The 72089-nt window shown below is 39.9% G+C and overlaps 1 protein-coding gene across 1 annotated transcript; it reads right to left on the reverse strand.

Annotated features, from left to right (window-relative positions):
* Window positions 1-492: 492 nt before the first annotated feature.
* On the reverse strand, window positions 493-53021 carry LOC149284421 (complement factor H-like). The gene is made up of 25 exons (XM_089496734.1): window positions 52961-53021; window positions 52578-52760; window positions 52363-52468; window positions 47956-48032; window positions 47242-47430; window positions 46489-46659; window positions 45231-45407; window positions 41481-41663; window positions 38494-38676; window positions 37409-37585; window positions 30145-30318; window positions 27033-27083; window positions 26321-26491; window positions 20496-20528; window positions 16238-16417; window positions 15035-15217; window positions 13146-13319; window positions 12130-12306; window positions 10787-10969; window positions 9831-10028; window positions 4681-4860; window positions 3799-3942; window positions 3522-3689; window positions 2918-3025; window positions 493-686 (listed from the first exon to the last, which is right to left on the reverse strand). Exons 1-25 carry the CDS (start codon window positions 53019-53021, stop codon window positions 493-495), a joined length of 3825 nt encoding a protein of 1274 aa, XP_089352860.1.
* Window positions 53022-72089: the final 19068 nt, after the last annotated feature.

Below are 72089 nucleotides of genomic sequence, written 5' to 3' on the forward strand. Positions count from 1 at the left end.
TATACTGAGCTCAAGCAAGAAGTGACACTTGGAAAGAGAGAAGCAACAATTTGTAGGTATTTTCTTCCTTTCACAAATGGGATGAATTTAATTCACAAAGTAAGGACACTCTCCATGAGATGTACCCATATTAAAGGTTACTGAGTCAAAAAAAAAGAAAGCTTTGTCCAGACCAAGTCAGAGAATCATAAGTCAATAAATTAACATCCTCACATACGTTAGTAGCGGTATAATTGTGGTTATGGAAAAATTAAACAAGTTATAGGCCTTTAAGCCTCGGTTATCTCACCAGTCCATCAAACTTAGGTAACACTTTTTCTACTCAATTCTCAAATAAAGAAAATAATGCTCCTTATTTTCTTGCCTGTTAGTATCGCTGTTGGTGTTACTCCTTTCTTTAAGAGTTGCTGATCTTCACCAACATCATCAGGTTACCAAACTCACCCCACTCGAGCGGCCGCGGCACTCCGAAGTTTCGAATCCAGACCCGGATTACGCGTTTTGACTCACCTGGCAGATCAAGAGCCCAAAGGCCCGATCAAATGGAAAAACCCAAGCAGCCCAAATGGCCGCGTGATAAGGTGATGTATCTCTAGATGCCCCGTAGTAATGTAGATGTAGTGATGTAAAGTAAAGGCTCAGCCCGGTCGCTCGGCGTCGTCTCTCGGGTGTCCAGATAACGATGTCTAGCAGTGTATAGAAAGTCAGTTGTCTGGTTTCAAAGATTAAAGCTCGTGTAGTTTTGTAATTTTGTCGGCTCAGATCAATCGGCTCAAATCAGACGCCTCAACTTACCAGAGAAGCTCAGCTTACCAGAAAAGACAAAAAAAAAAAAAAAGAACGAGGTTTCGCTGTTCTGCATTCGGGTAATCGCGCCAACACCAACGGCTAATCCATCCCGACCGTTTCCTCTACGCACCTCCCCTACGTGTGCGTGCTACGTCATCTCACTGTCGATCTCACCAGGGATCAGTATATTGTGATGGGAGTTATGCTGTACCACCATCAATGTCTGGCTCAGTATACAGTCATACGGGAGTTACGCTGTACCATATCTGTTCAGTGAATGTTATTTAGTTAAACTTATTTAATTAATTTATAAGTTAATTTATATTTCAGATTCCTAGTTTTTTCCATTTGCAATACAGTTTAAAAATTTGTAAAATAAATATTCTTGTCAACATTAATGGCAATGGCATAAGAAGATGGTGTGGTGGTGTCATTTCTATAAATAATCTAAATTATATTCTGAATCTGTGTGTGTTTTTTCCCCCAAAAATGGTAAGGGCAAATTAGTATTAGCCGAACTATGTATTATCTAAAAATAAAACAAACAAAAAACCCAAATGTAGCAGGTTGCCACACATTTTTAATTCTGTAATATAGTCTGAAAGTGTTTCATGTGTAGATGGTTATTTCAGTCATTTTACAGTACGAAGTTAGAGAACAAACATTTTTTTAAATGCAGTATATAGAACATGTGGAACTTTTGATTTATAACCAAAGTAACATCTCAGCCATTAATGCTTTCTGCAGATTGGAATTGTTGAATATATACATCTGGAAAAAATGCATGAATATAGTTGAGAGGTCTGGATTATCTTGCTTTTTGCCTTTAGTTCATACCGGAGACCCTCCTAGAAAAAAAAAATTAATCTAAATGATATGCATTTAGTACAATACAGTTAAAGTTATGATAAGTGCAGGTGTTTAGTTTCCATTAGCACCATAGGGAAACCACCTCCGGCAACCACCTCCTGCATGCACTTGTTTACTAACATGAACAATACCAGGAGGCAGCTCCTTCGACTGTGCAAGGGGTTTCCCTAGTGCGCGACTACAGTGGCCTACAGAGACTTGGTGCCATCATCATGTAACTACCGTGAGAGAAAATGTAAGAGAGCTTAGTGTTTTCTCACAGTGACTTTCAAAAACACCTGGGTTGAAGCCAAATAATAATTGTGAGATGTGCCACACTAATTTTTATCTAAAATCACAATTCTTCTATTAACTCACCAGAAAACAACACTACATTGTTGGAATAAACCCTCAGTTTCCAAGGCAGCCACCTAGCTCCCTATATGGTAGCACTCCCCATAATACATGAATTCATATTAAAACTCATTTAAACACGTGTCATTATATATATCAGCCTGTGGAGGATGCTTGACGAGAGGTCAATCTGATTTTGAAATTTGAGGCCACTACCTGAAGCTCTTACATGTGCTTGCCCTGCAATTCCATAAATAGGCATCAGGGTTGGCTAGAATAGCAAGCTCTTGCACATTTACACCCTACCTGGGTGCTCCTTTTAAGGGATTTGTATACATTTTTATGTAATCCGTTTTGGACACAACTGGCCAGTGTACATTGAACACATAGTCAGCTAAATTTGGCATTAGCCACTATAATATAGGGCCACAAGGCTGGACTTGGCCCAAGGTCTGATTGGTGCCAGTAAATCTACCATGTCTGCTTAAAACATTTTGTTAAAAGTTTATATTGTTGGTGTTGTCCTTTCACTTACAACAAAAATAATGTAAATTAAGTGTTAATAAATCATATAAATGACCTAAAGTGTGAAACTCTATTTTCTTATAGTAACAACATAATATAGGAGATAAACTGAAAAGAACAGTGTATGGTTACTTAAAATGTGTCAACTTACATAAGCCATAACTATGACAGAATTGCATCTTTCACAAAGTGCATTGATAATAGGGCAGAGAAAGGTAGGTTACGGTCATTTCTATTTTATGGAACATATCAGGATAGCGATGGAAAAAATGGTAAAATAATAACAAAAACATAGAGATATAAGGATTCTACTTACTACTTTGTATGCATTGTGGATAAGTCAGTTGTGTGTTGGTACATTTTTGGGTCAGTTCTGATGTACTAAAAAATCCCATCTTACATTTGAATATAACATCTTCACCTTCTCCATAATAAATGTCATTATTGTGCACAGGATCCAGCTCCAAATTAAACTTATCAAATTGATCTTGATTTAACCGACATGTTGCTATAAAACAAAAATGAACTATTTATCAACATTAAAGTTCAAAATATTAACCAATTAGTGACATGTCCATGACTGTCCCTTAACGACAAAAGATATAATAGTACCATACATGGAAAGATCTTGGGATTGGCTTCCTGGAGCTCTGCCATTTCTGAGGGACTAGCTTCATGTGGGGGTAGGGTTAGCAACGTTGGGGTAGGGCTAGCCAAATGAAGGGATGGGGTTAGCCCCTGATATCAAATACCGGGAGGCAGAATGATGGTGGGGAGTGAGCATAGTGAAATTTTAATTTTCCACAGATTGAATAACAATTGTTTGACTATAAAACCATTTTGAAGAAATAATCCTTTAATGCTGAAATATTTACACAAATATATATATTTTTTTGCCAAGAAGTAATAGTAACACATTGTGCAAAAGAAAATAAATAAACAAACAAATAAATATAGTAATTTATACTTACACCCTGAGAAACACCTTTGGTATTTCATTTTACCATCACTGCATTCCCCTTTTAGAGAAGATGATGGATTTGGATTTCGGAATCCTGAATTGCACTTAATATTAACCTCCTCACCATCTTTATAAATCTTATCCAGATCATCTGATGACTGCAGTGCAATATTTTTCTCATTAAGGTCTTTTTCCAAAATTTTGCATGGTCCTGAAAAAATGGATTTTCATTTTACTGTCCATAAGGAAGATGTAGTTTTTGATAAACAAGCAGTTTACACAGTACTTACTAAGACATCGCGGAAGGTCAACCCAGATACCATTTTCACATTTAACATTTATAGACCCTGAGAGCACATAATTCTCATTACATTCAAATTCAACAGATGAGCCTGACTCATAGCTGTCTTGTAGTCCATTCCTAATCTTCCCATTCAGAATTTCAGGAACAGATGTACATTTTTCTGGAACACAAGAAAAACAAATGCAAAACAAAAGGGAGTTACTTCTAATGGGACAGTTTTGAGACTGTACATAGGCCTAAATTTACATCCCCAACCCTAGACAAAAAGACTACTGCTGCCGAACCCACAGTCTACAAAACACATAACTGAATAATTGGAAAGACAGTTATTATTTTCTTTGAAGTTTTAAACACAAAAAGACACAAGAACTCCACAAAGCGTATTTTTCCAATGCCTATGGCACTAACCTTTCGGGTCATGCTAGTGAATCACATGACAATTTATTATTCTATGAAAATATATAAAGTTATTAAAGAATTATTTTTGGGAGAGGTTTGGACATTTCAACACTACTAGGCAGTGTGTTTGTAATGTAGAACTATGTCACAAAAGCGTTACATTCAGTCATATAGCAAATAAAAGAAATAGTATTATCTCCCAGTATAACCCAGGGTAGGCTACTTGGAGCTGTCTCTTTTTTGGTACTGTTGAGGTGGGACTAGTCTTTAATGTGTGGCGAGTAGTTAGAAAGTTGGCTAGGAGAGGGAGCCAAACACCACTTCTTTGCTTGGAGAAAGAATAAACCAACCTAGAGACTGGGGAAGCAGGGCTTCACCTGAAGACTGTAGGTCAAATTGCAGACCCCTCCAGGTATAAACATTTTATTACAACTAACCATCACATATCTCCAACACATTTATATCCAGACACATATATATTGTCACATATTATACTTACTTGAAATCACACATTTCGGGTAGTTAAGTTCTCTGTTATCACATGTTGATAACAGGCTGGTTTCTGGGACCATTCCTTCATAACACTCAAACGTAACTGTTTCTCCAGGTAGGATTTCACTAGTTCTGTTCAGATATACATTTCTGTTCTTCATTTCTGATTGTGATAGGTAACAAGAGCCTGCAAAACATAAATACATTTGCTTTAGAAAGGTGTACAATTAATATATGCAGATTCAAAATAAAAATAACTAACTGTACAGGAAAATTCAAAATCTAAAAACTCATCCATATATTTAAAAAATTACCACATTAGTCAATACCATGCTACCATACTCCTACTGTTTGGAGTCTCTGATCCATATTTATAGAGAACAGATGCAGATTAAAGTACTAAATGGTTACCTTTCTCTAGGTGACTATTTCACGTAAAGGTTTTGGTCTAAAAGTGACAAGACTGATTTCCATCACCAGTCCATACACTGAGCATGCTTTTTGGACAAAGCTGAGTCTTTTACTGTTTGAACAAGAACTGTTTGGACAAGAACCTGGTTTGTTCAATAAACACCGAGACCAGATGGGGTTTTGTAAATGTGCGCTCTAAAAAAAATAAAAAAATATGCAAACTCTACTTTTAATATAAATAAAAGTTTGCTTAATAAAGCAATACTAGTGAATAGGCCCTGAAATAGTTCATTGTCTCCTAACCATATCACTTTATGTAATGCTACCCACAATCACAAATATTGTCTATAATTTGAAAATATGAAAAGGCAACCAGTACATGCTAGAACCTGGACATGATAGGAGTGTGATTGTTGTTAATTACATATATATATATATATATTGATATTGTTATTGAATTTTTCTGTCCAATTTTGGAGTGTTAACCACACTTTTACTAAAAGTAAGTAACACACCAAAATTGGACAAAAAAATCAACAATATATATATACCGTATTGGCTCGGATATAGGCCGCCCCCGTATATAGGCCGCACCCTAAAAGTTTGGTGCTTTTTTAAAGAAAAAGTTTTTTTCTTTAAAAAAGCACAAAAAAAACATGCTGCCACTCTGTCCCCCCCCCCGAGATATGCTGCCACTGTCCTCCCTCCCCGAGATATGCTGCCACTGTCCGAACCCCCCCCCGAGATATGCTGCCACTGTCCGAACCCCCCCCCGAGATATGCTGCCACTGTCCGAACCCCCCCCCGAGATATGCTGCCACTGTCCTCCTCTGCCCCCCGATTTACCGGAGCAGACTCCCGGGTGTCTTGCGAGGCCGGCGGGGGACATCTACGCAATACGCGTATACAACTTCCGGTGCCGGATGTGCCGGCACCGGAAGTTGTATACGCGTATTGCGTAGATGTCCGCCGCCGGCCCCGCAAGACACCCAGGAGTCTGCTCCGGTAAGTCAGGCGGGGGGCCAGAGGTCAAACGCATCGTGCGGTTAGACAACCGCACGATGCGCTTAGACAACCTCCCGTGCCGGCACCCCCCCCGTGGGAAGTGCTGGCAGGGGAGGCTGTCTGAGCGTATCGGGGAGTAGGATGCAGGTCCCCTGCACCGCTGCGGGGGATCTGTATCCTAGCCCCGCTGCCTGCCCGGCGCCCGGGACTGCATGTCCCGGGCGTCGGGCGCTAGACCCCGAATATAGGCCGCACCCCCACTTTAAAGACTTAAAGTGGGGGGAAAAAGTGCGGCCTATATTCGAGCCAATACGGTATATATATATATATATATATATATATATATATATATATACTGTATTTGCTCGATTATAAGACGACTCTGATTATAAGATGACCCCCCCCCAAATCTGAATATTAATTTAGGAAAAAAGAAAAAGCCTGAATATAAGACAACCCTATAGGAAAAAAGTTTTACCAGTAAAAGTTAATTCATGTAAACTATTTTTTTAAATAAAAGCTATGATTGAGAAAAATATTTTGTTTTTATTTCCTTTTATTTTCCAACCTGCCCCCAGTTATGCACATCTGCCCCCAGGCTTGCCACTCTGCCCCAGAAATGCCTTATACCCCCTATATGCCACTGTGCCCCATGATATGCCTTTTGACCCCCTATGTACTACTCTGCCTCCAGAAATGCCTTATACCCCTATATGCCACTCTGGCATTTAGAGGTTAAAAGGCATATTATGGGGCAGAGTGGCATATAGGGAGGTATAAGGCATTTCAGGAGGCAGAGTGGCGTATAGAGGGTTAAAAGGCACTTCTAGAGGCAGAGTGGCATTAAGAGGGTTAAAAGGCATTTCATAGAGCACTCTGCCTAGAGAAATGCCTTATGCCCCCCATTTAACACTCCCCCCCCAAACTTACCGGTGCTTCTGATTCCCTGGTGTGTAGCCGGGGCAGCGTGCAGACGTCTACATGATTCGCGTAGGCAACTTCCGCTGAAGCCGCAAGAAGGTGCGGTTAGCAGCGGGGGTTGTCTGCGTACATTGCCCAGACCTTCCCCAGCTGTCAGTGAAGAGAGTTCCCCGCACGTCTGCACGCTGCACGGTGTGTAGCCGGGGAGTCCGAAGCACCGGTAAGTTGGGGGGGGGGCATAAGACAGGAGGATCCAGGTCCTCTGCAGCGCTGTGGGGGATCTGGATCTTAGTCTCATAGTCAGACCTATTTGAGGTCTAATTATAAGACGACCCCGATTATAAGACGAGGGGTGTTTTTCAGAGCATTTGCTCTGAAAAAAACCTTGTCTTATAATCGAGCAAATACGGTATATATATATATATAGCAATCACACTCCTATCATGCTAAGTCAGCTAGTACATGCTAGAATCTAGGTATGCTTGGGCATGATATGATTGTGATTGCTGTTAATTATATATATATAAATATATATATATATATATATATATATTAATAATGTTATTTAAATTTGTCCAATTTTGGTGTGTTAATAAAAGTGTAGGATCTTTTTTTTTTTTTAAAGGTCATTTTCGGTTTCAGCCAAGTGAATGCTGAATTTTTAGTTTCGTTCCAGAATTTACATTTCGGCACATCCCTACTATATAGTGAGCCAGACACTGAAGTGGTAGGCCTACACCACATCAATGTTTGGTGACAGGGGTTATGCTGCATTATTGTCAATGTCTGGCTCAATGTATAGTGATAGGTGTTATGCTGTACCAACGTCAATGTGTGCCTCAGTATATAGTGATAGGTGTTATGCTGTACCACCGTGAATGTTTGCCTTAGTATATAAGGATAACAGTTATGATGTACCATCGTCAATGTCTGCCTCAGTTTATAATGATAACAGTTATGCTGTACTCCTGTCAATGTCTGTGCCAGTATATTATGATAGAAACTATGCAGTTTTTAAGTGTGTGTGGGTGGGGGGGGTGCCACATACAGGATCCATCCCAGGTGTCAAATACTCTAGGTATGCCCCTGTCTACTAACTTGGCCTAGATCAATCTATTATAGCTTTACTTAATGCATGTAAAGAAGAGAACTGAACAGCTTGAAGCTGTTCAGTTCTCTTCAGGTGCAGGGAAATGCATCACATGATTTACTGATGTCACGCTAACCAGAAAGTAGTTCCAGACTTATTGGACAGCGGACGGAACCCCTTGTTTATGTTTAAGTAAGACTTCCATGAGAACTTGCTGTGGTGTTTTTAATATATATATAAACACACACACACATATATATATATCCACACACTCACTGGCCACTTTATTAGGTACACCTTGCTAATACCAGGTTGGACCTCCTAAGTTTAAAGTCACTTGAATCCCCTTTCTTCATCATTCTGATGCTCGGTTTGAACTTCAGCAAGTTATCTTGAATACATCTACGTGCCTAAATGCATTGAGTTGCTGTCATGTGATTGGCTAATTAGCTATTTGTGTTAACAAGCAATTAAACAAGTGTACCTAATAAAGTGGGCAGTGTAAAAAATTGTAAACATTTACTGACGTCTGGCACATCCTCTATCCATTTTGTTTTTTACTTATCCTTGAGGTGGTTTTATCTTGAGCACAGTCTGGATCTCCTTTTCACACATTAACCAAGGCAGTTTTAAAGTGTGTGTGTGTGTGAGAATTTCACCTTTAAAAAAACATTACAGTAAGTAATACTGTTGTGTAACTAATACTACATTATCACACTATAATGTAGTATTATTAACCATGAGCGAGCTATACCAAAAATATAGAATAACAATTTAAATTTAACATTTGCAGAAGCATATTGTGCGCACAAAATTTTGGCTCTGGGAAAATTTTTGCACAAGAGAAATTTTCTGCGCACACCACCTAAGAAATATTAGAGGGAATATTGTCAGGGAGGCAGAGTGGCATATAGGGGGTATAAGGCATTTCTGGGGGCAGATGTGCATAACTGGGGGCAGGTTGGCAAATTAAAGGACAAGAAACAAAAAAAATATATATATTCTCAATCATCGCTTTTATTAAATAAAAGAAAATAGTTTACATGAATTAATCTTTACTAGTAAAACTTTTTTTCCTATAGGGTCATCTTATATTCAGGCTTTTTCTTTTTTTTCCTAAATTAATATTCAGATTTTGGGGGGTCGTCTTATAATCAGGGTCGTCTTATAATCGAGCAAATACGGTAATTATCAAATTCTCATATCATGGCCCATTATCATACCTGAGAACTTCTCGGCTCCGGCTACCCGACCTGGACTGCACACTGACGTCAGCGGGCGGTCCCGCTGACGTCGGTTGGTGGTCCCATTTGAAGAAAAAAAATGAGCCAAGACCCCGCTCCTGCGACCCGGAGGAATCGGGTCTTGACCCGGAGGAGCAGCGCTCACCCGGAGAGTTCACAGGTATGCCCATTATCACTATGGAGGATTGTACTGAGACAGTTTAATTCAGCAATGTCCTGCTCTTTCATGTAAAGCAAAGGTAAAAAGGTACAGAGGGGGCACTGGTGCCACTGCCCTGGGTCAGGCCTAGGGCAGCACCAAAGAGAAATACTAAATTGAGGATGAATTAAATCCTGAGAACACCTAGACAGCTGCCCATATGGCACACATAGAGGATGGGTTTGTAATACTTGTATTTGTTGTGGCAGTATGTACCACTGAATGCAATTAACCATAACGTTACAGACAATGAAAACACACACAAATATATATATATATGGACTTACCAATTTTAACACATTTAGGATATGGGATTATCCCTTGATTACACTTTGTTTTCAGCTTTGTTTTATCAGCTATTTCATGTCCACGAATACAGGTGAATTCAATGTTGTCATCATGTTCACTATAGAGTTTAGAAGCATCTTTCCATCTAAGTACAATGTTGTTTTGCTTCATTTCAATCTCTTTTGCTGTACAAGGCTCTGAAATACAAAAGAAGCATTTGATTTAATTTTAATGATAGCTCAACTAGTGAATTAACTATTTCAACAAGATTTCCAGAGTCCCAGTCCTAAAGATTTTGGTGGTTTATGATATACAATAATATATTAACAAAGCAATGCCAGACATCCTATGTAGCCTATTGGCAGATGTTTAAAATTGGATTAAAATATGCTGTTTATTGTATAACAGTACTTATTTTAGCTAAATCCTATAATCATCCAGTCACTCTTTTCCTGAAAGAAGATACAAGCTAAATGATTAATTTCAGTTTCTTATACAAAATGTCTCTTTTGCTGACCAGCTGCCTGTATAAATTTTTACTTAGATTGTATTACTACAAAATATATATACTCTGCTCTTTTTCTAAATAAGTAAGCAATCAGGAAAGTGGTGTTTTCCCTGCCCATCTCCCCTACTTGTTATTTCCTGTTAATAACTTTTTCAGTTTTATTTAAATTTGTTTTATTAGGCTGAACAATGACTTATTTTCCCAATAACTTTCTGGAAAGTTTGAATTTTTTTCTTAAATATGTCAGGGAAGATATAACCCCTTTAAAAATACTATTTATTTTTAGTTAAAATGAATATTTGCATAATTGTCAAATGATAAATTTGTTAAAGTATGAACACAACATACCTAATATTTTCACAGATTGAGATTTTACATTGATCCGAATACAATTAATAATTTGCAAAAGTTATTAAGCTAGCTTTTAAAGAAGAGCTTTGCACAAACCTAGACAAGTAGGTGGCTCGCCCCATACTCCATTCTGACATTTCACAAATTTATTTCCTTGCATTTTATAAAAATCTGGACACTTATACTCCACGAAAGAGCCCGATTCATAATAATTCCTTCTTTCTCCAAGGTAATCACCAAATTTAACAGTAGGTGGTTTGATACAGCGTTCTCCTTTTCCTAAAAATAAAAATATTATTTAATGAAATTATTAAAGAGATTAGGTAAATGTTATGGTACACATAAAAGTGAATAATAGTATCATGAACAAAAACAAGACAAAACAGCTAATAGCAAAAAGTGTTACTAATAATAGACACAGTCCTACGATGTGTTTTTGGGTCAATTGTTGTGATCAGAATAATAGACCTCCAGGGGACTTGACTGCCCAAGAGAGTGATCTGCCCCTGGTTTTACAGCAGAGGAACAACCATGTGCCTGGAACTGCCATCCTTGACATAGTCAGCCTAGGCTAGAATAAGCCACTGGTGACGAATTATCGGAGACAGAGAGTTTAAGAGCAAAGAGGGCTCACATTTAATGTCCTAAATTCAGGAATACATACCCCCACGCCATTCAAGGTGTTCAAAATCCTAAACTAATATAATTTCTCACAGATTCTGACCAGTGCAAGGGTATCTCTGGAAGTGGTAGGTCTCTGTGGATTGCAATGGCTGAAGTAGAAGCACTCCAACAGTTGGATCTACCTCATCTAGGACTGAGGCTAGCATATAGTTGTGCTGTGCTGTGGCAACATCAGGGCAGGAAGAGGCAGGTATATTGTACAGGAGAGGCAGAAGTATGTCAGTTGTAAGGGTTATGGTCATGCTTTGGACACCTGAAATGTTGCAGTGGCAGTGTATGTTAGTGAATTGGCCAGCTATGAAGTACGACATGGTCTACCCAGTATTAATTTGCATGCATGTGCAAATATACCTTCTCATGACAACTGGCAACAATGCAGCTCTGTGCTGGCACACAGTTTGTATTAAATAAAGATCCCCAGATTCCATGACTATCCAGCACAGTACAGTACACAAGGTCACCCGAAAATCCTTAACACCACTTGGAATATAGTTATACTCATATTCACATCATACAGCAGACAAACTCTTTTGTCATAAAAGCGTAGATTGAATTTTTTTTAAATCAGGATTTAATACTTGTGTCTATAGATTCCTTTAAAGCATTACCATTTAAAGTTTAATATTATTCCTGTAAAACAATACCTGGAAAGAAGAATTTGTATCGTTACTTATATTTTCATATAAATGTATTTCCTGAAAGTATGCTTATCTGTTACAGTTAAACATTGTTTTGATTGCATAAGGAACACCTACTCCTGCACACTGGTATAGACTTCCATTCTGTTTCCTCACAAATGGCTTCATCCTTGTTCTGGAACGCATAACCACTTCTGCATTCGTAGTGCACCTTTTCACCAGATTCATACTCATTCTTCACAGGATATTTCAGATGTCCATTGTCAATACTTGGCGGTAAATAGCATGAGGTTGCTGAAAAGTAAAGCAATAGCATTTGTACTGAATTTCGTTTTAATAATAATTTCCTATAGTAAGTGAGTCTATACTTCAAGTTAATGCATATTATCTGGGTCAACATAGAAAAATATACGGTATAAACAGGGGCCAGTGGGCAAGGCATGCAAGGGCCGACTGCCCTGTTATGGTTCTTGTCAGCTTTAGATATGAGGCCAGTATTTAAATACAACCTTACTTTTTGCTAAACTCTTACTTAATAATCAGCTTTATCACTGACAGGAATACAGGAGTATACATCCTCTGCAGCATTACTGATCCACACTGACTGAAAATGGCTGCTGTGCTCTCTGATCTGTGTGTAAAGCCACTAGTTAATGTGAAAGGAAAGTGAGAAGGCAGTGTAATACATTCCAAGTATAACATGCCCCTAGGCTGGTCTGAAGTTTTTATGAGTGTTTGACAGCTATTTTATATTTAGCCACCATGGTTTATTAAGTAAGATTTATATATATATATATATATATATATATATATATATATATATATATATATATATAGTTCAAAAGTTTGGGATCACTTAGAAATGTCCTTGTTTTTTTAACAAAAGCACATTTCAATGACTATTGGAACCTCTTCTAGGCGTACAGAGGTCATTTAACACTCTCATCACTCCTGTGTTCCAATAGCCCTTTATCACTCCCATCACTCCTGTGTTCCAATAGCCCTTTATCATGATTTGTCAGCACCTCTTTGAGTGTTTTGAGGTTGTTCAAGTACAATTAGATACAATATTAAGCTTACAATATGACTCTCATGCTACAATACTCATAGTTTTAAATGCCATAATTACTTACAGACACAAGTGGGGATGTTCCACCACTTCCCTTCTAAACACTTAGATGGTGTGTTATCCGTTTTCTTGAAACCTTTGTGGCAGACATATTCTATGCTGTCACCATGTTCATATCTTACTTTTCTCAATAAAGCAGCCCCATTTGCAACAGCTGGAGGCTTTTCACATGAATCACCTTGACAAAGAAAAAACAAGCAACAAGGAAGATTGATTTTTTTGCATTGAAGCCAATATGAAGGAAAAAAATATTGTATAATTATTAGTGGATCACACAGGAGAAGTGTTTTATAAATAAGAGGAAGATATGTACATGTTCAATGTTGTGTAAGATAAAACATAGAAATCTCAAACTTATCTCAGCTTCTTCAGCAGGATCAGTTCTCCTTCACAAAGGAACAGAACCTGGTCCCAAGTCCTTTAAGCTGTTTCTATATAGAGTGAACAGTAAGGATCCGGGTGACCCGTTGTTCACTTGTTCACCGAAGACTGGAGAAATGTCACAGCTCATATTTGACACAGAAGCCTAAGAGGTCCAATTGAAAGCGCTGAATATATTTAGCAGTATGATGCTCGTGAAAGAGTCAGTGCAATACATATATCATCTATACTGCTGATACTGAAAGTACTGCACAATGCACTTTATGCCTTATTTTCTCCATGTGAGGTTCTGATCCTTTGTGAAAGAGAAATGATCCGTCTACACAAGCTGGGATTAGTTTGGAGTGTTTATGTTTTATCTTATACAGAGTGCTTTTACTGTTAGACATTATTTGATTATTTTTAGCGCACATCTTCACTTTTCTATTTTGTATACTTTTCTTCTGTGCAGCTTATATACACGAGCGCAGTGTGTACACCTTTGTTTCACTACATGTATTTATCCCTTACAGGCTAAGGCAGGGCCGGCCAAAGACATAATGCCACCTGGGGCAAAGTTTAAAATGCTGCCCCCCCACCCATTATCTACCCTTCCTCTGCTGCCCCCCCCCATTATCTACCCTTCCTCTCCCTCCCTATTATCTACCCTTACTCTCCCTCCCTCCCTATTATCTACCCTACCCCCCCTTTGTACTTACCTTTCAGCAGAGTCCTGCAGCGAGTTTCCCTGCTCGGTCTCGGCTTGTAATGCTGAGCGCCGGAAATGACGTCATCTTCCGGCGCTCAGCATTACAAGCCGGCACCGAGACCGAGCTAGAGGGCTCGCAGAGGAGAGAGAGGGGCGCCGAGCAGGTACTGACAACTTGGTAAGCGAAAACCACTCGGCGCCCTCTCTCTCTCTTCTGCTTTAAAAAAAAAGGGCTTGGGGCGGCAAATTGCCGCCCCTTAAAAAGTGCCGCCTAGTGCAATTGCCCCACTCTGATCCATGGTAGGGCCGGCCCTGGGCTGAGGATTCATTATTTTATGTATTTTATTAGGATACTTTTAATTCATGCAGTGGTGTCTCCTGGCCTAGACCTAGGGCAGCAGGTCCAGGAGGGCGGCAGTCTCCCTACTGCAAAATTATGCGATCAACTCAGTGTTCTGCTGCACAATAGACTGGTTACAAGGGAGAGTCTACCTTGCCTATTTTTGCATCAGAGGCTGCATTAAATTATGCTGTAATGTCATATCCTGGCGTTCGCCGCCTTTTAATGTGATAAAGATTAAGACTGTGGAGGGGTACAGCTGGAGGGGTCAGTCCTAGGCAGCACAAAAGGTGAAGATGTCATTGGATACATTTTCACTGGATGTATTTTCACTGTGTGGCATGTTACCAGTCTGGGCATGCCATCTAGTGTGTGTTATTAGAATGTTGTGATTAGTATTAGAATTTATCTTTAAACCTTCATTTTACAAATATTTTTTTTTTAAATTAATTCCAAATTATGCATTTACAAAAAAAAATCTCACCGATACATTCAGGAGGAGACAACCACTTTCCTTCCGTACATTGGCTTTCCTCTGACCCAATAATGTGGAAACCATGGTTGCATCTGTATTTCACAATGTGGCCTGTAAAATATTCTCTGCTCTTGGCTTCTTCAATTATCTCACCGTCAGTTATAGAAGGTGGTTTTTCACATCTGTGTAGTTCTTTAACAGACAATTAAAAAAAAAAATTAATTTATGGCAGATATGGCACCTTCTAGAATACCTTTTTGTTTTCATACTAATCCTAATTGTACAGTAAAATCCAGCAAGTTAACAAAAGTCTTCTGTAATAGGGGACATATTATTCTTAATACATCAGAGAAATGGAAGAGGTTAAAAGCCACATTTGAGTTATATAAAAACACAGAATCACAGAGGATAAATTAAAAGCTCTGGTCATTATTATGAAATCATTACCTTCATAAGGAGACTTACTAGATTCTTTACCTGAGGTTCAATCGTATACCAAAGCTACACAATATAAGCAGCTTTTTAAACAATTGTTACAGTTTGTTTTGATAAAGAGCAATTCAACATAACTAAATATATTCTTATATACAGGAAGGAAACAATTAATTATATATTGATACCAACACAGGAGTCCCTTTAACTATGCATTTTCGAGCTTATTACATATTGAGCTGCTTTCTGGATCATTTGTGATCAGCTACACAAAGACAATCAGACTATTATGTAACATTGAGGAATCCCTCCCGCATGGCCAGCTCTGACACCACATGAAGGCAATGCTCAAATTTCTGTTCAGGCATTGAGATCTTGTTACGATAAATATAGGGGCGCATGTGCATGTGGGATAAAAACAAAAATAAAACAAAACAATAGTGTAATATTGTCAGAAAATATAAATAATATAAACGTGATGTGAATGCACTCACAAACACAGCCGATGTAAGAGGCTCATCAGAATGTTAAAAGGGTCTTTATTTCTTCAAAATCTAAAACCTTGTTACCCTGTTTCTAGCTGCAAGCAGCCAGTATCTCACCAGACGGCCTTAACTCTCTACTACCGGGGAGATTTTCCTGTTGATGCAAAATGTATTCCATCCAGGGGGGGGCAAAAATGTTGGTTTTGCAGTGGGAATAATATTAAAGCTTCTGACATTAAAGGGTTAACATGCATAATTTCCTATCACACAATAGACAAAGGTAAACATTACTCACGAATGCACTGTGCAAATGAATTCCATTTTCCATTTTGACAATGGATTACTGCAGGTCCATAAAGTGTAAATCCATGCACACATCTTATCTCAATTGTATCGCCATCATAATATTCATTCTTTACATCTACTATTTCAGCATTTGGCGGACTAGATGCAGGTGGACATTTCAGTCTTGTTTCTAAAACAGACAGAAGAACTGAGCGATGTAGGTGGTATCAAGAAATCTTATATTTTTTCGATTTTGTTTTTTTTTAATTTACAACATATTGTACTAAATTCCACTAAACCTTAAATTCCCCATAATAATGCATCATGTCATAATCAGAACAGAATAATACAACAGAATAGGTTTGCTAAAACATTTTGTTAACATTTCTATTTAGATACAGTATGCTATTAACATATTTTGCTAAACATATTCGATAGGAAATAAACAAACTTACAGAAGTAATGGGAGGGAAGTGCCCACTGCACAATAGCCAATAGTTTTATAGGGTAATCCCATGTGTGTTATTTGTTATTGTAAATCTAATGTTATGTTTTTACATTTTGGTTGGGTTTTCTAATTTGACTGATTAGTTTAAGATATCAGTTTGAAATTCAGATAAATGAATGGCACCATCCTGTACACATGTTGTGTCATGCTCTGTCTAGAGTTTTACCATTTACACAATGGTAATTTATTATGTCAACCATCACATGTTTGTGCTGAAGTTTTTAAAAGGGAACAGTAGCATTCCAGATTCTACCAAATCCAGATTTACTAATGTATGTTTCTTATAGTTTGTGTTTCCCTTTCACTCATCATTAAAAATGACCTATATTTTTATTTTGTGATGCTTCCTCACTACATATTGTAAACAAATCTACCATAAGATATCCATGAGTTTTATCTGACTTGAGAAGTAAAATAATCCATGGCCCTTTAAAGCCAGAAGCCTATAAATAGCACACTTTTATCGACTAGGAGGAAGGGATTGTTGACAGGGCTGCTGTAATACAGAGAAAATCATAGTCCACTAGCACAGACCTCCCTGCAAACACTTCCTCCTAAAGGGCTTTTACCATCAGCTGTTGGGGAGTGCCAGGATAGGATATCACAACTTGGCACCCAGAAACAAGCATCACAACAGGGTCTGGATACCGGGCGATTTCCCAGTAGGCCGCCTCCCCTGTGGCCAGTCTTGAGTCTTTTAATTATACCAATGAAGCTGCAGGAGCAAAATAGGTTCTGTCCCTACAGATGCATTATAAAAATGGGCAGCCTCACTTTTAACGTGAGGTCATGTCTGTCAGTCAGCAATGGGCTGGATATAACGTCATATCCGTTGTGGCACTGACTGGTACATGTGACTCCCATGGTAAAAGTGAGGGTGCTTGCACAGTGCCAGTGGAAAAGAGAAAGCTGCGAGAGAAGCAAAAGGGTTCTAGAGGGAGGGAGTGAGCTAGTGAGTGAGTGGGAGGGTATAAATGTAAGTTAGAATGAGAATGTATTTATAAGTGTGTGTTAACAAGAATGTGTAAGTGTATGTGAGCATGCATGTGCACTTGTGTAGGCATTCGTGTGTGCATGGATGTGTAAGTGTTCTGTGGCGGCAAAGATAGCACAGACAGGCTGTTTGAGGGCAATGACAAGCTGTTTAGTGGCAATGATTTTGGGGGCATAGACAATTTGGGGGCACTGACAAGATGTTTTGGAGAAAATATGGCACAAGTTGTTTGGAGCACTGACAAGCTATTTTGGGACAAATATAGTATAGGCAAACAGTTTGAGCAAAAGATAGTACAGACATGTCTGGAATCTATGATGGCACAGGCAGACTGTTTGGTTGCAAAGATGGCACTGCCAAGCTGTTGTGGGGACAAAGATGACAGACACGCTGTTGTGGGGGCAAATAAGGCACTTACAACTGTTTGAGGACAAAGTTAGCGCTGTGGAACATTTTGTTTATGAAGTCAGGTGGGCAATTTTCACATTGGGGCCCTGTTGTTTCTTGTTATACTCCTGTGTTAAATGAATTAACTAAAAGTATTATTATAATTATTATAATTGTATGAATATAAAGGGGGCATGCTAAGGGTATTAAGATAAAGGGGAAATAAAGGATGAGTATACAGATGATGAGAAGTTATGTTAGGGAGCAAAAAGATGGAAGGGGGTGATTGTGGCACAATATAGGATGATAATGGTATGGGATGAAAATGATGATGAGGGATATGATGATTGGGGTATGAATATGATGGTTGTTGGGTATTGGGTCTGATGATGGTCAGGAGTAGCTCTACACTAACACCTACATACAGATGCCATAAACACACATAAATATACACATACCTACTTCACACATACACCAATAATTACCATAATTACATTATGACCAGCTGCCTGATATTGTGTAGGTCCCCATTCTGCCTCCAAAAAAAGCCCTGACTTGTTGAGGCATGGACTCCACTGAACCTCTGAAGGTACTATGGTATCTGGCACCAAGACAAGTTGCGAGGTGGGGCCTACATGGATGCATCCTGGTGTCATGTGTTCTCCAGGTAGGAGAGGCACACGCACCCGGCCATCCATGTGATGTAAAAGAAAATGTGGTTCAGCAGACCAGGCCCTCTTCTTCTATTACTCCGTGGTCCAGCTCTTCTGCTCACATGGTCATTGTAGGCAGTTTCGACAGTGGACTGGGGTCAGCAAGGGCACCCTGACTGATCTGCGGCTAAACAGCCCCATATGACACCTTTCTATAAGAACCAGCATTAACTTTTCAGCAGTTTGAGCTACAGTAGGCCCAACCTTCAGCTCCCACATGCATTAATGAGCCTTGGCCACCCATGACCCTCTTGCTGGTTCACCACTTTTCCTTCTTTGATCCAATTTTGATCGCTGCAGACCAGGAACACTGAGTGCAGTTTTGGAGATGCTCTAACCCAGTTGGCCCTTGTCAAAGTTGCTCAAATCCTTAAGCTTGCTCATGTTTTCTACTTCTAACACATCAAGTTTGAGGACAAAATTTTCACCTACTGCATAATATATCCAACCGACTGATAACAAGATTATCAGTGTTGTTCACTTCACCTGTCGATGGTTGTGTTATGGCTAATCCGTGTACGTGCATCTCACACACACCCCTGTGCCTCAGCCTTTTAGGAGAGCTGCAAGTTTATTTGTAATGTGTATTACCTACCGTGAAAGTAATTTCTCTGTTTTAAATAACTTTGTTTTCAGTAATTTATCTCAACAAATTTGAAAATTGTTAATTTAATACTTAAGATTTTTCTTTTGCATTATACAAACTATACCAGTGCTCTCTCAGTTGATTCCAGCTCATGATGTCATGGGCAGCACTGATATTAGGAACTATGTATTTTCATATGTATCTTAATAAAACAGATGTGTTTTTCAAATATGCTTTAAAATGCAGGGTCTGTCACTATTCTAAACCAAAAATATTAAGACTAGAATCCGACATGTGCAGTGTGGCCAAAATTGGCACCATGAAATATGGAACACAAACACACAGAAGAAAGCCCTGCGCTCAAACTCCCATCACTCTTGGGCGGCAGCAACGGCTATAGTATTCATCAGCCCAAAATACATAGAACAAACACCGAAAAATAGTTACCTGAGCACTATCCCAAACACCTGTGCTTATTTAGACAAATGGAGGTTTTTAGTTTCACTCCATTTGTCTAAATAAGCACAGGTGTTTGGGATAGTGCGCAGGTAACTATTTTTCGGTGTTTGTACCATGAAATATGGGGCTGGTATTCAATTACTTCTGGGCATTTCCCTGTTGTGCCTTACGTCCTCTCCGGGTCTGGTAATCAGGTAAACTGTGATATTTTATTCTAGTATTAGTATCTAGTATTCTTTGTGTTTGTCCATTAAAATAACATAAAATGGATCAGAGATACAGTGTACACATTGTTAGTTTTGTAAATGTTGGAAACGGCTGCTTTTTAATGGAATGTCTTCCTAGGCATGTATAGGCTTTTTAATCAGCAAACATCACTCCTGTGTTCCAATGGCACATTGTGTTAACTTTTTCAAGTTTAGGGTTAAAAGGCTAATTGATCATTAGGAAACTCTTTTGCAATTATTTAAGCACAGCTAGAAACGTCCATAAAAACAGCTAAATGGCCCCAAACTTTAGAACTGTAGTTATATATATATATATATATATTCCTATTATGATAATTTTTCCCAGCAAACTGCAAATACACTGGTTAGAAAAAAATACTACTTTTCACAATACCTTTATCACCAGTAGATGGTTCTTTGGATTCAGCTGAAAAGGAAAAGTAGATTACATGAGTTAATTTGTATTGCACCTGCTTTTCTTGCTTTTTTTTTCTTGAAAATATGAAACGTGTCCTAATCCATGTAGTATCTATGTGCGACTTGACCCAATCTAAGTGGACATTTACGACACCAAAACCTGCACATGTAACCTAGGTTTCTTCTGCACATTTGAAGAAACAAAACATTTAACTTACAACATTTTTTTGTTATATTCCTCCTGTTCCATAAATCATGTGTAATCATTTTGTAAACATACAAAAACACATTCTAACTTGATCCTACCATTTTCACATTGTCGTTGCATCATTATGGTTTACATAGAAAAACTAGCCTAGCTATGCTATATTGTCCAAGAGAATTGTGGTTTCAACTCCTTGATGTCACTATTCATTAAGAAGCGCAACGCGGGTTTCCTTAATAAGAAAATCCAGGCTGGCACTTTATAATGCATAATTCAATAGGTGAATAGACTTTAAAGAAATCTTTTTGATTTACAATACATGACCAGTATTTGGTAGAATTGTGCATTCGGATTCATGCAAACTTGTTTTTATTTTTAAGAAAATTGCCTGTTTGATGCGTTCGCATGAATTTCTGATAACGAGGGCGATCCTGGTTAAACGGATGAAAACAAAGTGCAAAAGTGCCTAAATTTTGTAGGATTTGTCGATTCGTTACCACATGTAGCTGCCATTACAAGCAGTTTTGGCGTTTCTTAATGAGGTAAAGTGGGAGGGACTGTGTGTAGGAGGGAATATATCAATGACTGATAGAAGTGGAAGTAGCCAAAAGGTTGTCTCATGGCTGTGACTCCAGCAACATGTGGGACTTTTTTGTTCCTTTTTATCACTGTGGCCAATCAGAATTCACAAGTGGAAGGGACAAGCATTACCCGATGCCATTTTAACTTGTCAGTAGCAGCAGTCACAGACTGATGGAAGTTGGAGTGTGTGACAGTGACAAGCTTAGCATAGCCTGAGACTGATGCTCATTGGTCATTTACAATACTGCAAGTTAATTAATAAGGTAATACGCTTACTATAGTGCAAAAGGTTTACTATTGTGGGGAGGATTGGAGAAGCTGTAGTGGATGTACAAAATTTCTATATACCACTTACAGGGACTGCATCAGATATTTTTTCCCAATTTATTTTAGGGCAAAAATTATAGTTTTTGGTCAAATAAAAAAAAATCTAGGCATTTGACTGTGCTTGCATACAGTGTGTTTAGTTGTTTATTAACACCTTAACGACCAATGATGTGCCAGACACGTAATTTGATGGTATGATTACACGGCACAAACGAGACACATTGGGGATGGGACATAGATTATCATTTGATAAGATGTTTTTTTGTTTTTCTGTCTATATTAGGTTAATTCAAACTGGTCTTTCACGTTAATGATCTAATTACATCATACACATAGGCAGGGGCGTAACTAGAAACCTCAGGGCCCCGGTGCGAGAATCTGTTAAGGGCCCCCCCAACCCATCTATCCCTTTCTCACAATCTACCCTCTCCCTCCCTACCCCCTTCTCACAATCTACCCTCTCCCTCCCTACCCCCCCTTCCTCACGATCTACCCTCTCCCTCCCTACCCCCCCTTCCTCACGATCTACCCTCTCCCTCCCTACCCCCCCCTTCTCACGATCTACCCACTCCCTCCCTACCCCCCCTTTGTAGGTCTCTTACCGTCAACTCCTGTGTTGGGAGCGTGAGGCGTTTGTCTCGGGTGCCGGCTTCACGCCTCACGCTCCCAACACTGCACTCTGGGCAGCGCTGAGGCAGGCGGCGGTGGCGGCGGCGGTGGCGGCAGCGGCGGGGAGCAGAGGCATCCTGGATTTCTGTTAGTCAGGGGGGCCCAAGAGTTGCCGAGCGGTCGTTTTCAGCAACCGCTCGGCACCCCTTGGGCCCCCCTGACTGGCAGAACTCGAGGGCCCGGTCGCAGTCGCGACCCCTGCGACCCCGGTAGTTCCGCCACTGCACATAGGGAATCTTTTTTTTTCTCTCTCTGCGGCTAGGTTTCCACTTGGGTTTTTGTCCTGCGTTATTTTCTTGATGAAAAACGCCAAGAAAACTGCCACTGCATTTACCTGCGTTTTGGCGTTTTTTCTGGAGTTTTTTCTGGCGTTTTAGCCTTTCTGTGGAAATTGCTTTTTTGACCTTAGGCAGTTTTTCCAGCCTTTACACGTTAGAATATTCACCCAGCTAAAAGGGATTAGGATAAATGGCAAGTATCTGCCCCCTGCTGATGTAATTTCCTTGGTAGAGTTCTACTTAAACACGGCCCGGCGGACCCTTTTTTCTCTTTTCTGTGGTTTGTAAGGCATGCTTTATTCCTTAGGAAGATTGGCCCCAAATGATGGTGCAAATTGTTTGCTGTTGCTTTTGGCATGCAGGATTCAGTTGGGTATGTTTGTTTGTATTGGCATGTTTGTTCCAAATGGTGTAAAATTCAATATGAACTTTGTTTTGTGTGAAACTGTTTGTTTCCAGCCTATTTCTCGTAGGACACACAGATACTGGGTCCATCCTCTGCATTGTAACTGTGGAAAAAAACGCCATAAAAAACGCCAAGGCAAAACCCACATGGCTTTTTCATGACGTTTTTTCTCTCCCATAGACTTCTATTGGAGAAAAACGCCAAAACATCTGGCCGCAGCGTTTTTTCACTAATAAAACGCTGTGTGGCTGAATTGGCGTTATTATGGGCGTTTTTGCAAAAAAAAAAACAAGTGGAAACCTAGCCTAAGGCTAGGTTTCCACTTGGGTTTTTGTCCTGCGTTTTTTTTCTTGATGAAAAACGCCAAGAAAACTGCCACTGCATTTTCCTGCGTTTTGGCGTTTTTTTCTGGAGTTTTTTCTGGCGTTTTAGCCTTTCTGTGGAAATTGCTTTTTTTGACCTTAGGCAGTTTTTCCAGCCTTTACAAGTTAGCAGTTTCACCCAGCTAAAAGGGATTAGGATAAATGGCAAGTATCTGCCCCCGATGTCATTTACTTGGTAGACCCCTTTGTCTCTTTTCTGTGGTTTGTAAGGCATGCTTTATTCCGAATGTCTGCTCCTCTGGGAAGATTGGCCCCAAATGATGGTGCAAATTGTTTGCTGTTGCTTTTGGCACGCAGGATCCAGTTGATGTGTCGGGTATGTTTGTTTGTAATGGCATGTTTGTTCCAAGTGGTGTAAAATTCAATATGAACCAGTCCAGGACTTTGTTTTGTGTGAAACTGTTTGTTTTCAGCCTATTTCTCGTAGGACACACAGATACTGGGTCCATCCTCTGCATTGTAACTGTGGAAAAAACGCCATAAAAAACGCCAAGGCAATAAACCCACATGGCTTTTTCATGGCGTTTTTTCTCTCCCATAGACTTCTATTGGAGAAAAACGCCAAGATTTCCTTGAAAAAACGCCAGAGTGTGAACATGCTGCGATTTTGAAAAACTGCCACAGAGCCCAAAAAAGCAGAAAAACGCCAAAGAGGACTGAAAAAACGCCAGACAGAAAAACGCCAAGTGGAAATGGCATTTTGCGATTTCCTATTGAAAAACAGCTAACATCTGGCTGCTGCGTTTTTCCACTAAAAAAACGCCAGGTGGCGCTATTGGCGTTTTTATTGGCGTTTTTAGCATAAAAAAACCAAGTGGAAACCTAGCCTTAGTGTGTTGTAACTTTATGTACTTTTCAGTATTTGCAGATGACACAAAATTAGGTAGGTAAAACACTCTAAACTAAACATTACCGTACTTGCTCAATTACCGTATTTGCTCGATTATAAGACGAGGTTTTTTCCAGAGCAAATGCTCTGAAAAATACCCCTCGTCTTATAATCAGGGTCGTCTTATAATTATACCTCAAATAGGTCTGATTATGAGACTAAGATCCAGATCCCCCGCAGCGATGCAGGGGACCTGGATCCTCCTGTGTTATGCCCCCCCCCCAACTTACCGGTGCTTCTGAGTCCCCGGTGCTTAGTCCGGGCTGCGTGTAGAGCTCTATGCGATACAATCGCGTAGAGCTCTACACGATACAATCGCGTAGAGCTCTACACGCTTCCCGGACTAAGCACTGGGGACTCAGAAGCACCGGTAGGTTGGAGGGAGGGGCATAACCAGGAGGATGCAGGGGACCTGGATCCTCCTGTGTTGTGCCCCCCCCTCCAACTTACCGGTGCTTCTGAGTCCCCGGTGCTTAGTCCGGGCAGCGTGTAGAGCTCTACGTGATTCGCGTGGAGCTCTACATGCTGCCCGGACTAAGCACCGGGGGCTCAGATGCAGGGGACCTGGATCCTCCTGTGTTATGCGCCCCCCCAACTCAGAAGCACCGGTAAATTTGGAGGAGGGAGGGGGAGTGTTAAATGGGGGTGTAAGGCATTTCTGGAGGCAGAGTGCCCTGTGAAATGCCTTTTAACCCCTTTAATGCCACTCAGCCTCCTGAAATGCCTTTTACCTCCCTATATGCCACTCTGCCCCATAATATGACTTTTAACCCCCTAAATGCCAGAGTGGCATATAGGGGTATAAGGCAATTCTGGAGGCAGAGTGGCACATAGGGGGTCAAAAGGCTTATCATGGGGCACAGTGGCATTTAGAGGGTTAAAAGGCATATCATGGGGCACAGTGGCATATAGGGGGTATAAGGCATTTCTGGGGCAGAGTGGCAAGCCAGGGGGCAGATGTTCATAACGGGGGGGGGGCAGGTTGAAAAAAAAGGAAATAAAAACAAAATATTTTTTTCAATTGTAACTTTTATTAAAAAAAAATAGTTTACATGAATTAACATTTACCGGTAAAACTTTTTTTTCTATAGGGTCGTCTTATATTCAGGCTTTTTTTTTCATAAATTAATATTCAGATTTTGGGGGATTGTCTTATAATCAGGGTCGTCTTATAATCGAGCAAATACGGTACTTCCAAGCAAAACATTATGGTCAAATTGGAGCACTGGGTTTTAATGTTGACAATAAAAACATATGTAAATAATACACAACTGCTGTATTTCCCAAAAAATTTAATGAAAAGGACTTGGGAATAATTGTGAACAATAAACTTAGCAACATTATTTAACGTCAGGCTATTACTCCAAGGTCCAGTAAGATACTGGCAAATTTAAAAATATAATGGTAAGATCCCACCTTGAATATGCAGTGCAAGTGTGGGCACTTGTTCGGAAAAAGACATTATGGCGCTTGGAAAAGTGCATAGGCCAGCTACAATGTTAATACGAGCAATAGAAAAAAAGGCATTTTAGAGAGTATATTATACAAATATATATACGATCCATTCTCTGATGCCATGTTCATTAATAAGACTGTGCAAATAACAAGTGATCATCCGTTCAGACGTTCATTTTCACTTAAAGCAGTGAATAGAGTTGTTTAGAATAAGAAAAACAAATATGTGGAATTTACTGCCCTCAGGGGTTGTGCTTTCAAACTGAATTTGACTTGGCAAGTTGATTTTTTACTATAGAACAGTAAACAGGGTTATAACTGACTTATAATTAGGACAGGAATAGCTATAGCTTGTCAATCCAGTGAGCAATCAGATTCCAGAAGGAAATTTTCCCCTTTTTTAGGCACAATTGGTAATCGGTTCCATTAGGGTTTTTTGTCTTCTTCTAGATCAACAGCAAAGTTGAACTTGATTGACTTGTGTCTTTTTTCAACCTAAATTTCTTTGCAACTTGCACTTTTATATTCCGTTCCTTAACTTAAAAACTGATAGTTATATGAACAGGCCATGGAGGTTGAGAGCAGACAATAAAGACATTAAAACTCACCTTGACAAGTTGGTAACTCTGGTTTCCAGCCCTCATTGGTACACTGGCTGCTTTTGGATCCATTAAGTCGGAAATTTTCGGCACAAGAAAACTGAACTTCTTTATCAATGGAGTAAGAACGTAAATGAGGACTTCTGATAACATTGCTTGTGTTTGGGATTGTACATTCTTCTGTAAGAATAAAAAAACATAAAAATCAAATATCATAATTTTTTTGTTTTGTTCTTGTTTGACTCTTAACAACTGTTCACTGGGTGCACTTGAAACAATTTACAAGTAACTCTTCAATTGTGTATCAACATTTCTTGACTGCTTCCTTGACTGGATCCTTTTTGTCAAATTTCCTTTCTATCTTACTTGGCAACACTTAAACAGTGCTGACCAGGGGAATGGCAAATGTTATTTTGTATGGTAATTGTGTTAGTTGTATGTATTATGGGATAATTCAGGTGGAATGTTGAAATTGAGGAATTTCATAAGGAGGGAAATATATAACTATCTTACTTTGAGGTTCTTCATTATGATTATCTTAATTCTTCACATTTAACATAAAAAATATGCATTTCCTCTGTGAAAATCTGGAGTGCTTTTCAGCAGATAAACCTCCTGAATAATTCATGTTATGTAGCATAAAGAGGGTGATTTGTAATCAGCCACTGCTGAAATAATATATTACAGTACTCCTCGTGTCTTCATCATATGTATATCATACCTGGTTGAATTATCCCTTCTGTATCATCAGTAGGTTCGTCAGAGGTTTTAGCTGAAAGAAGCAACATTGAATTTGCTTTAATCTAATCTTTTTATGGATTAATTTTAATAAATTAATTTATACGTTTATACCCATAGCAACCAACCACATTGATTTATTAAATGATCTGATCTTCTGAAACTATGAAAGCACAACAATATATATATATATATATATATATAGATATAGATATAGATATAGATATATATAGATATGTACATATATACAGTATAAGTAAACTAGAGGTTAGCTCTCAATGTTAGTAATGTTGTATAATACAACAGAGCAGGGCGAGTGTGTTTTAGGGATGCTACATTACATAGAAACATGACAGCAGATAAGAACCAATCAGTCCATCTAGTCTGCCCATTTTACCTGATGTAAGGACTCAAACTCATTGGTCTGGTCCTATAGTGAGCATAGTTTCATTTCTATCTCACAGATGTTTAAAGTCCCTCAATGTAGTACCTTCCATTACTTCAGCTGGGAGACTGTTCCATTTATCCACTATTCTCTCAATAAAGTAGAGCTTCCTTACATTTCATGTAATCCTCTTACCCTGGTTTTACATTATGACCTCTTGTTCGAACATTGCTCTTCCTTTCACTTTTTTTAATTAAATGTTTCTATCACATCTTTCCTCTCTCTTCTTTCCTGCAAACTATGCATATTAAGACCTCTTAGTCTTTCCTTATAATTTTTAGCCTTCAAACCACTTACCATTTTCTATCCCTCCTCTGAACTATCACCAATGTGTTAACATCCTTCTGGAGATGGGGTCTCCAGAGTTGTGCACCATACTCTAGGTGAGGATTGACCAGAGATCTGTAAAGTGGTACCTCTCTCGTCCTGCTATTGCAGTAATGCCTCTAGCTATACAACCCAACAATGTGCTTGCTTTTTCTGATGCTTTATCGCATTGTCTGCTTCCCTTTAAGTCATCCAAAATAATTACTCCTAAGTCTCCCTCTTTTGTTGTCACTGATATAACAGTGTATCCAATAAAAAATCCGCCTTGGGATTTTAACATCCCAAGTCCATTATGTTACATTTATCAACATTAAACTGCAGTTGCAACACACTAGACCATTCTTCTAATTCAGCTAAATAATTTGCCGTTTGACTTTTTCCACCTAGAAGGTCTATCGAGTTGCAGACTTTAGTTTCATCTGCAAAAAGAGACATCTTAACATTAAGACCTTGTGTAATATCACTAATAAAAATATTAAAAAGTCCCTGATCCTTGAAGTACCCTACTAGTAACAAGTCCTTCCTCTGAATATGCATTATTAACTACAACCTTCTGACTTCTCTAACTCAATCAATGCATTATCCATCAGTTTATTATGACATCCAAACCCAAGGCCTGCAATTAGCCGTTTTTCTGTGCTGGAGACAAGCACATACCTAAGGGACTACCTTTAAGTGTGTGGGATGTAAATACTAAGGGAAACAATTACTTAAATTGACACACCACTCATCATATGCACTTTAATATATATGATAGTTGTGTAGTCCCTTTTAAGTTGTAGTGTGCCACCTTGCAAATGCACTCATATGAACTTTAAATTAAAGCGGGTCTGTCAGGCAAGTTGTTACTCATTTATTGCACAGTTATTTGATTAGGAAACCTATAATAATATTGATCTATAACAGATGTTACTAGCTAATTAGGATGCTAATTCTGACCTATTACATTAGTTCTATCCTCATTCGGTAGTAGCCATTTTGTTCTGGAGTAGTATGTGAGATCAGTGATATTTCTTTTATAAAGTAGTACTGCCATCTTTTCATAAAGATTTTAACTTACAAATGGTTAAATAGTCCTTTTTACACTAAACATCTAACAACTATTACACTGAACAAATAACAAAAAATATGGGTTATATATATCCATATGCCAAAAGCTGAGAAGGTTGAATTTAACATTTATTCACACAAGAGACATATATTTTGTTCAGAAACTACTATAAATATTTACGTCCAATGTATGTAGTGGAAATAAGTCTGTATGTAATAGCACATGCTGTATACTTTTGTCTTTCAAGTTTTACAGACAGCAAAATTGTGATCTGCTGCTTAGTGAATGGACAATCAAGACCTAATTCATAACCATACCTGGAAGCCTCTGTATGAAGGGTTGCTTTCCTAGGTGTCTAGATCACTCTCCTCTTTCAGGGGCAGTGCATTGGTACTCATTCTCCATATAATTCCCCTCCCTCTGCCGATAATTTTAGTGCTATCTGGGGCAGGTGCAGGAAAAAATTGGCCTCAAACATGACAGTGATTTGTTTAAATCTCTACCCAAGTATAGGGGTAGTCTCACTCACTTCTATCCCACCCCTTGTGTTGTACTGATTCTGTCCCTTGCCATATTCAGCCCAGGTACTACTTCTGTACCCATCTCAATTCTAGTACCTCTCCTACTCCCATTTCTCCCGTCCTTCTACTGCCTCCCATCTATATTTAAACCTCATATTTGCCCCTATTCCTCCCCCAGAACCCCCATGTCCTCTGATTTTCCCCAAATCCTTTTCTCAATTCCTAAATTTAAAAAAAAATCATTAAACCCCCTCCACTATTGCCTATATTATATGACATGGGAGGGAGTCACATTTATGGTGGTGTAGTAGAGGAAGCAAGCAGCCAGTGTATCCTGAGATCTCCCTAACGTGCCAAAACTCATGTGGCTCTCTAGGGAGGAGCCCAATGGAAATACCCCTTCTTATTTGTAAGCAAGATATATGATAAAATAACTGTTCCAGAGTTTCCCTAAAAACGAAAATTCTAGGAAGTGGGTTCATGGTCTTATTGGGAATCCTCTATCAATTTTGTTCTTTTTCTTTTCTTCTGTGTGTTTATGAGTGTATGTGTGCTGCAAATAAAGGTTGAAACTAAATTTTGCAGCTCTTCAGTTCAATATTTTCTTATATCCAATGGCATTTATCACCATAACACCAAACTGTTTTTTATATACATGTAAGCTAGAAATACTGCTACCAAAATAAAACTGGCCATTATTATCCGTGCTAGATAAAATAGACCAAGACAACAAAAAATATTTTGGAGCTACCTTTACAACTGGGTACTTCTGGTTCCCAGCCATGTGCGTGACATGTTATTTCACTTGATCCAACTAGTATGAAGTTTTTTTTACAAGAAACTTCGACTTTCTCGCCTACTTTATATTCCTTCTTCTTGGGAGCTTTGGAAGTTTTACTATCTAATTGCAGCTGGCACTTTGTAGCTAAAAAAAGAAAAGGAAAGAAGAAAAAGAAAGTTACAAGAAACTTTGTGACCTTCTCATGTAGTGTTTGGTACATAAAGGGACTTATTCATTGATATTTCATTATCTAATGAAATATTAAGAGGAATTTATGGTTGAACTGTTCACCACTTAAACATATCCCTAGGATTATTCCCAGGAGACAAATGCTAAATTAAAGCTTAACATTAGACTCTGACATTAGAAGTGATAACTGACTGTTGTGTCTATCATTGGTGAAGAGATGATAGTCAAATCCATCATGGCTTTCCTAATGACACTTTGAACTATAAACTAGTAGGAATACTTACAAAGCATGCCATCAAATATTTATAATTAATACAATCTGTGAAAACCATTTCAAAACAATCTGCACAGAAATTTAAGAATCCTTTAAGAAATGCTAACATAGAAAATAAAAACCCACAGACAGGGAGAAGTCTTAAGGAGGCAGAAGGGAACATTTGAAAATGTATATATAATTCTGATACTTAAGGGCACACTCCAGCCATAATATGCATTTTAAAAGATGTCAGTTTAAATTTTCGTGGTGCCTGTCTTGCAGAATAGTTCTGCAGAATACCCTCATATGTATTGGACCCTATTGCCTGCCCCCTCTCTATTCCCAGCAGAAGACCTCCTGCAATGTGATATACTTACCATCAGTAAGTTCCAGGGTTTTTTGTTACATTTTTAAAGAATGTATATTTAAGTAAAATAATGTGCATTCTCTTTCTCTTGAGGCTGTCAGGGACATTATAATGTTCTCAATGTCTACTTTTAACGGACTGTCAAGTGTCAGACCATTGGCGTATTTTGTAATGTAAGTCATTGTATTGTAATTGTAAGTTTTGTATTACTGAGAGGATGATAGAAGTAGAACAGCCTCCCATCAGCAGTGATAGCAGTCAACACACTTAAAGGAATTTAGATATGCATGGCATAGACATAAGGCTGTCCTAAATTTAAAGATGAGCCCATTGGCTGGTTAAAGTTTGAGGCTTTAAAGTAGAAAAAACGAGGAAACTAGATGAGCAAAATAATTCTTATCTGCGCCAAATACTACAATTTGACTGCAAATGAAAACAACTCAGACCATCTAGTCTGCCATTATTTATGCTGTATATGCTCAAACCTTTAACTGGCCCTTCATCTTGTCTATGATTTAGGATAGCCTATGCAATCCATCTCCAATTCTTGACTCCAGCTGGTATCTGATTTTGACTATCCATCTGCCTGATTTGCCTTACAGCCCAACCTTTCTCCATTCCTTAACTCCAGCTTGTATCCGACAGCAATTATTCACCTCCCTGCCTGCTTGGTTACCGACCCTGGCTTGCCCCCTTCTGAATACTTACCTTAACTCTCAAGTATTACGGCAGGTTCCTTCATCCCCATTTATATATATTTACACCGATCCCCCCATAACATTATGACTACCTTTCTAATATTGTGTAGGTCCCCTTTTGCCACCAAAACAGCCCTGACCCGTCGAGGCATGGACTCTACTAGACCACTGAAGTTGTGCTGTGCAATCTGGCACCAAGACGTTAGCAGCAGATCCTTTAAGTCCTGTAAGTTGGAAGGTGGGGCCTCCATGGATGAAGCCTGGTACCATTTGTTCTCCAGGTAAGCGACGCATACGCACCCTGCTGCCCACATGGAGTAAAAGAAATTGTGATTCATCAGACCTGGCCACCTTCTTTCATTGCTCACGTGCCCATTGTAGGGGCTTTCAGCAGTAGACAGGGGTCAGCATGGGCACCCTGACTGGTCTGTGGCTACGCAACACAACAAACTGCGATGCACTGTGCGTTCTGACACCTTTCTATCAGAACCACTTTTTCAGCAATTTGAGCTACAGTGCCTTGTCTGTTGGATTGGACCACATGGGCAAGCCTTCACCCCCCATATGCATCAAAGAGCCTTGGCCGCCCATGACCCTGTTCCCAATTAATCACTTTTCCTTCCTTGGACCACTTTTGATAGGTACTGACCACTGCAGACCAGGAACACCCCCCCCCAAGAGCTGCAGCTTTTGAGAGGTCTAGCTGTCCCGATCTGGCCCTTCTCAAAGTCGCTTAGATCCTTTCGCTTGCCCATTTTTCCTGCTTATAATACATCAACCTTGAGGATAAAATGTTCACTTGCTGCCTAATATATCCCACCCACTGACAGGTGCCACAATAACAAGATTATCAGTGTTATTCACTTCTCCTGTCAGTAGTCATTATGTTATGGGTGATCAGTGAAAATGGTCTAAGTAGGTATACTTTAGTCACCCATGGGACCTACCTGTTATTCACACACTAGTACGCCACTTCGCTGTCTAAGAGAAATTTGTACCGACCTGCTCCAAAGCTGCACAGACTGCGAAGATCCATCACCAACCAGACTGCCTTTTACCTCTGCTTCTCTACCCACTGTTGCTATTTCAATTGTTTTTGAGAATTGCCTACAAAATCTCTAGTTTCTCCTTTCAAGTCTAATGCCACTGTAATGCGACTATTACCCTGGATCCCGTGGAGCAGAGAAGACTAGGAGTAGGTCAAACAAACCGGGTCTGTAACAGGAGATCACGGTAACAAGCCAAATCAGGAGACAAGCTTAAACAATCCGGGCCACAACGGGTTAATGAGGATAGTACCACATTTCTGATGATCACTTACCTGGCAGATTCAAATTATTTGGATTAACGGAATGCAGAAGATGACTTGTTTTCATATTAAAGTTGATAAAATGTTCTTTGGTAATTCGTTAATTTTCAATATTAATTTTGATCAATTTAAACCAATATTAGAAGGTAGTCTAATGAAGCAAGTGGGAAAAATGCTTTAACAGTAAAAAAAACCACAGCTTATTTCGGAAATGGCAGCCCTTATTGACATAATTCTAACTTACACCAGTCCTTTAACTAAAGCAGGGGCGTCCAACATGCGGCCCGCGGGCCAAATGCGGCCCGGGGAACCTCGAGGTGCGGCCCGTGTGAGATCGGCAGCCAGGATCACAAGAGCCCTGCTGCTTACTTGTGGGAGGGTCTATTCTCTGCTCCAGTCCTGCCTCCTCTGTGGGGAGAACGAGGGAGGCCGCGCCCCCTGCTGAAGTCTGTGAGCGGCATCGAGAGCTGTAGAGCAGGTAAGGGGGTGGGGGATGTGTGAATGAGTATGTCTGATTGAGGGAATGAATCTGTGAATGAATGAATTTGTGTGTGTGTGTGATAGCATGGATGTGTAAGTGCTGGAACCTAGGCATGATGGGACTGTGATTGCTGTTAGAAATCACACTCCTATCATGCCAAGTCAGCCAGTACATGCTGAAACCTGGCTAGCTGCCCCCCTTGTGTATTGATGCTGCCAGCAGTATGGGGTCTGCACTTACAGCCACCCTGTATCAGCATATACTGGCTGACTTGGGATGATAGGAGTGTGATTGCTAACCGCTAACAGCAATCACAGTCCCATCATGCCTAGGTTCCAGCATTTACTGGTTGCCTGGGTATAAAAAGAGTGTGTTTGCTGTTAGCAATCACACTCCTATCATGCCAAGTCATATTGTTGATTTTTTTTGTGTGTTACTTTTAATAAAAGTGTGGTTACACACTAAAATTGGACAAAAAATACAATGCCCAGCCAACCAGTACATGCTGGAATCTGGGTATGCCTGAGATTGCTGTTAACAATCATAATATATAATTTTTTTTTGTACAATTTTGGTGTGTAACTTACTTTTATTAAAAGTGTGTGGGGGGGTCACTTTCAGTTTCGGCTAAGTGAACCCTGAATTTTCGGTTTTGGTCCAGAATTTTCATTTTAGTGCATCGCTAAAATAAATAGAACTATTTCATTTTTACTTATTCAGAATCCTGAATTTGTAGGCCCAGAAATCCCAGAAATCAGTGAGAGGAAAAGTAAAGGTTTTGTGTCATTTACTTTATTTTAATCTGCATATCTTATTAAAGGCCATATTTTCTCTCAGTGAAAAATGAGTGCGGCCCTCGCACGGATACAATTCTGATGAAGTGGCCCACTGCAGAAAAAACTTGGACACCCCTGAACTAAAGTAACCAAATTAATTAGGAAACAAAGTAAAGTCTCTTAAAGTCTTAATCGTTGCATCATCATTAGTTAAAAGTGTAACATTGTCAAGAAAAAAAAAAAAGATCATATGAGGGGCGTACCTAGAGCATTTGGTACTGAGAGCAGATCCTAGATCCCCCCTCCCATTTTAAAATGTAAAAACACCCACACACACTCTCACTTACGAAAGAAGAAGAAGAGGCAAGAAAAGAAGTGGGGCTGTGGTAAAGGAGACAGGGACCCGGAAACAGTCAGAAGAGAAGCTAGGGAGACATTAAGAGAGAGGGATTTTCCCGGAGACTTGGGTCCTCTGTGTGCCAGTCTAGCAACCCCCTAATAAGCGATACCCGGGGTGGAAAGGCCCCTAAGTATGCCACTTGATCATATGATCTTTGAATAGAGGTATAATTCAAATTTTATAAAATATAACTTTACTTTCACATGTTGGCAGGGATGGTTCCCATCCTTTGTGATCACATCGACTCCTTTCTGATCCTATTAATTTGGTGCCAGGTGGACAAGAAAATTGAGCAATATCACCAAATTTATAATTCCTTTTCTGAGATTTCAATTGCCCGTTTTGGACTGTACATCTAGTTACTTAGGAAAAAACACATAATAAATAATTAAAAACATTGCTTTTATTCATGGGCAAAATTATTTCTTTTCTGCTGAGTCACTCTAAGTTTGTAATTACCGGTAGTTTTTATTTTATTACAATGTTTCTAATGCAGTTACTGAATCTTGTGGTTAAAAGCAAACTTTTAAGTAAGGGTAGAAGCAGAAGAGCTTAGTTTATTTGACTGGGAGACACTGCTTTATAAAAGAACACAAAAAGAAAACATTCAATGACTGGGGTAGGGATAAAAAACAATTATTACTAGACTTGTGCATTCGTATTCGGGCAAACATGAAAACGAACACAAAGGGTGCGTTTTCCTTGTTCAGCCCAAATACCGAACATGGCAGCGGCAAAATGCATACAAAGATGAAGACACACAACACGAAGAATCTTCATGTTCCTCTTCGTCTACTAATCTCCTTGGTCTCTTCCCCATCTAGCCTACCTTATCTACACAGCATCGCGTTGATGCCAGAGGAGGCCCCTGCAGGCGTCCAATAGGTTCACTCGCACGGCCCTTTAACTCCCAACTTTGCCTGGGTCTCCCCGTTCCAAAAGTTAAAGGTCCGTACAAGCGACTCTATTGGTCGTTCATACAGACCATTAACTCTTGGAGCGGGGAGACCAGTGGTCTCTCCCGGCCAAGTTGCGGCACCAGGATTTGAAAAGTCTGTATGAGCGACTATTGGTCGCCAGCAGGGGGCTCGTCTGCCATCAACCAATGAAGTACAACCAATGATGTTGCTCGTACAGACATTGAAAATCCTGGCACCAAAGCTGCTGCATAGTGCGTACCGCGTTAACCCCTTATTGACACGAAGAATGTAAACAAATATTCGCCCGAACCGAACACAGGAACGGGCGAATATTCGTAGTATACGAAGATTTTTTCCCCCACGAAGACGAACACGAGTCAGCGCCCGCTGACATCAGTGTGCAGTCCTGGCCGCGTCCTGCAAGGGAAGGGTCCGGGAAGCCGGAGCCCAGAAGTTCCCAGGTATGATGATTAGTTGAATTACTAACAGTGTCAAGAAAAAAGTTCATATGGTCAATCATTCTAGTGGTAGAATTAACGTAAAATTAGCCCAATCTGAATTTTATGTATCATTAATGTTCTTAAGTAGAATATAACTTTACCTTCACACGTTGGCAGCGATGGTCCCCATCCATAATGAAAACACTGACTCTTGTCTGATCCTATTATTTTGTAGCCACGTGGACAAGAAAACTGTACAACGTCACCATATTTATATCGCGTTTTCTCAGATATTAACTGACTGTTTTGTACTGTACATGTGATTTCTGTGGGAAAACATAATAAATAATTAAAAACAGTGTTTTTATTAACGTGCACCACGTTATTGTTTTTTGGGGTGCCATTCTAAGCTATTCAATTATGTAAATTGTGACCAGCTTTTACTAAATTACGAGAGTTCTAATGGACTTGCTTAACATTGTGGATGTTTGGTTGAGACAAAGTGTAAAAATTCAGGTTAGTTTGCCAGTTTTGTATATTCGCTAAACTCAAGCTTGGTAATTCAATTTGAGGATACACGGAAATAGTAGATATGTCAATGATAAAATTATGGAATGAAAAGGTCCTCGAGTATGATTTACATATATTATGCTATGAAATTATATATATACTTTCACCCTCACTGGTGTTTATTAATTTCAGGATAATGTAAAAAAAAAAGCATTATCTAGCACAATGTACAAAATAATTTGTAGTTGTTTGTGGATGATATGTAAACTTTAAATATATTTTTTTTAACCCATGTGCTTCAAAATAGGAGGCCAAGCTTACAATTCCCCAGAGGTGCAAAAATGTTGCTATACTAGTGGACAGATGTATTTTCTAAATATTTTTAGATATATAGCATTATTATTTAATTTATTATACTTGCCTAAATCTCATGGCTTCTCACTTCAATTTTTAATGCAAGCCTTATATTTTATTTTGAAATAAATTGTTTTTAAATGGATTTCACTATGAAATGTCCTTTTGCTTTTTATTATATGGCTACATCTTGTTGATTTATAGACTTGGAGTCCTACCTTTAGGAACTAGAATCACATGCTCCTTATCACATTAGTAAACATTTGGCTTTCACTTTGTTGAACCTGAATACTGTATATTACACAGAGGACTATTGTGTATTTTATTTTTCTTTCCTTACATATACACTCCAGTGCAAGAGGAACAACACCCTCTGGATGGTTAAAGATATTTATTACTTAAGTATGTTTACTTGTTTTCACATATTCACAATAAGGGTGCTCAGGTTCTAATTGGTTTTGCCCAGCCTTCCATGGTGAACAATGCGTTTCAACATCCAGCCCTTATAGAGTTAATAGCATAAAATAAACCTACCAATGCATTCTGGAATTACTGACCAGCCCCTGTAAAGACATTGAGCATTTTCAACTATTTTTCTGGTTTTAATCATAAATCCTTCATTACATTCAAAACGGATATACTCTCCAACATCAAATACACTTTTATTCGGGCTGTATTTTCCATTAAGTAATTGTCTCATTTCACAGGCCTCTGTAGAAATGGAAAGCAATAACAACAACATTATGTTATGCATTACCTCCCTCTCAGTCCCAAATAAAGAACATCAAATATACCAAGTGGCAGCTTAGTTAGGAGCTAAGCATGCTTTTTTAACAGCAACAAATTAACAGATATAGGAAAGGCTGAACTTGATGGACGCATGCCTTTTTTCAGCCTGTATAACTATGTAACTCAAAAAACAAAAACTGTCTGCGCTTCTTACCCTAATAAAGTTGGCAACCATTTTTTTTTTCCCTGTTTGCACATATTTGAGGTTGTTGGCTCCTCATTAGTCTGGTTGCAGCTTGCTGTCCAGGGGTTAATAGGGAGGAGGTTTAATTGCACCTCCCCCAACACATTAATAAGGTTTTGGTAGCAGTATAAACTGCTTTGTGTGCCCACTATGTAGGAGGTGAGAGTAGGTTCTCACCCTATTGAGAGTGTGCCTTGATGTGGCGGGTGAGCTTAATTATGCTTTGGCCAATTCATATAACCAAAACCTCTCATTTATATTATGTTTATATAGTTGCCAACTTTATTAGGGTAAGAAGCGCAGACAGTTTTTGTTTTTTGTATACATTGTACAGCCAATACACTGTTTTTGCAGCATGCTTACACCTGTTTGGTAGGCCTCGTATTATACATTTGTATTATTTGAGCCTGTGACTAGCTTAGCGCACCGACATTTTTTCTTTTAACTATGTAACTCAGTCAGCTCCTGTATGGTCAGAGGTAAGCTTCAGTAGTGAAGAACGGGACAAGATAGCTGTCAGAAGTAAGCAATTCTGCAAACATTTATTTTATGTAAGGTTTTCTTAATCATTTTGCTAAAAGTAAAACAAAAGGTTTAATGCCACTTCAATGTTTTTATCATAAGCGATAAATATTAAATTACTTACTGGAACATTTTGCTTGAGTAAACCTCCCATTAGGAAGACATTCTTTTTCTCCATTTTCTCCACCATTTGGAGTTGAATAGCCATTGTAACAAGTGAATTTCACTTTGTCACCACTCATATAAATACGTTCAGGATTCTCAAGATCTGCATTTTCAACTGAAGCTTCCTGATGACTACAGGTTTCTAATGAAAACAATAAAGTAAAAGTTTGCTCACCAAAAATATTTTATTCATGTTTACTTGGAGTACGTTTACACAATCACGGTTTACTACAAGTCAGTATTTTTTTTTTGTGTTCAACTTGTTGAAAAAATAAAAAAAACACTTACTTTATGTACAAGCTATAGCTCTGGAGTATAAGATGCAGTAAGATCAGTAGCTTAATGCTGCAATTAAAATCAATAGGAGCACTTTCTGGGCAGGAACTCTCCCTGAGCCAGCTAATTAGCAGTGGCATTGCTAATAACACATAGCATTGTGCTCCCCCAACTGAAACGCTGTTGGTGACTGCCCACTGGCCCCACTAGGAGCAGGACTGGTTGGCAGTGGCGACTCTAGAAAAAATATTGAATCCGGGACATGTGGTTCCAAATTTGCCCCCCCTGTAGCAACGCCACCGCTGGTTGGGGAGATCATAACTAAACAACCCAAAATAAAGGGAGTGCGAGGTCTGTTTAGACCTCTGTCTCCCTGCTCCCTCACAAAACACACCAGCTAATAATGCTGAGCGCATAGATATAACGGCATATCCCGGTGCTCAGCGCTTAAGCCAGGAGCTTCAAGATGGAGTGGTGACAGATAGGTCTGTATGAGCAGACCTCGTGCTTGCACCACAGAACTTCAAAAAGGTAAGTAAAGGGGAGAGGTAGTTATAGAAAGAAGGGAGGTAAAGTGAAATCGGAGAAGAGATAAAGAGAATGGAAGAGTTTAAATAATAAAAAAAAGATAATGAGAAAGAGGTATCAAAGAAAAAGTGGAAAGTTAAAAAACAAAAGGGGGAGGTAGGAAGAAAAAGGGAAAAAGAAAGAAAATAAGGAGCTATCAATAGCAGGAGAGCTTAAGAGAAAGAGGAGGGGAGATCTACAGAAAGGGGAGAGATAGGGGAAAAAAGGTGAGGTAAAGAAAAAAAGGAGGAGAGATAAAAAAAGAAAGGGGAGAAAAGGGAGAGATACAGAGAAAATGAGAGAGAAAAGAAGGAGAGATAAAGCGAAAGGCTGGGAAGTTAAGGAGAAAAAAATAAACATAAAAAACATTAATCAGGGGCATTACCAGAGCATTAAATTCCAGCACATAACTAGTTAATATAATGCATTACAAAAAACAATCAATACTAAACAGTGCCCCAGGAATTATTCTATACCTTTAGGCCAAAAACAGTAATGTTTGCATATATACATACACTGTCCATATACGCACGCCTTCCCATACAGACACATATACACTGCCCATACACACACCTGCCTATACACACACATATACCGTATTGGCTCGAATATAGGCTGCACTTTTTCCCCCCACTTTAAGTCTTTAAAGTGGGGGTGCGGCCTATATTCGGGGTCTAGCACCCGGGCAGGCAGCGGGGTTAGGATACAGATCCCCCGCAGCGGTGCAGGGGACCTGTATCCTACTCTCTGATACGCTCAGACAGCCTCCCCTGCCGGCAGTTCCCACGGGGAGAGTGCCGGCACGGGAGGTTGTCTAAGCGCATCGCACAGACGTTCACCGGCAGCGGCGATGCAAGCATAAACAACCTCCACTGCCGGCACGTCTGCACGATGTGCTTTAACAATCTCCCTTGCCAGGAATTCCCACGGGGGGAGTCCCGGCAATGGAGATTGTTAAAGCACATCGTGCAGACGTGCCGGCAGCGGAGGTTGTTAACGCTTGCATCGCCGCAGCCGGTGAACGTCTGCGCAATGTACGCTAACAATCTTCCTTGCCGGCACTTCCCACGGCGGAAGTGCCAGTACCGGAAGTTGAATACGCGTACTGCGTAGCTGTCCCCCGCCGGCCCTGCAAGATCCCGGGGAGTCTGCACCGGTAAGTGTAGGGGGGGGACCTCTTGGGGGCAGAGTGGCAGCATATCTCGGGAGGGCACATCTCGGGGGCAGAGTGCATATTTCAGGGTGGGATAGAGTGGCAACATATCTGGGGAGGGCAGAGTGGCAGCATGTCTGGGGAGGGCAGAGTGGCAGCATATCTCGCGGGGGAGAGTGGCAGCATATCTGTTCCACTAAGTGTTTATTTTTTTACTAAGAATTTTTTTCTTTAAAAAAGCACGGCCTATATTCGGGTGCGGCCTATATCCGAGCCAATACGGTATACACTGAGCATACACATGTCTGCTCATACACACACATATACACTGCCCATAAACATAAATATACACTGTCCATACATATTTTATATATACATAGTCGTGTGTAAAAGAAAGTACACTTTCTAGTGTTTTACATATCAGAACATAATAACAATCATCTGTTTCTTGGCAGGTCTACAAATTACATACACATTACAGCACATTACATATTACACTGTGTCATGATTTATTTAGCAAAAATAAAGCCAAAACGGAGAAGCCATATATGAAAAACTAAGTAGACCCTTACTGCTTCCATAGGAATTAAGAAGCTATGTAGCAGTCAGGTGCAGCTCATCAAATGCCCTTGATTAATTAATCAGCAGCAAGTCTGACCACCTCTATAAAAGTCGAAGTTTTAGCAGTTTACTGGTCTGGAGCATTCAGGTATGTGTTAACACAATGCCAAGTAAGAAAGACATCAGCAATGTACTTTTAGAAGCAAACAATTTAAAGTCCATCATTCTACAGTGAGAAAGATTATTCAAAACATTCAAGACAGTTGCCAATCTTCAAACGAGTGGACACGCATACTTTATAAGGAATTGGTTTTTATATTATTGTGTCTTTACATTGGGCTTACAACAATTGGTCTCTAAAATGGTATAAACTTTTTTATAGTACTTACTTAGACACCTTGGTGGGGGATTCCAACCATTTTCAGAACAAAGAGATCTGCCATAATAATCTTTGGATGGTGGAAAATATCCGCTGTTACAAGTATAGATTATGTCATTACCCAGTGATTTTGGAAACCAATAGTTGTAATAAAGACCTCCATTTTCAATGTTGGGCATATTACATTTTTTACCTGAAAAAAACAACAAAAACAGTGAATATTCACATAACAAAACAGTTATCAAACCCAAGGTTAAAATATTTTTTAAAGGAAATGGCTTTTTGGAACATAACATCCTCGGATCCTAAACTCTCCATTGGTACCCCGGGATTGACGCCGCTTCCTCTGGATCACCGCAAAATAGTGACTTTTTGTCGGGTAGGCGTTGCTGGCCATAGAACTGGTATGAAGACGCTGGGCTGTTTGGTGTTTGATGGGATTATACCGTATTTGCTCGATTATAAGACAAGGTTTTTTTCAGAGCAAATGCTCTGAAAAATACCCCTCGACTTATAATCGGGGTCGTCTTATAATCAGACCTCAAATAGGTATGACTGTAAGACGACTAAGATCCAGATCCCCCGCAGCTGCAGGGGACCTGGATCCTCCTGTCCCCCCCCCCCCGCCCCACTTACCGGTACTTCTGAGTCCCCGGTGTGCAATTCGCGTAGACAACTTCCGCTGCAGCAGGAAGGAGGTGTGGCTAGCAGCGGGGGTTGTCTGCGTCTATCACGCAGACCTTCCCCGGCTGTCAGAGATCAGAGTTCCCAGCTACATGACAGGGGACTGAGAAGTACCGGTAAGTTTGGAGTAGGGAGGGAGTGTTAAATGGGGGGCATAAGGCATTTCTGGAGGCAGAGTGCTCTGTGAAATGCCTTTTAACCCCCTTAATGCCACTCTGCCTCCAGAAATGCCTTTTTAACCCTCTATACGCCACTCTGCCTCCTGAAATGCCTTAAACCTCCCTATATGCCACTCTTCCCCATAATATGCCTTTTAACACTCTAAATGCCAGAGTGGCATATAGGGGTATAAGGCATTTCTGGAGGCAGAGTGGCACATAGGGGGTCAAAGGCATATCATGGGGCACAGTGGCATTTAGAGGGTTAAAAGGCATATCATGGGGCATAGTGGCATATAGCAGGTATAAGGTATTTCTGGGGAAGATGTGCATAACTGGGGGGAAGGTTGGAAAATAGAAGGAAATAAAACCAAAATATTTTTCTCAATCATAGCTTTTATTAAAAAAATAGTTTACATGAATTAACATTTACTGGTAAAACTTTTTTCCTATAGGGTCGTCTTATATTCAGGCTTTTTCTTTTTTTCCTAAATTAATATTCAGATTTGGGGGTCGGCTTATAATCAGGGTCGTCTTATAATCGAGCAAATACGGTATTCCTGGTTTAATTATGTTGTGTGTATACATATCGGTACTGTTACCAATAAACTCAGTTCCTGTTTTTACCTCAATATGAGTTCTATCTTGTTATTGGGGTAAGTCTCGGTGCTGGTCTTGTCAGTACACTAAAGCACTGTTTTGTTATGCTACAGTGCCACTGATGTTCCTGAGTTTTTTTCAAATAATTTGTTGGGTATGCTCTGAATTCTTGCTTTGTTTTGTGTATTTTAGGTCATTCTTTTATTCTTTAACGAGGTATCTAGGAATTACATTTGGTTTAAGATTTAAGGATCGGGTAGAGGACGTCAACGGAAGCTCAGCCAGTTTTACCAGAAGTTCCCGCTAGGTTATGTCCACAGAGATGCAGATGATGATTAAAGATAGCAGGGAGAAGATAAAAGATGAAGGATGTAGAAGTGTAGATGAAGGATGAAGAAGGATGTAGAAAAAGATGTAGAAGTGGTCGGCAGAGAAGGTAGGGAAACATTTAGAGACCATGAGAGAGAGAGTGAACGAAAGAGAGAGTGAGAGTGAATGTGGGCACCAGACAACAAATTTTGCTCCCGAATTAAAAGTGCCCCCAAATTTGTAGCCAAACTGAATGGGCAGGGAATGTGATATGCTGGTTCAAAAACCAATGGCTACTGCTTATAGGTGTCTTTTTATATTTGAGTTTGCAGTAAAGCAGTTACTTAGTTTTCCTTAACTACTTATGCAGTTCTTTTGGCGTACCTCTAGAGGTTTTAATCACTGCTGGCTTTTTAGTAAGCTGTTTTTATGGTTTTTTTTTCTCCTACTGACTTACAGCAGTGGCTCACTTGGTATGCTGTTATTTCACTCCTCAGTCTGTTGTACCCTGAAGCACTCTAATTTTAACCCCTTAACGACAAAGCCCGTACATGTACGGGCTGCTGTTAAACAGCTGCATCGGGGCTTTGCAGCATCCACGGAAGCCTCACAAGTGAGGCTGACCCTGGATCCATGGAGGAAAGCCCTCCTCCTTGTGATTGCTCCGAAGATCAACCACAAGCGCCATCATGTAAATGACGTTGCCGCCACTCACAAGAACTCTCACGCTCCTCCTGCAGGTTGAATGCAAGTACTGCATTCAACCATGCAAGGTCAATGGAGCCCAGCTCACTAATCAATGTGATTGGTAAAATAAAAAAATAAAAAAAATGTTTAAAAAAAATTAAAAAGTAATTTTTTAACAAAAAAATCCAAAGAGAGTCCTGTTTGTGTGGGTGCACAAAATGAGAAAATTACAGCTAAACAGCAACACTGAAAAATGTTAAAAGAGCCATTGTCCCAAAATGTACACATAAGACAGTCTTGTCATTAAGGGGTTAATGGTCCTTAGGGCTATGAGTACACATTCGAACTTAGCATGATATAACATTAAGCATAAATGTGAAGTTAAAATGTAATGCTGTAAATTGTAGGGAATATAGTTTGCTCCATTCCCCAAAAATGTATAAATTTTACTCATAAATGTAAGCATCAAAGTTGGAAAATGTGCTAATTAGCATTATGACAGGGCTAGCATGCTTTTTTTTCGATTGATATAGAATGTTAAAAGTGTCTTGCTGGAAAAAGTAGAGAGAAATATAGCATAATACTCAACATGAAGGTATGTAGGAAAATCCTAACTTTCTTTCACTAGAAGTTAGAGAATGCTTTTGTACACTTATTTCCAGAAACTATCCACTAGTGGTGGAAGCACCTTGTTCCTGATATTATGCCCCTCTTATTGCTACATGTTTGACTTTGCAAGGTGAGGATGTCTGTACTTTGAAGATCTTTGAAGATCCCTGTTGATGACATTATAACCAAAGCAGATCTTAAGTGCCTACCAAAGTGTATAATAGAGGCATGTAACCATGGTAACATAAATGTTCCTGCTCCTCCTTGCACTACACAAGCAGGCATGCGGAGGAGGAATATCACCCACAAAACTTACACAACTGGTATAGAGTAATTCGGTACCCCATACAACATCTTTACTTTACCCCAGGACATTAACAGCAGTTAAAATATATAGAACCTAAACAAACTATAGATGATGATTGAAACACACAAAATGCACTATTATACTTGCTCCATAACCATAGCTCTTCCTTGTGTGTGTATATATATATATATATATATATATATATATATATATAATTAGCCTTTTAGCAAGAAGTGATTAACTTGGATGTGGCTTAGCCCCTTCAACAAGCTCTTAGTTTTGGTGCTGGTGATTTTTGTGAGTCATTAGGTAAACAGACACCAGGAAACTATTGTATTGATTAGTGTATAGAAGAAACAACTAGTACAACTAAATGTTCATAGTTTTAAAATTAAAGTGTACTTACTGATGCACTTCAGAGGAGGAAACCAGCCAGTAGCAGTGCATACCCGTGGTTCATCTGGTTTATGCTCAATTTGGAATCCATAATCACACTTCAACTCAATGATTTCTCCATCTTTGTATATATCCTTAGTCTTTTCAAGTTTACCATTTGCCACATATTCAGGATAGCAGGTGATTTCTATGCCATAGTATGAAGCATATATTAAAGAACCATAATAAACAGTAAAATGAGCTGTATATGCTCATTCACCACACACGATACAATGCATTTTAAAACAATAGTATGTACATTTACAGTTACATTTGATGCATGTGACCTTTCAGTGCACAACACCTAACCTTTTATGGCCATAACAAAGAGTTACATATAACAAAGTGAAACAGTCTTATCACTTTAGCAAGCAATATTAGTCCTGCTGGTTACAAACGTTTGCAAAGGTGATAAGATTACATTTAAAACGTTGTGCTAACAAAAAAACTTCATAAATGTAATTCTACAATTGTAACAGTGATAAGGAGTTTGCATACAACTCTGTTTGAACACACAGATAAATGATTACCACACATGCAGCACCTAGTAAGAAATTTGCAACCAACATAAAAATAGCGTGCAGCTGATGTTATTATATGATTTTAATTTGTGTTACATTGATCTACATCCCAGTATGCACACAAAAAACATATTGTCCTCACCAGAAAAGGTAAGCCAAATAGAGATAGATGAGATAAAAGCAGGGAAACAACGATGTTTGTCTGGACAATTTTTATTTGCCTACGTACTATCTTTGCTAAAAAAGGATGGGCAGCTAAAACACAATCAAACATAACAATTCAATATGCATATTTGTGTTGCTTTCTATGCAGACGATAGTGGTGACTTAGTGACAACTCTGTGCACATACTTTTGGGGCCTATTTACTGATAAACATTTCTGCTCCCTAATAGTACTGTACATTATAATTGGGCAACCCGAGTAAGCTTTTAATGCAAGTAAAGCTTGGTTAGAGTTAAATCGGTAAAACAGTTGTGCATTAAGCAGAACCAGTTCAGCTCCTTTAGAGTTGGAGTACCAACTGAACAATGGGGGACACATCAGGTGACTATTATGCACCTGTTTCAATTTCACCTATACCATATGCTAACTTGCTAGAAAATACATATATTATTTGTTGTTTAAACAATTTCCCTATTATCTCTATGTAGACATTGATTCTCTTTTTCTTTTCATATCTATACACAAATATATTTTTAACACCAACCTATACATCCAGGCTCGGGGCTCCAACCATTTTTAGTACACGTTGCTTCATAACTCCGGTACACTTTGTATTTCTTATCACATTTATATGATAATTTTGCATTCTCTTTGTAGATTGGTATTGGATTGTCTACTGAGCCATTAGGGATCTCTGGCACATTGCAACTTGCTTCTAAATAAAAAAAGACAAAAGAGCATGCTAAAAAATGCAGAAGGGTTCAATCTTATCTCAAAACCATGGTGTCCTTATAGGAGCACCAACCTACTGTGGCCCAGCCAAATTATAGACTGGTGATTGAAGGTAAGGACCTACAGAAATGATAGAGTAAAGAGTATGAGTGGCTGTCAATTTTCCTCTCTTAATCCAATACATGGACCACAGGTGAGCAGAAACTATGCCAGAGAGCTGCACACATGCAGTGGGCAAAATGACTATGTGGCATCGCACATGTAGTGTTGGGAAAAGTGAGATTGGCAAAAAAATCCCAAAATCAGGACAGTTGGGAGGTCAATAGCTTTTTCTATAACCATTCTGCTTTTATCTCTTAATGCTAAAGACTGAGAGAAAAATTGACACATTACAACCACTCAGAATATGTCAATATATGTTAATATTAACCTTTTTTATAAGCTGCCATATTTCAACTTAGTATATATATATATATATATATATATATATATATATATATATATATAATAATAATACTAATACCTAAAGTATCAGCATTTTCTACAGCTATAATAATGATCTAACCTTTACATATGGGTGGTTGTTCATTCCACTCTCCCTCTGATGTGCAGAAAACCTCCGAAGGCCCCTCCAGTTTAAGTTTGGGATTCTTACATTCAAATCGTACTACCTGACCCATAGAAAACTCTTCATCATAAGAAGATGATATAACATTAACGCCTTCAGCAGGCACCACGGGTGGGCATTTTCGAGCTGTAGTAAAAAAAAAAGGTGAAAATGGTTTGCATATAGATTTATACTATATGTGAACCCTAGACCTGTTTATAATAGAAAATAAAAATGTGGACATTAAAATATTTTTTGTGATTCCTTTTTTTCTGTACCCAATATTTCAGGGTATTGCATGTTATTGCTTGTGGGATAGCTTCTTAAACAGTACATACCTATACATATATATATATATATAGACATACATAAGGCTTGTAGGGACCAGCAGAAATTAAGTTAACTTGAGTCTCTAATATGAACCCTCCAATCGTCCATCTTAAAGATTCCATTATAGTGACACACTAATGGTAGCAACCAGAAAGAATGTAACGTTTCTCCCTCATGAAGTGCACTGAAAACAAATATACTTGAATATACCAAAAACATTAAACTAAAATACAAAAATAAACTTAAACGAACCCGAATGATGTCAAAGCAGTTTTGAAGTGATTTAGTAAGGACAACTTTTAAGTTGTATTACATTTACTTAAGTATTAACATGTTATTTACCTTCACAATGAGGTGGAAAATTACTCCAGCCATTTGCAGTGCATTCTCTAGTTTTCTGTTTGCTTACCATCTGATAACTAGATACAAAAAGAAAAAAAAATACATAAACTGTTAGAGATGTTGCATATTATACTTACTTCAATACACCTCGAATTATTATTTTTAGCCCACATAAATATGTAATTTAAGAATTTAGTTCTCTTTTATCCCAAAGTGGACCTGATGTCCAAAGGTAATGTAATGGGTGTTTGCTTGTCACGCTATTGAGAGTACTATACACTCCCACAGTGTTCTTGGTACCATCACAGGCTAAATTGCATGTAGTAAACAACAGGTATGCATATGCATTGTCAATTCACCCAGCAATACCCAAGGCTGGAAAAATTTCAGAAGCTAGGAGCCATGTCTTTTTTTTTTTTTACACCTACCTCGTAACTCATACTATTATAGTATTAATTTTATGGATGTATCTGGCTTCTAAAATATCAAGTTGGCTTAAAATTTTTACATAAATTTGTCAAGCTCAGAGTACATTTTTCAAGAACTTCACTAAGAGCTTAGCTTTCATTAGTACTGGGTAAGACGTGCTCACAGTAACACAACAACATAGAATCATAGGTTGCTTTACACTTGATGTGTTTTCTCAATGGCTCAATTATATCGATAAACTACAGCATAAAACGTAAAATACATAACAAAGGTGTACATTACAATATAGATACACATTTTATTGTACAATTATGTATTTCTAAATCATAAAACAATAGAAAATGGAAATATTTTCTTTAGCAAAAAACAAACACAAACTGCTTATGTCATCTAAACATAAACATAAAATCAATGGAGAACGATGTTACCAGTTTGATTTGTAAACAATTTTGCAGCCGCTACCAAAAATAAATCCTCCTCTTTGAAGTCAGTAAGGAAGCATTTACACCCCATAACTGCCAGCAGGGCCGTCTTTCATATTGATTGTACCCTGAGAAATAATTTCCTTTCCAACACTTTCTCCCCCCGCACGCTTCCTAGTATGCAAGCGCGTTCAAACCAAAATTCTTGCCACACTGACTCTGATTAGGAGGAGACAGTTACAGTCAGTGTGATCTCCCCTCCTTTTTGCCCAAGCCTGACTCCAAGTAAGATGTCCTCCAGCCACACGCACAGGGCAGGGGAGAAGCACAATACATTGCAAATTAATGGGTTGGGTCCGGTGAGTGACCAGAAAAGGATGTGCAACAATTAAGTGTTAACTAAGTGTTATTATAATTATGCTTTTTTATTACGGTTGGGCACAGATGAGAAATGTGCATGCCACTTTGCCTCTTACTGAGCAGTAAGGTGAAATGTGTTAACTGGAAAAAGTTACAATTACATAGAGGTTAATGAATCATCAAGTGGTTGATGTTTTTTCCCAATTCTGCTGCAGTATATTTTAATGTGTTAAAAAGAGTTGGCAGAAGGGAATATGCAAGTTGGACATTATACAAATTCACCTGCATTGTTACATAGTTACATAAGGTTGAAAAAAGACCTAGTCCATCAAGTTCACCCCTTCTACCTAACCTTCCTACTCTTGATCCAAAATAAGGCCAAAAAAAACCTAATTAAGCTACTTCGAATTATGCCATCAGGGGAAAATAATTCCTTGTTGACTCCAAAAGGCAATCAGATTTCTCCTTGGATCAAGAATTAAAATATTAATTCTATTTATAGCCCTGTATGTCATGCTTTTCTAAAAAAAATATCAAGACCCCTTTTAAAGGCATCTACCTCCTTTGGCAGTGAATTCCATACCTTTATTGCCCTTACTGTAAAGAATCCCTTCGGTTGTCATTTATGAAAGGTGTGTTTTTGCAGCAGGGCACAGGGCAGGCCAGGCACTGGCAGACAAACACATCCAGCCAGAAGACTAAACTGGATTGGGATTGAGGCGCAGGGGCAGGGAACAGGACAGGGCAGACCAGGCAGCGGTAAACAGACACATCCAGCCAAAAACACTGGCGTAACTACAGGAGTCCATACCTCTAGGGGGCCCAGTGGGACCCCTGGAAACCCTTTTCCTGTCTCTTTGTACCGGTTCAAAATTGTTTAGAAAGGGCCCTTCCGACCTGGACCGCACCAATCCAGGTCTGAAGGATCCTTTCTAAACTATTTTGAACCGGCACATGGAGACAGAAGCCTATCAAGGTCACAACCGAGGCTGCTCGCACACTGTGCGCGAGCAGGCAGAGAGGAGAGGAAAAGTAAAGGTTTTGTGTTATTTACTCTATTTTAATCTGTATATTTTATCAAAAAGGATTAGTGGCACTAAATTGTGACTTCATGTATCCTGTGTATGATTACTTTTTTTAGTGTACTGATGTGCTCCCAATCCCATCACATAAGATTCTATCTTGTATTATCTGCCGAGCACTGATGTCATCTTAATACAGTACACATGAATGCAGAGGAGTTAAGATTCTGTCTATTTTACTTATTTCCATAAAATGTCCACCAAAATCCTCAGCACCAGGTGTCAGCCATCTTAAATCCAGCTTGTACCCACAGTGTGCTCCAGCCTTGTGCTGTATTATTTGGCAAAACTTGTTTTAAATGGTATGTGGACTAACTTTGTTTTACTGCTTAAGTAATTTAGTATTGATGGAATGACATATAAAAGTTGATCAAAAAACTGTTTGTCCCCAGCTTTTCTCATTATTGCCAAATTAACCCTGTATTAATATGCATTATAAAGCCAAAAGGCCATATTTTCTCTAAGGAAAAAATGAGTGTGACCCACGCACATATACATTTCTGATGAAGTGGCCCACTGCAGAAAAAACCTGGGGACACCCCTGCTGTAAGTGGTTTATAAATCATATACATGCACTACAGAAGTACACTCCAGCTTCACCAATCCATCCCACACTAGTACATTTTCTGCACTAAAGTAAACTATTTTAACTTCATTAATTTACTTGCAGTATGGTACATGAGCAACCAGCATCTCACACGCCAACTCTCATCAGTCAGTCTGTTGGACCCATTCATCACGGACATAACCATCAATGAGACCACCTCTCGTTTTGTCTTTTTGACTATTTCTACCTATCAGCCATTGATATGTACCCTCCTATACGCAATCCTTTCCCACTTTACCTCAAGGTATCAAGAAGAGTCTAAACGGCTTGTAATAGCACCAAAATATCTTGTTTTGGCAGCAGCTACAAATGGCAACAGATGGATGAATCCTAAAGAAATTTCGTCTGTTTTGCAATTAATTTTCATTGGGGATTTGTATGAACGCACAAAACGGCAATTTTCATTAAAAAAAAGCACGTTCATACAAATCCGAATGCACAGTCTATTGCATATAGCCAGCCGGCAGCTACACGTACATAATTTATTGGCCTCAGGAATGTAGTATCAATGCTCAAGAATGTGGGCATAGCTCCAAGCTTGTACCAGTACGTCCTCATATGTGTCAGTTTTCACATTATTGTTAATTTTCACTGTCCCTCCATTGTAATAGCCTGAAGGAAACTCCTGGCACTCTATACATAAATGTAGTAAAATGGTAGCGGATATTAAAGAAAACCTCCACTCACGACTGTATTTACCTTTGGTGCTGCCCTAGGCCTTTAAGACATGGAGTGTTGGGATATGATATTATGTCCGGGCACAAGGCCCGGGATACGTCACTGCCTCCACCAACGATTTTTATTCCTAGTATCAGTTAAAGTATTTTTTAAAGTATTGTTTTTTTTAAACAGTTCTAGTTTTGAAGGATTTCATTGCACAAACAGGAATTCATTAGCATGGCCATTTAGATTCGGATGGGTGTTTGAGCAGGGAAAGCCATCCAGAATATCACATGACTGACAACAATGGCAATTTCTAGCTCTGCTTATAAGTGAAGTTTATTATTTTAACAGAATATGATTAAACCAGGTTTCTATCAATCCTAACCTACATACAGCACTGCATTGTATGCATTTTCATGGGAACTCCCCTTTAAGCTAAACAATCGGAATGTGAAAACCATGCTTTTTACATTAACAGTACATTTATGTTTTGTTATTGAAGAATTTACCTTTAAATGAAATAGTACTGTTCTATTCAATTCTGTTAACTTGTAAACTGAAACACACACATACTATATGTAAAATGAAATGTGAATAATCAAAATACAGTGGTCAAGCAGTTACAAAGAAAGGATCCAGGAAAGTTATGGAGTGATGGTGTGATGATATAGTGAGTGTGTGGGTAAAAGAAAGTTATCTCTTTTAAACTATGCTTTGTTCTAATGATGGGTAACACTGTACAATTATTTATTTTAGAAAAGTAACAGAATTGTGTATTCCCCCGTTCATGACACAATGCATTGTTTTTAATGGGTTTAGTGGGTTCATGTCAGCCAATACTCACCCTTCATCACAGAAATACTCAACAACAGCACCAAACACAAACTCATCCCCCTCCTTCAACTCAAAGGAGCCAGAGGGGATATCTCCTGGATGACCACATGGTTTCCCTTAAAAAAAAAAGTCATAAAAACACTGTTAGAAATTATTATAAACATGTTTAATTCTTCAGGTCTTTCAGAAACTCAGTGATATTTCTTGTATAGCATGGATGCTTACTTCTGCATTTTCCACTTGATGTCGATATCCATTTGCCTTCTGAACAAACCTTTTTAATAGCACCAAGGCGGCTATAACCAGGCCGGCAATTGAAAACTGCTAATTTACCAGGGGGGTAAGATTCATCTGGCCATTCGCCTTGTAACTCTAGTTCTTGAGACCGTTCTGGGATCCCACAATGACCTAAAAAGATAGAAATATTTTATAACACAATTGTCAAACCAAATTTAGGGACCATTTTATCCAGAAATGTCAAGTTGTACATGCACAAGAGGTCTATGCCTACATTAACATTATAAATGTCAGAAAAAAAGACATGGCAAGTTCAAGTATGGTGGCTTCTGACACGGGAGCTATTTGGTCAAAGACTGACTGTAACTTACTACATTTCTTGATGACAACTGCCTTTAGCTTATTCTTTTGTTTGTTAAAGGGACCCTCCATATAAACTTTAATGCACACGATAGGTATAAGATGCCCTTACATGTATATGCCCCCCACTTTGCAAATGCATGGGGATTCTGCAAAACCTCCAACTCCGGCTCAGTGAATATACTTACTGCTGGTCAGTGCTGGCTTGTTAAAGGGTGTGGGCTGTGCACATGTGTAAAAAACAATGGTAAATCAACAGGAGCATTTTTCTGCCACTAAATCTTTACTCTGCAGAAAGACATCAACTTTTGTAACTAAATGCACAATTACAACATCATTACTAATCCTGTTGAATGCCTCCACTCCTTACCGGAATAATTCTGTAGTCATGCAATTCTTTTTCGCTCATTTATCATTTTTGCTGGGAACACATGCTTGTCATGTGCCACAAAAGCATGTACTATATGACTACAGAAGTGGAATGAGCACCTTATTTTTCGAGCACTGCTGGATTTTCAGAAAACACAATGAAGATTATGCATAAAGGTGTTGCAAAAACACAACATGCACAATGCTTAAATTTGCTCTTCCAACATAATCGAACTACCAGCCTTTACCGAGACACCGGATGTAAGGTGTACAATTAAGCCTTGGGTTTTTGGCACATGTGTAAATCACTCATTTTAACTTTTTAACTAATACCCTAAAGTGAGTTAAATTAATCACAACGCACAACATTTCAAATAGCTTTATATGTGGCACTGTATCTTATGCAATACATTTAGGTATTCGGAAGTGTTTCTATTCACTTAATTGTGACCTTTTGGACTGTAAAACACAGTGATACACGTATACCCATTAAATATCTTCAGCTGGAAAAAAGGACATCAGGAGATGAAAATTGGACAGGTGCCTTTGGGTCCCAAGGGGGTTTGTCCCTAAACGAGTAAACTCGGGTGGTTTGCAATCCACCTCCTGAAGGACATAACCTTACATCAAGATACACATTATGCGTCTTTGGAAAAATGGCCAATATGGTTAATAGCGTGCATCATACTTGTGCCATGCCTGGTTAAGCCTCAAGCCTCTCTGTTTAATAGTCTGTTTCTATACACAGGTACAAGGCGGCACTAGGCACTAGGCAGCTGTCAGTATTTTGTTCTATTTGTTAATCAATTAAATTGTTTTGGTATTGCGTTAAAGGTGAAGTTCTACCTACTTTGCTGCAAGTAAAACATGCTTCCCTAAGTGCAGCATTAGAACCATCATACCTAATCATGTTGAATACCTATACTATTTAAAAAAATAACTCTATAATCATGAAGCTCATTGATATTTTTTGCTGGGAACACATGAACGACACAAACAGATGAGCATCTTAAGAGGTTTCTATTAGAGAAATCACTTTTATTAAGCACTGCAAGAATTTTCAGAAAATGCATTGGAGGTTATGTATAAATATGTGACAAACATCATGTGCCTAAAACTGTCCTTGCAACATGTGTAAGCCAACCTGTAGAAATGCAGACACGGTGAAGAATTTATGGTGCAAACACAAAACGCTAGTTTTAGCTTTTCAAAAGTCACAGAATTAACATAGATTTGTTTTCCCCCAAAATAAATGCAGTCGTTCTAGGGAAAGCTAAAGGTGGGTAAACTGGTGCCAGTGGCTTGGTTTGTTGGGATCAGTTCTATCAAACTGTAGCTCATCCAGACACATACACATTATATATATATATATATATATATATATATATATATATATATATATATATATATATTTATACATATTTATATATATATATATATAGGGGTAGTAGAAGTATTATTAAACACTCATCTACAGACACCAGACAAGCCAGAAGGCTTGTTTTTCCCTCAGAAATCTCATGGTGATGCCAGAACCACAAGGGATTCTGGGCGGGAACATGCAAATAAGGTTAACAATTATCACCTTTGCCTCTATATCCTCTTTATACATGGATCCCTTGAAAGTAATTGCCCGCTGTAGAAGGCAAAGGTGATAATTGTTAACATTATTTGCATGTGCCTACCCAGAATCCCTTGTGGTTTTGGCATCACCATGAGATTTCTTAGGGAAAAACAAGCCTTCTGGCTTGTCTGGTGTCTGTAGATGAGTGTTTAATAATACTTCTACTACCCCTTAAATTTAAATGGAAGAGTTTCCATCACTTTTTACCCACCATAACTTATGTAATGGTACACACACACACACTCTGTATATATATACACCTCCTGTGCATGCATCCTGTAGATATTTATAAAAATCCAATTTTAAAACATGAATTTAAAAAATATTCTAGTCTATAATATGCCATTGTAAATTCTGAACTGAAATCACAAAATGCTACTCCTTTTTATCAAGCCAGATGTACTCTAGTTAAATTTACACATCTCCACTTATAATGTACCCTGTTCTTAACACTTATATGTTCTTGGTTCCTCTAAACTAGAGGGATTACTTTAATCTGTTGAGCCATGGGGTTGTGCAACAGAACGTCTGAATTCCTAAGCATTGCAAAATTTACACGGCTAAAGTAAGCGGCTAAACTAAAAAAAGTGAAGAAATATTTTTCCCACTCTGAACAACTACACGGGGACTACATTATTCATAACTGAATGTCTGTGGGGATGCAGTTGTTTAGCAATATTTACAAATTGTGTTCTGTAACCATGGAATGCCTAGCATCACCTGGCTCATTATCACAGGATGCAACACCAAGCCATCGAAAGAGGAAACCTAGAGTAAGGATCATCTAAAAGTAATTTGGAAAGGATCCAGACAAGGGGTAAATGTTGGGTAAAATAATTGTTAATGTTGGCACTTTTGTGTTGAAATTCAAGCAAAATACATAAAAATGCTTCTGCTACAATGTTCAAATGAAAACAATCAAAGAGCCAACTCCCCCCTGACCCCTTTCCAACCCCAACCTGTAAGTATCAATATTTTAAACCTTTAAGTATAAATATGTAAAAAACAGGATCTAGAGCAAAAAGTATAACAGAGCAATGAAAACATTGGATCCAAATGGGATGTGTAGAAATATATTTTGTCTTACCTGGTGGTGATGTAGAACAGCATAAGCCGGCTGTAAGCAAAACAAGGCATCCCAATAATAACATTGTCAATTAACTGAGCATTGGCTTCTGATTCTCTGCAACTCTTTCTCTGCCTGCCTGAGCCGATGAGTGTCAGAATACAGACTGATCCTATCTGTTAATCTCTCTTTAACTTCCCTCTTGTTGATTCGATTTCGAAACCTCTAACAAATAATTCATTTGGGAGTTTTTTTTTTTTCTTCCTCTCTCTTTCAGCAGTACTATTACTTCACCCTTTTCAAATGAACAACTAGAATCTCAATTGTAGATGATTTAAAATCCCTCCCACATAGAAGGACATCTTATGTTTGGCCAACAAAGTAAATATTGGGTTGTTCAAATGTAACTTTGCCTTGTGATAATCAGTGATGTTTCACTGCCAGTGTTGCTTGTTCTTGTTTGGACAAAATGTTGATGTTGCAATTTTCTTCCGAAGAAATGTCCTTACAGATCTTTATGCCAGTCAGACTGAATTGTGAGAGTTTAGCATTCTTTTATATTTTTAAAATATTTACATTATATATTAAATTGTGCACATGAGATTTACCAAATCATACTATTCTTTCTATAAATCCTTAATCACACACACGCAAATCAGACATTTTAAATGGTATATTGCAACGAGATACAGAATTGAATTTAATTCAATAAAAAAAACCACTGGTTTTAGAAAGAGGTCTCGAGGAGTTACCCATTGCATTTTTATGCTTTTTTAATACTATTACTAATACTTTATTTTTTGTACCTTTTGTGACAATGGCTGTTTTAACAGTTAGTTTTTTTCAGGACAAGAAGAGCTTTCATTAGATACCATTATGTTGATCATAACATCTAGTTTACCATGAAAAATATATATAAAATATTGTGAAAACTTTAAAAAATCAGTTCATTTGAAAAATCTTTTACTCATCTACAAAAGCTAATGAAAAAAAACCTGCTAGATACATTATAATCTGTTTGTCCTGAGTTTAGAAATACCCAATGTTTTTAGGTTTTTAAAGTTATAGTACAAAGTAAGTACAAGTAGAATATTTCTATTCCAAACTTATTTTTTCAAGTTTGCCCCTTGCGTGATGTTTGGGACACCTATGAAGCCAGTCAGTTCAACTTACCTCAATCAAACCAAATATTTTTGAAAACTAGACAGTACCTAAGTATTCCAGATGCCAGTATTTTAACTCTTTCCATGCACCAATTTTACTACAAGGCTGTCAAACTTTGTGGTAGTATTTTTTTTTGCGTTTGTTTCACACACATTTTCCTTCAGATATGAATGTATAGCCACCTTTGTGAGGTGTGCCTTTTGGGATTTGTATATTTGGACTTTTTTTTACACTTTGGTGGAATGATCATCAGAGGACCGTACACAGACAAAAGAGGACCGCACTTGAGGTAAAAAAGTTTCTTCTTTTATTAAATGAATAATTTAAAAAATATATTTTTTATAAAATATACAACGCTACACGTTTCGCTCCCACGAGCTTCGACCAGGCTGTGTACGGTCCTCTTTCGTTTGTGGTGAGCCCGTGGGTCGAGTTAACAGCGGTGGTCGGGGGCCCCAGGAGGGGGTTTGTGAGGAGCCTGCCCTGTTCTGTGAGTCCCTCTGAAGCTGAAGTCTGACAGCGATCAAGAGCCCTGAGGGAAAGACCTATGACGAGGCTGTACATATTATGGAATGTGTGAGTGCAATAACAAATTGATAGGGTTAAATATACCCTAACTGTATCAAACTATGTGCTTTTTTTCTCTTTTTCTGTTTTAAGATATTATGTCTTAAGAAGTCATTTATGTACAAGATACAAATACAGGTTCTGTAACATTATTTGTACAATTGATAGATTTACACTGAGCGCACTTATCACTTTTGTTTTATATTATTTTATGTGCCATTGACACTGTATGTGGAATGGAAACCACATGATTCGGGTGCTAACAGGGAAGGCGCAGGAATAGTCACTTTTTTTTGTGTGTGACACTAAAACATAATTGAGAATTATTTTTACATGTTACCAAATTATTTTTTTTTCTATTTTACTAATCACATGGTAAACTGGGTTCAATTTACTTGCATGGTTGAATGCCCAGAGTTCTCAAGAGGGTCTGGAGATCTCGGTGATGCTGAATGCCTCAACATGGAGGTATTACAGCAACATTGTTCAAGAGAAGAAAGTGATCTTATTATACTGAGGACTTTTTTTTACTGCATTTTCCACTCTGATTATACTATATGTTGGTGTGTATATATTAGCACACTTTCACCGTATTACTTTGTTTACATGACATCAAGTGCCATAGCGGATGTCAGTCACAGATTCAAGCTGTGAGGGCAGCAGTGACTGATGACCTGGATCAAGCCTAGGATAAGGGCGAACCTAAATACACTACTGTGTGGGACTGAGCTCATCAGGAGACATTTGTCAGGTGAGTACCTGAGCATTGTTTCACAGTGACATCTAGGACCTGTAGTTTTAACCTCAGTGCTGCTGTTTATTTAATATAAAAATATTATTTTCTGTTTCTAAAAAAAATAAATCTTCAAGTCTTAAGAGTAATTTAAGCAGTAAATAAGCTGACAGTATTTGTCACTCAATCTCAAGGATTCATTTAACAATCACTGCTGAGAGCACTATGAAATCCTTTTATCTGTCCATCACATAGATACACAAATGCTGATATTTTTTTGTTTGTTTTAGATTTAACTTTTGGCTTAATTGCAACAGCCACAAACTACACAAATTGTCAAAAAGACAAATATGTCTTTTTAACATGCAAAAATGTAGACTTGTCTCCATTAAATATCAAGGTCAGAAGATAATACATTCTGAAGAGAACACTTGGTGCTGCTAAAAAGCAATGATAAACAATAAAATTATTTGTCAAAGAGAATAGCACTGATTGTTTCAGGTTCCGCTGGAGTCTTAGTTACATAAGTTAAGTAGCATCACAAAAATAACTGCATACAAAAGAAGAAATGTAGAATCTAAGAACAAAGGCAAAGAAAACAGAAAAACAAAGAAACCGCCAAGTAAGCATCTGTAGTGCCAACAACTACATAGATTATACAAAAGTATAAAAATAATATTTTAACATTTATCACTATGTCAGGACCAGGGCGAGCAGGTCGTGTAGGAGTCCATGTGCAGGGGATACGGGGAACTCTGTCTGTACCCCTTTATGCATGGTGACACTGATATAGGTACAGACAGAGTAGCAGGACTGGATAGGACGAGAGACGGGAGCTGAGGCAGGTGCAGGCTCGGGAGTTGAGGCAGAGAGACGGGAGCTGAGGCAGGTGCAGGCTCGGGAGTTGAGGCAGAGAGACGGGAGCTGAGGCAGGTGCAGGCTCGGGAGTTGAGGCAGAGAGACGGGAGCTGAGGCAGGTGCAGGCTCGGGAGCTGAGGCAGACAGACGGGAGCCGAGGCAGGTACCGGCTCGGGTGCAGGTACAGGTACAGGCTCGGGTGCAGGTACAGGCTCGGGTGCGGGCCCACTGGCAGGTAAGCCCACAGGCACAGGTACAGGCTCGGGTGCGGGCCCACTGGCAGGTAAGCCCACAGGCAGGTTCAGGCACAGGTACAGGCTCGGGTGTGGGCCCACTGGCAGGTAAGCCCACAGGCAGGTTCAGGCACAGGCTCGGGTGCGGGCCCACTGGCAGGTAAGCCCACAGGCAGGTTAAGGCACAGTTACAGGCTCGGGTGCGGGCCCACTGGCAGGTAAGCCCACAGGCAGGTTCAGGCACAGGTAACGGTAACGGTGAGGCCCACTGGCAGGGCGGACGGGAACGGAGGCCCACTGGCAGGGCGGACGGGAACGGAGGCCCACTGGCAGGGCGGACGGGAACGGAGGCCCACTGGCAGGGCGGACGGGAACGGAGGCCCACTGGCAGGGCGGACGGGAACGGAGTACCACCAGGCCAGGCACGTGTACAGGTTCATGCACGGGTACGGACTTACGCTCGGGTACTGGATCATGCACGAGTACCGGGTTCAGGCACGGGTTCAGGCACGGGCTCAGGCACGGGCTCAGGCACGGGCTCAGGCACGGGCTCAGGCACGGGTAGCGGCTCAGAGCAAAGGCAGTCCTACAACTACAATGCCAGGGCCCTGACTGATGGGCAGGGCAGGTCTTATAAAGGCAGGCTTCACTCAGTTCATGAGGCGCAGCTGTACCTGATAATCAGGTTCAGCTCACTCCAGCGGGAGGAGGGTGGCCACTAGTGGTAGCAGATGTATTAGCCTGAAGTATAATTCAGCCATGGTTCAGGCAGCAGAGAATGGATCCTGACACACTAGGCTCCACAGCACATAGTGTCTATGCATATTCAGAGATTGATAATGTGATAATAAGACCTGACTCACTTGTGAGCAATTTAAAAGTATTTTTTCATATTCAAGAATTAGAATTTATCAAATTAAAGGGTACCAACAACAAATAACAAGCAGGACAAACACCCAACATAAACAATAGGTGTGAGGGTAGCTAAATAACAAAGACTCAGGAGATTTTGTTCCAATTAGACAACTGTTTGCCAAATATAAACATAAATGTAGTTGCTGTCCTCGACTTGAGTATTTAAAAAGCTGAAAGGTCAATGATTATGTACCTTTTTTAAGAGTTAATAGACATTTGTTGAAAATCCTCAGTTTTTTTGCACATTGGACATTTTAAAACCATTCAAGATGTTCCTATTCCTAATGCATCCTTTAATAGTTGCCCAAAATACATTTAACTGGCATTGGGTTGAATGCACATTATACAGCGCTGTAGAACAAACAGTTACCGAATCATTGTGCAAACACATGTGGGTCTTTTGAGTAAAAGGATAATTGACAAGAGAGTTGTGGTTCCAGCTCCCAGACTTCACTATACATTAAGAAGGTCCAACGCCAGTGTGCATCAGCTGCAGGAAGAGCTTGGATGGCCTCATATAATGTATAGTTAAATAATTGAATTAGGCATTATGCAGGACAGCCTCAGACTTTTGTTTCTGGAAAAACTTGCCATTGTCAGCCCTTCATAATAAATAGTGAAGTGACGAAACTGAAACTACAAATCTCTAAAATCCTTGTTATTTCAGGTACCCGGGGCGCCTAAAGGTACTTTTAATGAAAATCAAGTTAAAATGCAACTAAATATTGTTAGGTAAATTGAATTGCCAATTATCTCTTTCGTTTTACCTAAGATTGCATTAAGCCAAAGAGTATACATTGTGCATAAAAGTACTCCTCAAATCAGGGTAATGCTTGCCAAGTGCAACATGCGGAGTCAGACTTCTGCCACAGTGGCCACTTCCTAAAGATTTTTTTTTTATATTTTGCTTGTTTCCACATACACCCTTAAGGGTAACAAACACTGGATACACACTCCCGCACCCTGCAAGTATGTAACGACATAGTATACGCATGTACGTATTACTTACATACAGTAATTAATGCTTTATTTAAATAATATTTGGCAGGGTAGTGGGTGTTCCCCTTTAAACTCTGTAATGTAATGCAGACTGGACAATATATTATAATATGCCAAAGTTAGGTATTTTTTTGTTGTTGTTGTGAAAATGTGCAGTGCATTAGCCACTCAAAAGTACAACTAAGGCACTCTTCCTGTAAATTTGCTAAAAAGGACGATGCAGAAAACCACACCTTTCATTTATATAATCATAGTAGAAAAAAATGTTTTATGTCATTTTAGAGTATGCATCAATTGGTGTCAGCTATAGATATCAAGACATTGAGCTAGTGTAAATAAATAAATAAATACATGCTACCATCGATCATTGATGAAACTAATCCTTATCTTTTACATGCATTGTTACTGTAATGCTGTAAAATAACCCCTAAACATGCAACACTGTTTGTATGTCCCTGGAGAACAATGCAGCCTTCATTTCACAACTTAATGTGTCCAAAAAAAAATAAATGTTGTTCACCTCTACACTATCTCAGTTTTTTCACATCCTTGACTAATCCTTAAAACTTCCAGGATAGCTAAAAACTTTTAACTCCTTTCCCAAGCGCAAACACAGATGTACAAGGCTAATCAAATTGGGAAGTTGCAAGAAAATAGCAAGAATGGCCGCAAGAATGACCGTACCATTCTAGATATGCCTGATCCTGTCTGATCTTGAAAGCTAAGCAGTGCTTTGCCTGGTCAGTACTTGGATGGAAAACAACCTGCGAATACCAGGTGTTGGTACCTTTTTTTCCATTACGAGACTTACTCAGCTGATGTTTAATTAATTGCCTTTCCATCTCTGTTATCCACCAGTCTACTCTCAGCCAGCCATTTTCTGGCTATTTGCCTATATTTAATGCTGTGCATTTGTGGAAGTCATGTCCCACCTGTCAGGGAAAACAGGTGGAGCTTCCGCATACCTCAGTAAACCATAAAAAGCAACCACTGGTCTCAGTTCTGCTCTCCTGGTGCAAGACTTCAACCCAGACACAGGCACTCATTGATTCTAAAACTGCAGATCTCTTTATAGATAGTGCCTCTCCACTCGCTATTGAAGCCATTGATGGCAGACTCCTTCAGGCTGCTCCTCTGTCTATGGCTGTAGGGGCTCTCCGCCACAAGGTCATCCAGTTCCAGGTTATCCCTTCTCCACACTACCCATTGGTCTTAGAATACCTGTGGTTACGGAGGCACAATCCCACCTTTGATTGGTGTAGAGCTGACGTTTTTACATGGTCATCCAGTTGTTCCCACACTTGCCTCTGAAAAGTGGGTTAAAGTGCTGAGCACATCTCCTGTCTCTTCACTGCCAGAGGAGTACGAGGAATACCAAGATGTGTTTGATAAGGCTCAGGCTGGTGAGCTACCACCTAACTGCCCATATCACTGCACCATCGACTTGCAGCCTGGTGCTATGCCTCCTCGGGGTCAAGTATGCCCTCTCTCTGACACAGGCCATGGAGGAATACATTGTGGATGCTCTATCCCGGGGGTTCATCCGCAAGTCCTCCTTTCCTGCCAGGGCCGGGTTTTTCTTTGTGAAGAAAAAGAATGGTGAACTGAGGCCCTGGATCGACTACCACCACTCAGATTTCTCCCAATTTTTACAGAGACTAAGGGAAAATAACCTCTTTTGCAAATTGGAGTACGAGTTTCACCGTTAACAGGTCACCTTTCTTGGGTATGTAATTTCTGAGGCTGGATTTTCCATGGACACTGAGAAACTCTCTGGTTCTGAAATGGCCACGACCCATGGGCCTCCGCTCCATACATTTTCTTGGGTTTGCCAACTACTATAGTGAATTTGTTCTCAACCCCTCATTAAACCCCTCACTTATATGACTTAGAAAGACGGTAACCACACACTCTGGTCTCTGGAAACCACCAAAGCGTTTGAGTCCCTCAAGACTGCCTTTGCTGCAGCTCCAATTTTGGCACATCGTAAGCCTGAATTACTCTTCATTCTCGGGATCAACACGTCTGAGACAGGAGTAGACGCCCCCTCCTGTCTTAACGTCCCACTCCTGACAGCCAGTTACTCCCGTGTGGTTACTACTTCAAAAGGTTGAGCCCAGTGGAGTGTTTGAGATTGGGTCTCAAAGAATGGTTTTAGAGGGTTCACCAGTGCCAATTTTAATTCTCACCGAGAAGAACCTCACCTATCTATCCAATAGGTAAACGCCTGAATTCTAGGCAAGCTAGATGGGCCCTCTTTCTATAATGTTTTACTAATGTAGTCTCCTATTTTCCGGGGACTAAAAACATTTGTGCCAATACTCCCCGTGAGTGACACCTAGCCCCGTGATACTGTACCGTGTTTTGGCCACTATTTTGGAGATAAGATCCGGGCCGCACAAATTGATGCTCCTACTGAAACACCCACTGGGCGTTGTTTTGTACCAGTACATCTCTGCACAAAGGTACTTAACACTTACCACAATACTAAAGCAGCAGGTCATCCCAGTAAAAAATAGCTTATTTGGTCAGTCTCCCGCCTTTTTTGGTGGCTTGATCTCCAAGCTGATTTTGCTGCCTTGGTTGCTGCCTGCCAGGCTGCTCTCAGACCAAGACTCCTCAACACCTTCCAGAGTGCCTTCCCCAGCCCATTCCTAGTGGAGAGAGACCATGGTCCCATCTTTCCATGGATTTTATAGTGGACTTTCCACACTCCAATGGCAACACAGTGATCCTCATGGTTGTTGATCGGTTCTCTAAGATGACAATTGTGAAAATGTGCAGTGCATTCGCCACTCACAGGTACAACTAAGGCACTATTCCTGTAAATTAACTTTGCTAAAAAAGCCGAAATGCATAAACCCATGCCTTTTATTAACATAATCATGGTAGAAAAAAATGTTTATTTCATTTTAGAGCATGCAGGAAGTGTTTTGGACTTCCATCTTTTGGTGTGAGCTATATCAAGCCATTAAGCCAATGTAAATAAATAAATAAATAATAGATACCATGTATCATTGATTAAACGAATCCTTATCTTGTACACGCATTGTTATTGTGATACTGTAAAATAACCCCTAAAAATATAACACTGTTTGTATGTCCCGGAGAACAATGCAGCCTTCATTTCACAATTTAAAACAAAACAATGAGTTTTGTTCACCTCTACAGTTTTTTCACATCCCTTTTTGTACCAACGATGAGTAATCCCAGATGCAAACACAGATGTACCAGGCTAATCAAATTTAGAAGTTGCAAGAAAATGTGATACCGTGGCTGAAAAACAAGCAAAATAAAAATAAAGTATGATCATTCCTTTAAGACTGTTGTGCTTTTGTTTGTATTGAATGACTGAAGTTTTTTTCAGAGCCATTTATATATATCTTTGTTCAGTCATTTTATATATATATATATATATATATATATATGTTTTTATATATTTTCTTTTTATTAAAAATGTCCAATGTTTCACATTTTCAAGATACGAAGGTTACAAGAACTTGTACAATTTCTCAGACATAATAAGACAATTCCCCAAGCCCTTATTGACACTATAACATTATCCAAAAATATCTGATGGTACCTCCACTTCAAGACAAAAAATTGTTTTGATCAACAACCAAATGAAAAACAAAAACATAGCTGAATTTCATGCTTCACATTTTCGAGATTCATAATACTTCAAAGCTCACAGAAGACAAGTATGGTAAGTACAAAGTCAATTCTCATCTTGTCATACCCCTTGAATATATATTGTATTAAGTGCTGCGTAAATTGTTGGCGTTACATAAGTAAAAGATAATAATAATAATAATACAAAGTGCAAAATTAAAAAAGGAAACCAGGTTCACCATTGTGTAACATTTTCCTATCATCTTGGCACCACAAGTAAGCAAGAAAAAAAAGACTAACAGAAATATAATATTTCTCTTTCAGATACAGCTATTGTATACCACTGGCATGTACTGTAATGCCAGTCATTTAAGGTTCCAGAAAAACAGAACCAAATGCATCTGTGGAAATAAATTTCTTCCAAGGCAGCCATATGGCCATACACTGCTGGGACCTATATTTATATATCAATATTTTCTCTACATTAAATAGGTTTTCCATTATATGACACCATTTTGAAATTGCTGGAGTGATAAGACTGATCCAAGAAGATCTGAATAGTCGCCTATGCTGTTGTCCCCCTTTACCTCTAACTGCACCTTAAGTTAACCTTATTAAATTAATTAAATTAACTCTCAATCCTTAGCATTAAATTAACCCTAAAGACCCCATCAACCCTAACTGCCCCTAAATTAACCCTAACAACCCCATTAACCATAACTGCCCTTAAATTAACCCTAAAGACTCCATTACCCATAACTGCCCTTAAATTAACCCCAAACACTCCATTAATCATAACTGCCCCACCTCCCCTAACTTTCAGCAGCCCAAATATTAATTTTATACTTACTGTTAGATGAGTTGCTGAGCAGTATGGACGCTATAAGGAAAGGGACAGGGCCGATCATCAGTGTGATCGCAGGGAGGGACTGGGAAGCAGAAAGGGGTGGGTCCAATCATCAGAGTGACTGCAGAGAGGGACTGGGAAGTAGTAACTGCTGTGAGTGACATTGAATGAACCAAAGAATCGGATCCGAACTTCATCGCACAGACACCCCCCACCGGCTGTTAGAGAGGAGGAACCAGGTCCCCTGCAGCGCTGCGGGGGAGCTGGATCTTAGTGTTATTATCCGACCTCTCATTTTATAATCCATAAAATCAATTCAACTAATCGATAATGAAATTCGTTGGCAACGATTTTCATTATCCATTATTATCGATTAGTTGTTGCAGCCCTAGAATTAATGTGGGTGAAATGTGTGAATGAGTGAGAGAATGAAAAAATGTGTGGATGAATTGTCTGAATGAGTGAGAGTATGAATTAATGTGTGGATGTATTATGTGAATGAGTGAGAGAATAAATTAATTTGTGAGAATGCATTAATGAATATGTGTAAATGGTTTGTGTGAAAGAGTAAGAGAATAAATGATTATGTGAATGAATTGTGTGAATTAGTGAGTGACTGTAAAAGTGTTTGTGTGTATCATAGATGTTTAATTGATTCGTGGAAAGGCAAAGATGGTACAAGCAGGGTGTGTGAGCCTTGGGGACCAAAATAGCACAGGGCAGGGTGTTTATCGGACAAAGATGGCACAGGTATCGTGTTTATGGAACATGAATGGCACAGGGCGGGCTGTTTGGGGACAAAGTTGACTCATGCTGGGCTGTTTGGGGACAAAGATAGCACGTCCTATATGTGTAATTTGGGTGCTGTTCAGGTTCTATGTTGGCAGTGTGGACACCAAGGCTGACCTGTGGATGCCCTTTGCTCCACCACGTCGCTCTTTTGAGGGTACATTAAGTATGTGGCGGACAACACTCGGTGGTGGTTACAGAAAGCGAGCTAGTTCGGGAACCCTGGTTTTATTACCAATCTTTAGGACTGGAGTTTACCCAGCAGCGGCTATGGAACTCTGGCCTGGCTACAGAGCGGACTGTTCCCGGGGATGTTTCTGACGCTGTCGCTCAGGGTCACGACATCAGATCATAACATCCTCGGACCCTGAGCTCTCCATTGGTATTGACACCACTCTCTCGGGATCACCCTGAAATAGTGACTCTATGTCGGGTGGGCATTGCTGGCCATAGAACTTTATGGTGGTGCGGGGCTGTCTGGTAGTTGATGGGATTATACCTTTAGTCCTATCATGTTTGCTGTGTATATATGTGTGTGCTGTCCTCAATAAAGAGAGTTCTGTTTTACCCCTACATTACGTCTCGGCTAGTGCTTGGGGGGTTAATCCCTTGAGCAATGAAGCTTTCAGGGGCAAGGAAGATCTCTACGGCGGAGTCTGACTACGAGTCTCCGTCCCACTGTGTTGTTTATTTGATCTTTACCTGAACTACAGAGAGGAAAGAAAAGAGAGGCATGGCATAGTGAATGAGAGGACAAAGGGACTCTGGGGATGAATACGGGGGAGAGGACCCCTCAATGTCATGGTAGGGTCAGAAGGAGGGAAGACTGCAGTGACTCTTACAGTCTTCCCCTAATCTGAAGTCAGTGTGGCAAATATTTTTTATTGGTGTAGGAGCGGTGGGAATGATTGCAAGCTAGGGAGTGTGGAGCGGGGCCCCAAGAAAATGCAGCAGGATCTAATATTTATATATATTGGCAGCAGGGTCTAATATTTATATATATCTGCAGCAGGGGCTAATATTAATATATATTGGCAGAGAGATAAGTAGATATTATGTAGATAAGTAGATATTATATATATATATATATATTGTATATGTAGCATTATATAATTGCCCCCTACTTTGGTCCCAGTCCCCCCATGTGCCCCCCCAAAAATGAAAGCTGGAGATGCCACTGGCCCCATCTACAAAGCTTTTCAATATTTTTTTTGCGAGTTCAAGGTCTGGTGCTATAGGTTGAAAAATGCACAATAAGGTATTTAAAAAATACATTAATATGTATTCTTTATTGGTCTGTACGGAACACTAGACTGTCCCCTTAAAGCACACTATGTGCCATAACAAAATATCTATGTTCTGTCAGGGTCCATTCAGGCTGCGGAGCTGCATATCAATGATTTTCCCTGTCTCGCTATAGTTCCCCCTTTGCTGTAATCCATTCCTGGATTTCCATACGCTCTGTTCTGTGTTTCTGATTCCTTGATTCCGGTTTTGCTCTTAGCTTCAGCTCTGTTTACTTTATAAGGTGTGCCTCACCCATTTGTTATGTTTGTCTCAGTCTGCAGTCTAAAGGTATGTCCTTCTTGGTTCTGTGTTTAGTTTCAGTTTATTAATAATTCAGTAGGCAGGGTTTAGAGCTAGGACCCACCGAATATTGGAGTACTTTGGCGTAGTGGTGGGCTAAGCATACTATGGCCATGTGATGTGATGGAATCTCCAATTGTTATCTTATAGTCCTAGGCTAGTCCTGTATCCATGTGTGTCTGCATTATGTATACCTTTGCCCTCCTACCCTGAATCATCTGAGGATTTCAGTTCCTCTCTCTTCTCCCCATGTCTCAGTTAAAATGTCCTATCCTTGCTTAAAGGAGACGCATCTGATGATTACAGCGCCTCACTCCATCCCCTGTGTTCCTTGCCTTGTTCCCTGTCCTTTGTTGTGTCCTGTACAATGTATGTATTGTCTGGCTATGTTTCATGCTTGGTCTCCCTGGTCCTTGCTCTGCCCCCCTTGCTTGCTATGTTCTGCTGTTATTCTGCTGTTCTGCAGGATATCACTTTGTTTTGTTCTGGACAACATCCGCTGCTATGCCAGGGCGTGGGTGAGTGCAGTCGCCCTGCACAAGGCCCTGTCCAACTCCGCTACTGCACAATAACTCCTAAACACAATCTTTGAGTGGTCTGGGTCAGGACATCGTCTGTATGGACCCAGTGTCAGGGTTTCGGCCTACCTGCACTGGCTTTCCTCCTCATGGCTCTGTTTGTTAGGCCGCGCCCCCTTCCTCTTCCAACTTTATGTCCTAGTTAACCCCTCCTCTTCCTGCAGGCTGTGACTATATTAACCAGCTAGTTCAGTTACTGGTTGCCCTTTCGTGGTTCTGGACCTGTGAGTGCGTGCTTCCTTCCAGTGTTTGATTCTTGTGTATGACCCGGCCTGTCTGACTCCCATTCTGGTGCTGACTCCTGCCTGCTTTTGGACTACGTGGATTTCTGGACTCCTGATCTTGGCTCGTATGACTACCCGTTCTGGCTCCTGACCTTGGCTTGTTCTACGACCACCCGCTTGTCTTATGTTTTGGATTCTTGTTATTATTTTATTTTAATAAACATTTTGACCAGTACCTTTTTGCCTCCGTCCTGATTCACTGGTACCCTGACATTACGAAAGGGCCATGAATCCTGATGGTACTGGTACTCTTCCTGTTCCTACAGTCTTCACCCGGTTAGACCAACAGGATCACAGGTTGGACCAGTTGGCTGCTGCAGTACAGACACTCCTTAACCGTACAGCGCATTTGGAACCACCACGTGCACGACCTATAGCTCCAGCTCCTTATGTTGTTCCTGCACCAGCTGTTGCAGCTGAACCACTGGCTCCCAGAGGCATGAGTGGTACTGCTCCTCTGCCCCAACGCTATGGAGGGGACCCCACCCAGTGCCGTGGCTTTTTGAACCAGGTTGGCATATATCTCGAATTGGTGCCTCAGGCTTTTCCAACCGAGCGGGCCAGGGTTGGTTTCCTGATCTCACTACTAACCGACAAAGCTCTAGCATGGGCTAATCCACTTTGGGAGGCGAATCGGCCTGTTGTGCAAAATTATGCAGAGTTTGTGGTTTCTTTCCGTAGAGTCTTTGACATTCCGGCCCGCGCTACCTCTGCTGCCAAACACCTTATGTCCATTCGCCAGGGGACTAGGACTGTGTCTGATTATGCGATTGAGTTCCGTACCTGGGCAGCAGAGGTCGGGTGGAACAATGAGGCTCTAGTGGCTGCTTTCTTCCATGGTCTGAGCGATTCCATTAAGGATGAAGTAGCAGCTAGGGATCTCCCTACTGACCTCGAAGCCTTAATCACCTTCCTGACCCTTATTGATACAAGGCTTAGGGAGAGAGACCCTCTTTCAAGGAACGCCTGAGGAGGCATCCTTTTAGGTTGGCGCCAACCTTTTTGAACCCACCCGTTCCTCCCTCTCCTCCCGCGCCTCCTGTGGATGTCCTGCCGGAGGGCGTTGAGCCCATGCAGTTGGGGGCTACCCGGCTCTCTGAGGCCGAGAGAGCGTACCGTAGGAGGGAGGGCCTATGTCTTTACTGTGGCCAAAGTGGGCATTTGCTACGTTCCTGCCCAACTCGCCCGGGAAACGCTCGCACCTAGGGTCCGGTCGGGGACACACTCTAGGTGGGCTTACCCGGTCCCCTAACATCTTCAAAAACAAGCCTCTAGTTACGTTTTTTTTGGCATGGCCAGTGGCTTCGATTGTTACTAAAGCGCTCATAGACTCAGGTGCTGCCGATGCCTTTATTGACACCTCCTTTGTGGCTAACCATTGTATACCTGTTATTAACAGGGAGAAGCCCTTGGCCGTCCAGGCTATTGATGGTAGGCCTCTGCAGCCTTCGCTCATTACCAAGGAGACTATTCCTCTCTCCATGTCCATCGGGGCTCTCCATCAGGAGAAGATCCAGTTCCAGATGATCTCCTCTCCTTACTTTCCTGTGGTGTTGGGCTATCCGTGGTTACAAAAACATAATCCTACCCTCGACTGGCGGCAGTCTGAGGTGTTAGCCTGGTCGCCTTCTTGCCAAAAGGAGTGTCTTTGCGAAGTTATCAAGGTCCTTTGTACTGATGCTACCCCGGTGTTGCCACAAGGATACAAGGACTATGCTGATGTCTTTGACAAAGTTCGGGCTGGTTCCCTACCTCCCCATAGGTCCTATGATTGCGCCATAGAACTCCAGCCAGGCGCCTGCTCCTCCTCGTGGTCGAGTCTACCCATTGTCAGTTGCTGAGAATAAGGCCATGGAGGATTATGTCTCCGATGCCCTGGCTAGGGGATTTATACGTAAATCCACTTCCCCCGCTGGTGCCGGCTTTTTCTTTGTAAAAAAGAAGGGGGGTGAACTTAGGCCCTGTATTGATTACAGAGGTCTGAATAAAATTACGATCAAAAATGCATATCCAATACCGTTGATCACTGAGCTTTTTGATCAGTTAAAAGGGGCCAAGCTGTTCACCAAGTTGGATTTACGTGGGGCCTACAATTTGGTACGCATTAAGCAAGGACACGAATGGAAGACAGCATTTAATACCAGAAGTGGGCACTATGAATATCTGGTTATGCCTTTTGGCTTATGCAATGCCCCTGCTGTCTTCCAGGAGTTTATCAATGACGTACTCAGAGATATGCTACAGGAGTGTGTTGTTGTATACCTTGACGATATACTCATACACTCGCCTTCTCTCGAGACCCATATCAGTGACGTCAAACGTGTCCTCCAACGCCTCAGAGAGAATGGTTTATACTGTAAGTTGGAGAAATGCGAGTTCCATAAAAACCAGGTTGCATTTTTGGGCTATATTATTTCTGATAAGGGCTTTTCTATGGACCCTCAAAAGGTTTCTGCGGTACTTAATTGGCCTCGTCCTGTTGGTCTTCTGTCTGTCCTACGCTTCCTCGGTTTTGCTAATTATTACCGCAAAGTCATACGCAACTTCTCTGATTTAGTCAAACCCATTACTGACCTCACCCGAAAAGATGGTGATCCTTTACGATGGCCTCTGGTTGCGATTCAGGCGTTTGAGGATTTGAAAAAAGCATTCGTGTCCGCTCCCGTCTTGGTCCACCCAGACCCGACACTACCATTCATCCTGGAGGTAGATGCGTCTGAGACAGGAGTAGGCGCCCTTCTGTCTCAACGTCCTAAACTTGAAGGCCCGCTACACCCGTGTGGCTTCTTCTCAAAAAAACTCTCTCCAGCCGAATGCAACTACGATATTGGTGATAGGGAACTTCTGGCTATAATTCTAGCACTCAAGGAATGGCGTCATCTCCTTGAGGGGACCACGACACCTGTTTTGATTTT

This window comes from Sceloporus occidentalis, unplaced genomic scaffold (genome assembly GCF_023333645.1).
Source record: "Sceloporus occidentalis isolate IW3139 unplaced genomic scaffold, rSceOcc1.0.p SCAF_93, whole genome shotgun sequence".
Taxonomy (NCBI): domain Eukaryota; kingdom Metazoa; phylum Chordata; class Lepidosauria; order Squamata; family Phrynosomatidae; genus Sceloporus; species Sceloporus occidentalis.

Bases quoted from the DNA above. Each gene is read 5' to 3' on its own strand.
- LOC149284421 (XM_089496734.1), bottom strand. From the start codon at position 53,021: ATGGAGGGTCCCTTTAACAAACAAAAGAATAAGCTAAAGGCAGTTGTC. The intron at 20,529-26,320 runs GTGAGTTTTAAT...TTTCCTTTTCAG, and splicing joins AGAGTTACCAACTTGTCAAG to CTGAATCCAAAGAACCATCT. The intron at 10,029-10,786 runs GTTTGTGCAAAG...TTTGTATTTCAG, and splicing joins CGAGCCACCTACTTGTCTAG to AGCCTTGTACAGCAAAAGAG.